At 24.8% G+C, this 60,948-nt stretch overlaps 1 protein-coding gene across 5 annotated transcripts; it reads right to left on the bottom strand.

Annotated features, from left to right (window-relative positions):
• Nucleotides 1-1,085: 1,085 nt before the first annotated feature.
• LOC145843958 (calcium/calmodulin-dependent protein kinase type II subunit alpha-like) lies at nucleotides 1,086-55,292 on the bottom strand. 5 transcript variants are annotated; one of them, XM_082951248.1, is made up of 19 exons: nucleotides 55,203-55,292; nucleotides 49,846-49,945; nucleotides 41,301-41,395; nucleotides 37,222-37,281; nucleotides 36,356-36,410; nucleotides 35,022-35,087; nucleotides 31,989-32,061; nucleotides 19,264-19,366; nucleotides 18,313-18,396; nucleotides 15,557-15,651; nucleotides 12,964-13,086; nucleotides 12,604-12,687; nucleotides 11,057-11,096; nucleotides 9,586-9,870; nucleotides 7,806-7,846; nucleotides 5,269-5,299; nucleotides 2,582-2,800; nucleotides 2,324-2,432; nucleotides 1,086-2,006 (listed from the first exon to the last, which is right to left on the bottom strand). In XM_082951248.1, exons 2-19 carry the CDS (start codon nucleotides 49,914-49,916, stop codon nucleotides 1,901-1,903), a joined length of 1,740 nt encoding a protein of 579 aa, XP_082807374.1. In that variant the 5' UTR covers nucleotides 49,917-49,945; nucleotides 55,203-55,292; the 3' UTR covers nucleotides 1,086-1,900. The 5 variants fall into 5 exon arrangements, with proteins under 5 accessions (XP_082807374.1, XP_082807376.1, XP_082807377.1 ...); XM_082951250.1 differs by having other exon boundaries at nucleotides 2,582-2,755; XM_082951251.1 differs by lacking the exon at nucleotides 9,586-9,870.
• Nucleotides 55,293-60,948: the final 5,656 nt, after the last annotated feature.

Here is a 60,948-nt window from a genome sequence, read left to right as displayed (position 1 = left end):
TAAAACATAAAAATGTTTAAATCAACATTAAATGTTTAAATTTTAACGTTTTCTAAAATTTTTGAAATCGAAGTATGTATATTCGATACTACAAGACTTTCTATTAACTTAAAGATATATCAGCTAACTGTAGTTTTAAATTATTTTGTTGTTGTTAATTCTTTACTTTTAACCAGGGTTTCGCCCCCAGGGGCGATTTCGACCATTTTGGGAAACCCTGCTTTAAACTATACTTAAGTTTATGTTTATTGTTTGTAGTTGTTTCAATAAGTTTATAGTAGTTCATAAGTAAAAACTCAATAAGTGATCCCGCCCTTAAAAGTTATTTTTGTAATTTAAAAATTGCAACTTATTTTGCCTTTTCATGCTAAATAAGCAGCCTATTTTTTGTAAATATTGTGCATGACATTTTTTTACATAAATATAATTGTTAGCAAAATAAAAATTGTATGCTTTAAAACTTTTTGATCTCAAAATTTCCAATCGTTTTTAATAAATTTTAAATTTTCTCAAGTATTAAAATTGTTTTACATTGCTTTATGTATAAAAGTTGTGTGAACAATATATTGTTAAGACTAAAATTTATACTAAAAAGATTGCACACCATATAGTGCAGTTTAAATACTCAGATATAAAAATTTTCAGTGAAGCGTACAAAAATGATTTTATTATCTTAGAAGTGAGCGATTTAACCATTTAGTTTAAGAAGCCCTAGTATAAACAAATAAGTAAAAAAATCTTTTTATCATTTAAATACTCATATTAGTAATAGTTCAAGTTTTTCAGGTACATTGATGACCTTATTGTTGAGTACTAGCAAAAGAGTAGTATATATTTTAAATATAGCAGGGCTGCTATTGTTTATAGCACAAAAACTTTTATGAGTTACCTAAAACTCATTCAAGTATCCTTTAAAATACTTTTAGTATTTTAACAATTTTAGTAGAATGCTTACTAAAATTGTAATCAATCTTTTTATCTACACAGGGATTATAAAGATGTTTTTAATCTGATTGTTTTAAAATTACGTATTAAAAAAAAAACACGTTGTGTTTTGTAAAAACATATAATTTAATAACAATAACTGTAGTCAGGTATAAAGCAAGCAAATAATTAAAAAAATTATAACGTAATTGATTATAACAATAACAGCCAAAAAAAACACATAGGCGCAGAGCGTATAAAAAGCACCAAAACAACAAATTCATGCTTTTTCTTATATCTTTCTGCTCAATCAAAACGAACAAAAACGTAAGCGTTATGAATAAGTTTTATTTATAGTTATCAGGTAATATATTAAGAGTTCTTGAGAAATTAATCACGAACTAACATCAGCATTATTAAAGTAAAATAACACAAAGACAGTTTTCAATGACTAAATTATTTAAAATAGATACAAAAACGTATGCAGATAAATTACACAGCTCAAAAATCTCTAGTATTAAACAAACCAAAACTTTATACTTTATGTAAGTCTATGACTGAAATTCTACAACTAACTATAGTTATTGTATCTTTTTATGCTATAATCTAACTAGACTGATGCACTGTTAACTTAATAGATTACTTTAGAGCTAAATTAGAGTTGATTTATTTAAATATAATTAATTTTTAGGGAACTGTAACGGTATAATTTACAATCTGATGTAACACATGATAAAATTTAAACAATTTAAGTAAAAATAACGAGTATAATTGTACAAATTTTCAATTAAATGTTCATAAAACTAAACTGCATTTTTGTTGGACGAATCTAAACACAAGCTAAGATCATTATAAGTAGAAGTCAGTATTAAAAATAGATATAAACTTAAGATACATTCTTTCTATTTCAATTGAAGTTAATTTAAAAAAAGAGTTAAGCCGTTGCTTTTAAATCGTGTAAATTTAAATTTGAGGTTTACTGCCGGGTGGAAGTGTGAGTGTGAAAAGTGCGCCATCTACCGTCCGCCATTTTCTTCCAAACGCGAGTTTCCTCGCTCTGCGCTGATGTCGAAATTCCTTCTCTATAGTGTTTATTGTAAATTTCATATGCTTTAAAAACGATAAAAGAGCTTTTTAAAAATATATTAACTAAAACTTGACTAATTTGAAAGTAAAAAAAAATTGAGCACATATTTTTTCAAAAATTTTTTACAACAAAATGTATTAAATTACTTTGAATTTATTTAAAACTAAAAAAAATTTTTGATATAATTTTTTAACTTTGTTCGAAAATAGTTGTTATTGATTTTTATTAGCACCACAATTGAACAAAGTAAGTTGTATTGTAAAACTTTTTATTAAAAAAGAAGAGACATATACGATATAGCGTTTCACTAACTTTATTGTGTGAGTAAGACAGTTGTATGCGATGTAAGCAGCATCATCATTCAAAAAAACTACGTGAGGGGAAAATACTAAACTCCGGCGACGGCATTTTGATTCTCTAACTAAATTTAATCATAAAAAGTTATAAGCTAATTTTCAATATGTGTTTACTAAATGGAATTGAAAAAATAGTTTACAAACGCAATTTACAAACTAATAAAGTTAAATGTACATGAAAGTTTATTGGTGAAACATAAATAGTTTAAAAAACCTGAGTCAAAATGGAACTTTTGGTAGTCTAAACCAGTCATAAGATGTCCGGAAACAATAGCAGGGTCAAAACAAGTGTGATCAGTAGTGCACAAGGACCGGTACGTTTCGAAATCACCCTTGTTCATCGCTTCGTGCAGTTTTTCAGTTAATCGTACTATTTCCACTTTTCGTGCTATTGTGCGAGATTTAAACATTTTGTTGTCAGGTTGTTTCAACGCTTTTGTTAAAATTAAAAAAAACTTAAATTTTTCAAACTTTGATTTACAATGTAAGTGTAATTGTGGTAGATAAAATTTTAAAGAAGTTTAAAAAAAGTTATTTGTAAAATACAATTTCCAACTTATACCCTGTTGATATTCAAAACACCGTAAACCTTTATTTAAATTACTTTATTTACTTGTTTTCATATACTTAACATATCTGTTGAACTTTTCACTCATATTTTTGTTGCTCATCTGATCTACTACATGTTGATGCTTTAGATATACTTATCTTAGCCATTTTATCTGATCATTATTATTTAAATATGTTTCTGTTTCTTGAATAAAAAAACTTCAAATATACTTTTACAAACGTGTTTACTTGTAAACTACTAATGCTGAGGAAACTATAACACAAAATTAATAATGAAATCATAGTAGATCATACTATTAGTTTGTACTATTTGTAAAAACATATTTAATTAATATTTTTTCTTGCAGACGAAGATTGCTTTATAAATATAGTGAGTTCATCAACTTGCGGGGAATGCTGCTTGTATGTTAACAAACTTAAAGTAATGTTATTTAAAGTTTAGAAACGGTTATTTGGACTATTTAAAAACAGGGCAAAAAGTTATGTTGTGTTAATATGTTTGAATTATAATACTTTGTATAAATTTAAGATATTCGTATCATATTTGACTTTAAGGTACTTCTTAGCCTTTAAAAAGTCAAATTTTAATAATTTTTTGGTTGTTATTTAAAAACCTTTGGAGTTTTATGTTTTTTGAACATAATAGAGTTTCCATTTAAGGTTTTTTCTTTTAAAGAAACACTCATAATTTTGTGACTTTAAAAGTCTTAGCAAGCAATATACCGGTTATAAAAAAACAAAAACATGTGAAAATACTTATCACCTCATGATATTAATAATTGAAATCTTAATTTCCCTAAAAAAGTATTAAATGTTTTAATAGTACCATAACAAAAATGTTAATCAGTCTAGACATTCAGTAGGATATAGTGTATAGAAATTTAATTTACAAGCAAAGTCAAATATCATGTACAAACAAGTAAACTATAGCTCTCTCATTAGTTTTTATAACAAGTTTTATTCTTTTATAAAGCTGCTTAAAAAAAAAAACTTCATAGAATACCTTGATAAAAGAATTTTAGTAAAAACTAAGTTATACATACATATTTAACCTTTAATATTTGAAATTTTTATTACGTTTTCTGTACTTCTAAACAAACTCAGAAATAAATGAAGTTACTATCACAAACTTGCATTTACAATATGGTAAAATTTTGACTTTAAGACAAAATTTAATACCTCAAAGGATTGATTTTATAAATATCTAATTACTATACCATTCAAATTATTTGAAGTTAAGAGTATTATAAGAAGTATATTTTGAAAACTTAAAAGTTTGTCTTAATTTTTTAAAGTTTGAGTGAAAAATTTTACTATAACTTTAAATACTTTAGCAATATTTTAACTTTATTTTTTATTGCATAGTTTCAATTACAGCAACTATTATATCACTTCAGACATTTCAAAGCAAAACTAGACAGGTTATTATAATACTGCTATGAGAATGAAATACAAAAATACCATAATTTATGTAGTTTCCCAACTTAAAAACTAAAAATCTGAATACGTTAACAGTTTATTACTTTAGTTTTTATAAGTAACAGACACATACATTTTACAGTTGTTAAATTCATTTAATGAAGTTTGTATAACTACAAACTTTTTTTTAAATACGTTAGTAATTAGTATTTAAATAAATTTTATTTCTTAAAAGTTTTTCGTCAACTATATGATCATATCAGTAATATTTCTAAAGTGAACGCAATTTTTTTTTTAATTTTGTGTATATGTTAGTTTTATGTCCAGAAAGTAATAGTTAAAAAATAATAATACTCAATTATTAAAACATAAAATGCTTTTTTCTAAACAAGTTATTTATACTATTTTCGAACACTCAAATCAAGTTAGTTTGCTTAGCTTTTCTACAGTGAAAAGTCTGCTAAACTGGGTATTTTAAACAACAACCAATCTTTAATTTATTATAATTTTTCTAAAACTTTGCTTTTTTTATTCTTTGAAAAAGTTTATTTTTTTCTACTGTTTAAAAAAAAGTAAGCACAAAAGTTGTAAAAACAACTTAAGCTTTAAAATCTTTAGATACTAATCAATATCATACCTTATAGCTTATTTTTTCAAGTAAAAATATCGCTTAACTAGTAATGCTCAGAAACCTTGTTGTAAACTATAACAATAAATGAAATCTAGTTTCAAACATTAGTTGTTTATTACATATTAGCATCTGACTAAATCTCAGTTTCTCTATCTAATAAGGTCTCGCTCTCTGTCTGTCATGATTCTTTTTAACAGTTGTGTTCTCATGATGTTCTACTGTTCTGTTTCTGCTCTTACTTCTACCGTGACTTTTATACCCGTTAGAACGTCTTTTCTTACCTGCTTCATCCTTGTCCGAGTCGTTCGAAGGCTGAAAAAAAAGTTTTAATTAATTTAACGTTTTTAATATTTAAAAAAGTATTAAGTTATGAGACTTTATAACTTTTAGTTCTGCTAATTTTCAATGTACTTTTAAGCACATTTATTAAAATGTATATCTTTGTTAAACAAAAAACACATACTTAGTTTTAATAAATTATGTACTTATAAAATAAAAAAATTAGTGTTGTTATACTTTAACAAACTTGTTTAACTTCGATCTTTAATATAAAACATTATTAAAAACCAACAATTTAAACACATATTTTAATGTAGTCTAAAAGGCAGTTTTTCTAATAGTTTTAAACAAGTTCTAACAAACTTCGTACTTACAAGTATAAAAAAGCTTAATATTAGTAAATTTAGTACCGAAAATTTTAACAACTACCTAATGTAGTTATAATTTTTAAAGTTATTTACTGAAGATAGCTGTAATAAAAAAGGAACCACTGGTGTACAGCATGCAAAATAACAAGTAAAAACATTTTATTTTTATACTAAATTGAATACTAAAACTACAGAAACTAGATAAAATGTTATCAAGTACGCTAATAGAAAAACAGCTTTTATTTAATTCTTATAAATAGAAAAAATAAACTCATCGGAATATAGTAATGTAATGAAAATCAGGTAAAGTTTGTTACAGATTTGTTGTCAAAGTTTAATAAGCAACATACTATTATCACGTTTTACATAGAAATGTCAAATAAGATCATCAGACAAGTTTTCAAACAGTAAGACGAACTAAAAAAAATCTTAAAAAGCAGTTTACAAAAGAGAAACTTGAAAGATAATATGTTCACAGAGAGGTTTCAATATTTTAAGCTTGTTATAATAAGATTGAGAATTAAAAATTCATGCAGTTACAAAAACTAATAACATAGCAAACAAAAGTAAAAATATTCTTGAAAAAGTTTTACTTTCGATGGTTTATAAGCGTTTAATTTTTTTAACATCTACAAAATAACAAAGAAAAAATTCACTAGTAATTTTTTTAGAGTAAAAAAAAAAGACAAAAAAACAGTTTGACATACTTTGATATAATTATAGCAGATTAAATTTTATTTTATCTAAAAAAAAAAGTTTTTCAGTTTATTAAACAATTTTTACGATAAAAGAATCAAATTATAAGGGTTTAAAGCAGGTTTTCTAAAATAATTTCAATAATTGCCTCCTGGGCAGGAATAAAAAAGTAATCGCCTGTTTACAAATTAATTTACTTTTTCGTCTACTTACTAGTTATTGCACCTCTTAGCCAAAAATGGCTCCAAGGGTGCGGATATTGCAGACGTTGAAAACCGGGCTTTCAAGGATTAAAATACAATTAAAAACTTAAAGATGAATTATAAGTATAAGGACTACAACAATTTTATTGATAAATTTCAGCAACAATTTTACGTATAGCTATTACAACACATATACTACACAGTCTAAAACAGACCAGTTGTTGAGGTCTGACTATGGTTGCTTGAGATTGAGGTTCCTATTAAATATCAATTTTATCAATAGCTTTAGTAAATAACATAAGACACGTTTAGACTAATAAAAGATTGAAAAGAAGTTCCATATGGTGCTAAAAATGCTGATCGAAGAACGTAAAACAAGCATAAAAACAGTGTAAAAAGTTACATTAAAAGCCAAGCTTTGAAAAAATTACCGTTTTAGATACTATGTTAAGCTTTGCGTTAAATTGTCAGTGTTGTTTTAAATTTGTAAATTTCTAAGTTAAAATAACTTGACTGTAAATACAAAAAGACATTTCACAAGTAAATTTAATGTTCACCGCTTAGTTGTTATTGTTATATTCATTTGGTTAAATAGGTTACTAAATTTATCAAATCAACACCAATAATTAAAAGGGACCGATTAAAATACTTAAATAAAGTATTTTGTGAAAGATAACTTTTATTTAAAATTTAATAATGAATGAAATCTTATAAAGCACATCATTCATATAACAGTTTAACTACAAGAACTTTTTATGTTACCAAAAAGATTAAATAAGTAAAATTTGTTTGAACTTTTTTAACACTTAAAATTTGATCTTCTTCTTTATACTCAATTCAAACTTTTAAAAATTTTATAATATTTAATTTGGGCTTTTTTAATTGCTATATCAAGATTAAACCAGAAATTTTAGTTTTCATTTATTTTACCTAAAATAAAATTATTAGTTTTATTTATATTTATAAGTAACCCAATAAAAAATTATCTACGAAAGTATTGTTTTCAGTTTTAGTTTAAGATTTAAGCAAATTTAATACAAAAAGGATTTGGAACTTTAAAGAAATAGAAATATCTTTTTTTTTTTATTAACTCTGATAAAAATACAGATTAAGCACCATATGAATTAATATACAGCATAAACAATATCAATGCTAATAGTACCTAAGGGCAATTACTAGCTGCTAAGAACAATTTTGTTGACAATGTAAGTGGTAGTAAAAATAACATGTTTCTAATCTCAAAGGTATACAGCATTTTAGAAAAGCGCTTACCTTGACGTCTTTAGAAGTCTTGTTGGTAATAGAGGCACGAGCTGCAATAAAATTATTTCTTTTTTAACCATACAAATACACATTATCAAAATCTATTGCAGTGAACAAAAAGCTTATCAATTTAAAAATATCTACTCCTTTAAACTTATTATTTCAAATAAAATAATAATCTTATTTAAATAAAAAACATATTAAAGTATTTTATGTCAGGAATTCCTAACACGTTGATATTTATCAAAATATCGCTATTAGATTTGTTGAGTAAATTGACTATAATGTGATTCAGGAGACATTTATGAATATTGGTTTTAAAAGGTTTATCACTACATAACGTCTTGATAATTAAGATAAGTTATTGAGGTGTAATAAAGAACTTATTTTTTTAACTTTTGTATATAATTAAAAAAGTAGGTTGCAACCTTTTTTATGCTACTTGTAAAAATTTTAAATTAAATTCACGTTACTAAAAGATGGCAAAAAGTGATTAAAAAATACTGAAGTTAAAAGAAAACTATTAGCTTAAATTTCTAGAGTTAGAATTATCTTTACTATCTGATTTAAATTTTTAAAGCAGTATTGCTTACAAGCACAAAATTTAAAAATGTAACAAAAAAAAAAATACAAAGTATAAATCCTTTGAAGTGATAAGAAAACTTTTGTTAAGTAACTCAGTGATAAAACATGCTTATATTATTTTGAAAAAACTTCTATAAAAGTATCAAAATATAATGGTGTATAACATATTTATAATAGATGTTGCAATAGACGACTGTTTTCTCAAGCAATCTTGCTGAAATAACAGTTGTGAAACATGCACTTTTTGTAACCAAATTTTTTATAGTCTATTTGTACCCGACAAACAGTTAGCCAACAGAAAACCTTCATAACTTCAAATAAACAGTATAATTCAAAATATACACGGCATGATTAATTTACCTAATATATAGTATGTTGACTTTACTTAGACCCGAGTTGAATTTTTTTTAACAAGATTTTATACAAATTTTAGTACAAAAAAAAACAGTAAGATTTAATACTTTAAACAGTGAATACTTAGCACAGTTGATAAAATGCACCATATGTAATTTTTGCCTAGTATTAAAACACATACATTTTAAGTATTAAATACTATCATAACTTTAATGTAGTAATATATTTGCAAACCAGTATGAAATTATATTTTGTACTATGGAATTTAAGTATATAAAAACAATTTTTCATTAATACCAGTTTAGGATTTATTTAAACTAATTATTTGTTTAAAGTTGTAATTTTTTTAGTACAATAACTTGCATTAGTGTAAGCATAAACTTTCATAGTAATTTTTATAAATATACAAAACGGAGTTTTAATATATTCTAACCTGTTTAGTTAAAACAAAAACTTTAGTATAGAAATGTATACTCAGTTTGATTAGTACGTGAACATGCCTTATGAGCCAAACCAATGAAATGTAGTTGTGTAAATCAAGAAAATTGATATAAATTTTTCTTTGTTTTTCAAAAAAAAATTACTTTTATTAAAACTACAATTTAAATTTTTATAACTTCACCCATGCTTTATCATTAAAAAAATTAAGAGTCAGTGAATAGTATCCATATATAAATATATATGTATTCGTATTTAGTTGAAATGATGGAAGTCAAGAAAACCAAAAATTCGAACAAAACTTTTATGATGAAATTTTTTTTGCCAGGTAATCGACTGAAGCATTGCGTGCAACGGCATGCAACTTTCCAATGAAGATGCAAAACTTTTCATCTCACACTCAAATGCCCACCTGGCTGAGGGTTGTTCGAAGTTTTAAACGCATCCAAAACTCCCTTCATTACAGAGCTGTTCTGCTGCTGGTTAGAGGCACTTGCGACTTGATTGTTATCACGTAGCTTGCTCATCAGGCCGGCCGAAGACACGACGCTGTTAAGACTGAGTTTTCTATCAGTTTTTTGGGGAGGAGCGGCCGACCCCTCCCCTTCGGCATTGTTTTTGTTTTTTAACGTGTTTTGGTTTTGGACTTGGTCTTCTTTGTTTTTTTTGTTAGAGTTTGAAGTAATGGAGGATATTCCTAGTTTCAGAAAACAAAAGATGAACACGCTTTAGGCTAAATACATAAAACTAAAAATAAAGTAACTAAAAAAAGCTTTTTGTTTTAAATAAATCAATCACAGTTTCTAACTAAAAATTTACGGAGATAATGTAAGATGATTTTTCTTTCATAATTTATAATAAAACCAGTTTCACCTGAAGGAATGAAAATTCTGAATAAATTATATAAAATTAAGGTAAATTAAGAAAAAATAAATCTCTCATACTTAAAAAAGCAAATACACTTACCGGATAAATACTCTTTTAAAAGTTTTAAGTAATCATCATACGATTTACTGACTAGTCTACAACACGCTTTACTACTATTATAAACTTACTTCATATTTAATCTATAACTTATACGATTCTAATCAATATTTTTTATAAACTTTAAAACTACTAAACATTAAAAAATTAAGTAAGTAAATGTTTTGCATTATTAAATCATGGATATTTAAAAAATTTAAAGTATTTTTCTAAGATTCCAAAAAAAAGGGTAAAACTATGAAAGTGAAATCATAATATAAATTTTTGAAATTTTAATAAATTTGTTTTCTTGAAAATAGTTGCAGCTTAAATGAATTTTTTTGGTACAACATTTTATAAATAAGGTTAACAAAAGTATACACGAGAAAGACACAAACTTAAAAAATTATAAAGTCAAGAACATCTTTTTAAAACAGAAAAACGTTTGAAAACGGAAATTACAGTTTTAAAAACTTTAAACTTGCTAAGAAGTATTTAAAATTGTTTGTAAATGTTACTAATTTCAGGCTTTCATAATTAAAATTTAATAACACGTTAAAAACGTTTTTACTACCACAACATATATGAGTGTTTATACACACTTAAGCTTTTATGGTTGAAATAAAAAAAAATTGTAACAATACCTTTTGAACATAAAATTTATATTTACGGTTAAATGTTTATATATATTCTTGAATAGTTTTACATAGCATATATTCTAATTTGTAGTATAAATTTAGTAACAAATTAATAAGTGTTGATTTACACGCGGAAACTATTTATAAAATGAAAGCGTTTGGATATAAAGAAAGAAACAAACTTTAGTACTATTAAATTAAAATAAAAAGTACAAGACTTACTACGTGCCGAAAAAAAGAATCTTAAGAAACCAAAAAAAAAAACTTCTTGTAAAAACTTACTTGAAAAGTTTCTTGAGGCAATCATAGTGATAATAGCACCCTGTTATTTTTTAAAATATTTGGTATAAGTTAAAACATAGTAAATTAAAAATAATTACAATTGAAAATTAAATTATGTAGAAACAAACTAATACTTATTTCGTTAAACTAAAAAGTATTTTTATATTTACTATACTTCAAGTAGTCTTAATCTATAAAAAAAATCTGGAAAGAAATATTTCTATTCGTTTTATCAAAAGTATTTTTATGCAAAAGTAACTAGTATCAGCTTTGCGTGTATTATTTAAAATCGATAGAAATTTATCATACTATAATGCCTAGCTGTCAACAAATTTCGCTATGCTGGATTTGGAAGTTTATTTAATAGTAGAATAAATTCAGCGTGCCTTTGCTAAGAAAAACTTATGCAAATGTTAGAAGATGTTTTTAATAAAACGGTAGATCTTACAATAAGTTATAAGTGCCTACTATTTAATTTGAAGAGTAAAGGGTTTAGTTAAACATAAAATAAAATTAAAAATCTTTGTTAAACTAAATTACGTTTGTAATTTGAAGATAACTAAGATGTTGTATCATATTTAAACTATTCTTTAGTAATTCAGTAAAGTAACGTAAACATTAAAGATAAAAAGAATTAAAAGCTTTATCTATGTGTTTTAATAAATTTAAACCATTTTATTTATAACTGTCAAAAAATTAAATAGTTAAAAATTACAATTTTTGGTTAAACAGAGTAATTTTTTTATTATTATTGACACATGAACGTAATCTTTGTATTTATGTTAATTATATCTTTTATATGTTTCATGTTAAACTAAAACTAAGAAAATAGATAATTATTTCAAAATATATTTATTGCATTATATTGTGAGAGCAATTGTAAAAACAAAGCTAGACTTAAAAAAAAAATAATGTATTTAAAATTTCCCCAAATACCTCCAAAAAAAAAAGTATTTAAATTCGTAAGTAAAGCTTTTTTTTTATCTAATTATACTAAGAACAGCATGTGTTATAATTTTTTCGTATACAAGATTGTATCTACTCTGTTTTCTAGAATCGTAAAACGATATTTTACTAATCTAATCAGCACTGAAACAAAGTATAACAAGAGCATAAAAATCTCATGAAAAAAGTGTTTCTTTGGAGCTTATTGAAGGCAGAAAAGTAACGACTGCTAAAAGTTAATAATACCAACGAAAACAAGGTAATGTAATATTGATGAACTTTCTGCTGCTAAAACCGCTAAACAACCCGCCCCGTCTATTCATTTTACTATTTGCAATACGATAATGGGCAGACTTCATAGTATATTTCTAATAATTAAAACGCCAAAAACTTCTATCAACGATAGTATGTTCATTAAAAACCATATTTTGCTTGTAATTTAGTTTTATAAATTAATAATTCATAATAATACTTAACTTTCAAATCCTAGAAAAAATATAATTTATTTTTACGATGCCGATTTTTAGCAAAAACATTATTACATTAACATATTAAAGCAATATTATCTAACTAGGATTATTAAAACTTTTAACACAACTAACCTTAAGTTTTCTTCTAGCGTTCCACGCTTTCATCATATCGACTGTCTGTTGACGATGCATTTGAGAAGCGATTCTATCTGATTGCTGTAAAAAAGTAGCAGAAATTAAAATTTACTTTCTAGAGTTAAAAAAAGCACTTTTAATACGTGAATTTGATTAAAATTTTGGAACAACTTAATGCATTAAATTACTCTTACTCACGTAAGCTATTTAATATTTTTGGAAAGTATTTAAATTTATCTGCTTATGCATACTTGAACATTACATAACACTTTCAAAACTTGATAGAAAGTGCATTTTAATAGCAAAAAAATAATGCTTAAAAACTTTGTATTAAACAACTTGCAAACAAAAACATACACTTATCCAAGGATGTCTAAGTGCTTCAGTGGCTGATATTCTATCCTGCTGATTTGTTCTCAGTAATTTTCTAATTAAATCTTTCGCTTCGTTCGTTACTGTGTCCCACTCGGGTGAAGGAAACTGCAAAAATAAATGTTTAAAAATAAATATCTCCATACTTAAAAAAGTAAAAATAATACTGACAGTATTTTTAAACGTGTACAAGCAGGTCCATCAGAGTCTAAAAAGTTACTTAATTAAGTTATTTACAAACATTTGATTGAAAAATATAACTCTTAAATATTTTTTGTTAAAATAAAGACTCGTATGCTAAAAACTTTCAAAACAAATTGTTTAAAGCTTTCCAGAAAAAGATGTTTAATTTTTGATAAAAATTAAAACAACTGTTAGGTTTAGGATTTTGTAAAAATTGAAAATTTCATACAACTCAGACTAAAAACTTTAAAACATTGTTTTACTTCTAATAATCTATAAATTTTAAAACGTTATGCTTAAATCTGATACAACCCAGCACAGTTTTTTTTTTACAATACTCATTGCTATTTAGTTTAAATAAACCAATACTAAGTTAAATAGACTTAATTGACCTGCATAACCTTTAGAACAATAATATGATATACTTAATGAAAGTATTTAAAAAGAATAGTTTCAATCAGTTGAAATTGTAGTATTCAAAGGTGTGTTTCTTAATAGCGTTAGTTTTAGTTGAATACTTGTTAAGAGCGATACTGCGTTGATTTTAAATTATTCTATTACATTAGAAAAATAGTTACCAATTTATTCCTGTATGTTATTTGAATAAATAATGAAGAATTCAAATGTTTATGAAATAATTTTACACTACTTTCGACTTTTATCGTAAGAAAACTATCTAAGAGAAAGTTCATTTTTTACGGTGTTATTTAAAATTTCTTAATTTTTCAAACTAACAAAAACTAATGACAAGGGAGTAATTGAAAAACTTAATCTAAAGTATTAAAATAATTCTAAGTGAGTAGTTTTAGAAAAATATCGAACATTTAAAGCAATATATTAGAAAAAGACGATTCTTTCAACAAAATTTTATTGTATACTACTTACAATTAAGATTTTTGTAAATATAATAGTAAATTTAGCTGATTCATTTGATTTTTAAACTTGTTAACTGTAACTGGCTTCACTGGTTCGCCTTTAAAAAGCATCTGGGTTGCGTTAATGTTGTCTTTCTACTATATAGAACTACAAACCTTTTAAAATACTACAGTCAGGTTTGATTAAGGATTTTTTAAGAAATTGCACATTAATAGTTTAACTAATAGAACTTTTAAGAAATTGCAGAGGTTTCCTATTTAAAAAAGTAAATAAAAACTATTTTGTGTTTCTACACTTTAATCTTGACACGAAAATCCAGTTTAACACATGTCTTGAGTAGTATAAAAAACACTTTTTTTCAAAGCTTAAGAATTTGAAAATTTAGGTAAACCTTGCAGTGTTGAAACTTGTACATGTTCATAAATTTTTAGCAAAGAAACGATCTTATAACCCAATTTTATTCTCGTTGTAATTTTCTACTTAAAAAAAGTGCTCCATTTACAAGCAGTTTAGCTTAGGACATTTAGAACAACACATATTATACTTTCTCCTTAAGTTTTTGGCAGTACGAGCTGGTGTTTGAAACTAATATTTATAAACTCTGTTTAAAAACTAGACTGTAACCACATTTTATGACATATTTTAAATTAGTTTGACTTCAGCAGATGGTTGAAAAAATAAACGTTTAGTATAGAACTTATACATATAAGGAGGGAGATAAAAAATAATGTTAACAATACTAATTGAACCTCGTAATGTAAATAAAAATAATTTTATCAACTATTACATACTTTTTACGTATTTAAAATGCGCGACTTTTTGTTATATGAGAATAAGACAATCGCAACTTTGTTTTTTATAACAACATAAATGAACAACTACAATTGTTAGATTAAAAATTAAAAGTACAAAAAATATTAAAATGCATCATAGTTGAAGTTATAAATTCTTTCAAAAAGTTTTATAAAAGATAAGTGTTGTTCATTGCTGTAAATTAAATAAACTATGTATGAGTTCTAATAAATCATTGTTACAATTCTACTATGGATAGAAAATTTAAATATAATTTTATGTAAATACTACACTCCTTAGTTAGAGATATAATATCTAATTATTTATCTATAACACATTAAGTTTGTACAGTTGAAATTCATTGATAAATTTTAACTTAAGTAAATAATATAGGATTAGGCTTTTCAATTGAAATCTTTATAAAAGTAAATTATGTATTACACTGATATCACAACTGCATTTTTCTATACGTTTTATTTAAGCAAGTATAGAAGTTGATTCGATATAAAAAAAAATTATAAAGATGAGCCTAGAAAACCAAGCTATTTAAATTAAATATCAAGTAATTTAACTTTAGGGGAACAAAACGCTAATTATAAGTTCATACATTTATTAAGATTAAAATATAGTTATGATGAATTCAACCCAATTTTGACATAACAAACTACATTTAAATTTAATTAATTGAAATAAGCTGAATCATTTTAAATTCTAAAAAGCAACTAACTTCATAATTTCCAGCTTTAATTTGTTCATACAAGCGGTTTTGATCATCATCCCAGAATGGAGGGTAGCCGACCAATAAAATGTATAGAATGACACCTAAACAGTTTAGATTAAAACTAATGCAAGTGTCCACGTTAAAAGACTTAAATAATTTGAGAACAATAGCACTGCTCTAATTCGTTAGAGAAACATACTCATATGTTAGTGCAAACAATTTTTTATAAATGAATTACATAAGAAATAAGTAAATAAAAATGCTAAACTTACGAGTATGTAGTTTATTTTTTGTTAGTTACTTATTATACTATACTTAGATAATACTACATAACATAAAACCGGTTAATATAAAATAATACTTTTCATGTACAGACAACTTTAATAGCTTTATTAATACTAAGCTTTTATGATTCTAAGTGTTTAAAATATTTAGATTAAGTTAAAAGAAAGTATTGAAATATCAAATGTTAAAAAATAATTTGCATAAATTATAATTTGTACATGTTATGTACTCGTGTAAAAGTTGTCACTGAGTCAGAAGATCTTGAATTTGAAAGCTGAGCAAACTAAGCTGAGAATTACAATTGTATAAGCTTTATTTTTAAACTTGAAATTGTTTTAAAATTATAAATTTTGAACAAAAACTAATACATAGCTGTATCTGTTAAATAGTATTAGGTTTTTGTATAGCAATTTTGTTGGTACTTAGTTTACCACTACATCAAATATAAATTGACTAATAAATTCTTAAGTTTTTTTATTTACCAAAGTATTTTCTATGCACACTAAAGCGCAGTTTGAAACAAATATGTATTTCAACTTATTTTATTAAACACTATTTACATAAGTTAGATTTATATACGTTTAAATATCATTTAAACCTGTCCTAAATACCTAGTCTGCTTTGTATTATTACTAATTGTATATAAAAAGTAAAATTTACCTGTTATATTTTAAAACTATATTTAAGTTTGGTGTAACATAAAATTATAAATCTGACACCAATAACTAAACTCTCTCTAATATTTTTTAAAGTTCAATAATGTTTTTCTTTAAATTTATGTTTTAAAATTTATCAAAACATGATATTTAATGTATTTAAAAATAGTATAAACCTTAAGAAACTAATCAGGTAAATTTTTTCAAAGCAAGTTGATTATAAAGTATTTTGTTATGTTTCAAAGAAAACTTTTATTAACAAAAAATAAAGGTATAACATAATTACCAAATTTCGTAGCTGTAAAGCAAAACATAAGGGTCATCAACCAAAGTTTAATTCGTAACATTGGCTACATTTTGCTTAAAGAAAAATATTTCTCTCATATGGAAAGTTAGTAAAATGTACTTTCACCATTAAATATTTATACTTTGCCACATAAAAATCTATAACTTTACAACTCTTGGTTATGATTTATTATATAGTTTTCGTTGCTGCCTCTTTAAGCAAATATTTAAAGTATAAGAAGTAAAAACAGACATTTGTGTTTTCAATGTTATAGTTAATGTTTTCGCAATCAAACCTTTCAGCGTGAATGTTTTTTAATAAAAATATATAATATATAAACCATACACTAAAAAAGTTTAAAAGCATACATAATATCTTATTATTACATAATAAAATTTAAAATTTAGCTTAATATGTTTACAACTTTTCATGAGTAAAAAAATTGAGAAAAATTATTATTAATTATAAAGTAAATTTAAAGTAAACCTGAAGTTGTTATACTATCATATTTATTAATTTTTAAAATAAGTTATTATAAATAGAAATTATCCTCAAGTACTTGAAATTATAGGATTTAATACTTTTGTTTATAAAACAAAAACTGCAAACTATTATGGACTTATGTCATATTCAAAAGCACAATAGTTTCACAAGGATGATCAAACTGTTATTCTATTTGCACAAAATAAATAGTACTAGTTTTTTTATTTATCGTAAGCTATTAAAACTCAAAAACAAGTTATTGAAATTAAGAATGGACAGGACAATAACGTATATTAAATCAAAGATACAAACTTTGATTTCCTTACACGTATTTCATAACTTAAAGTAAGTGTTTTAGCAATTTAAGTACATGATATTCATAAACTGTAAAATATACTACATGAAATTTAAATTACTTGTTGAGTTACAAAATATATAATAACAAAGAAAAATTAAATATGTATAAAACACCAACGTAAAATATTAACAATTACGAGAGATTATTTTAAAAATTTGTTCTAGTATACCACAACTATAAATTTTAATGTTAATAAGCCTAAAACGTTTTTATTACTTAAATATTTGTTCTAACTGTACACAAAAAAGTTGCTTCACTGTGTTATAACTGCTCTATTTAATTAGGTAATAAATAGGAAAAAAATACTCAACTAAGCCGGAACTTATTTACACAGAAAAGTAAAAGTAGTAAATAGCGTTTGAATGAACAAACAACAAGTGCATTACTTTCACAAACTATAGTATCATAAACTTATTACCTATTTCTCAAAAATTACTTATTTCTGCATTAATCTAATGTAAATTAATAAAATGTTTTATTTAGTATTAAAACGAACAAAGTTGAACAAAAATATTGTTTTTACCAGTAATGTACAAATGCTAGAAATAAATGTAACTTATCACAAAAACTATTAAGATATTTTACTGACAATGTACAAAAAAACTTTAAAAAAATCCAACTAAAGCCAGCCTTATTACAATCTAAAATCTTATTTAATAGTTAAAGTATTTTCTTTTTTCAAACTTGAACAAACCTGTTGCCCATAAATCTACAGCTTTTCCATACGGTTCTTTTCTTAGTAATTCAGGTGCTAAATATCCAGGCGTTCCAGCGAAACCTTTATATTTGTTATTACTTTTAAGTATGGAGTTTGAAGGCAAAAATACTTTTAACTTATTTTTATTATTTAAAAAAATGTGAAATGCTAAACTAAGTTTATATTATATATAGATTTTAAATAGATTATTTTAATTAAAGACAACTAAACTATGAAACTTAGTCCTCTTAGTTATAAATTCAGTCAATGACTTGTGAATATTTTCAAGGATAAAATAGCCAAACTAAATAAATATAAGATTTAAGAAAACCATTTTTATAAACTTTATTTAAGTTATACAAATTGTAGTTTTGAAAGTTTAATTTTTTTTCGGAAAAACTATTATAAAACTTATTATGTTGAAAAGTATACCACAGATGTTCTTGTGCTAAAACTTTATTTCAAGTTGAAATAAAGTTTTAGCACAAGAACATCTGTGGTATACATTCCGATAAGCTTAGCTTATCAGGATCTCCAGGATTTAACGCCTTATAACGTTACATCTTATGTTGAAAAGTATGTTTAAAGTTAAATTTATAGTTATATAAACAACATTGAAAAAAAAGTTAAAATATTTTAGTTGTCTTGATATTTACTAATTTTCAAAATCTTTTAGCTCCTTTTATTACAACTTTTTTATTTATTAATGAGAAAATTATTAACTTCAAAATTATATTAAAATAACTTTTTTATTCAGTTTCTTTTTAAAGACTTTCATAAGAGTGATTATTACAAAATTGCATACTAAACAAGATTAAAAACAAAATTTACACATTGTATATAACTCGATAATAAAAACTCTAAAATAAATAAAGCAATTAAAAGTATTTTAATAATAGATATATTTTGTTTTGTTAGACATGTTTAAGAAACTTATAAGGAACTTACCAAACCATTTTGGATCATCGTTTGTTACTTCAACAGCCAATCCGAAATCCGCCAACTTTACTACCGCTCCCTTTTCTTTACTAGCAAGCAACAAATTTTCCGGCTGTAAAAATTAAGCGTTGTTTAGTTACAGTCTAATTTAGCACATTGAAAATTGTTATAAGATAACACATGAAGTAAGTTTCTAGTATAAGTTATTATCAAAACAGTTGTTTACTTTTAGTTACTTTTAAGTGTATGACATTTAACATGAATTTAGAATATATACTATATCTAGTTTTGTAAAAAAAGTTTATCATTTTATTTATAATTATAAAAAAATGTAATAAAAACCGAAACTTATTGGTTAAAACAAGTATTCTTTAAACTTTTCGTAAACAAGTTGTTGTAAAAATGAATCAGTTTGTTTTAAAGAAAGGAGTAATTTTTTATCAAATTTATATAAAGAGGACATTAACTTTTCAAAGTTTCTTTGTTCGAAATTTTCCAGTTAAAACTTGGCTAATATTACAAAGATTTTAAGCATCTAGATTGTTTGTGAACAATTTTATAGTAGTATCCTTATCATTTATATTAATCTCAAATAGATTTTAATTACGTGTTACTTGTTGTTTAAGTTTACTATAGTTTATTGTAATTTGCAGTTGTAAAAGTTTGTGTAATAAAAACATGTCTGAATATATTAAATGTTTATTTAATAATACCAGCTTCTAGCTAGCGAGTGAACGCAAAATTAATTTAGACAGCAATATTCACTTTTTAACCCTTAACCACGACCCCATAAATTAGATGATAACTTTTTGTTTATGGTCTAGTTAGTTTTATAACGTTTTCATTATAAATTTAGTGTTCGGGGCAAAGTTTGTTGTTATTTACGTGAGTTATTGTTTAATTGGTCTAAAATTTATGTATAACTCTACTTATAAAACTTTAGTATAAAAATTGAATATTGTTTGTTAGCTTAAATACCTTTTAAATATGTAGCACTCAAACAGTTATATAAATTAGGACTTAATTATAGCTGATAATTTGAAATTAATGGAGAATATAAAAAGCGCACACGGTCTCTGTACATCTGGAAAAGAATTAAAGGTATAAAATTGCATATAAATCTTTTATCATAAAAAATTGAAGTATTTTACCTATCTATCAAAAATTTCACTCAACAATAGAATAAAAGATAAAAAAGCAATTATTTCTTCAAATTTTAAATGGCTTTGAAACAATCGTTTGAACTATCGTTTCTGTTCAATAAACATAAATAGATTAACGTAATTTCATAAAAACTTAATACTTTTTCATGGATGAAACATATAAAACATTAAAAAGATTATTTAAAGTTGAAATATTTTATTTAACGTTATTAAATTTAGCGAATCGTTTGTTTTTTTAATCACAAAAAACACGTTTGTTTAAAATTTATTTGATGCTTAGTTTCTTATTTAAAGTATAAAGTTAGCAATTCGTATAATATATAAATATAAACCAAGTTTTACAGTTTTGAAAATAATATACAGTTTTGTAAGAATTCAACTGCAGTCTAACCAAACATACAATTAAAATACTATTACATCATCAGAGCTATTTAGAGATAACTATTTATAAGCTTGCTAATAACGAAATAAAAAATCTATAATTAGACGTGCGTGAATAAGTTTTATGTGCGCAATTCGTACTTTTTAACAACATATGTACTTGTTTATAAACTTGACTGATCTCTGGAATAAAAAGTAAAATAAGACTGCAAAATTCTATTTAAAGCATAAAAATTTTTGATAATGCTAGATTTTTAGTAGCATCAAACTAAATGAAAGTAAAATGATAAAAAAATAAGTTTTTGAAATTATTCGGATTGAATTTATAAAAAACTTTGATACTGTTTAAAAATATTTTGATAAAACAACTAAAAAAAAAAGACAAAATATTAAAAAAAAACAAAACATTTTAAGAATAACAAAAGAGGTTTAGAAATTCATTTAGTAATTATAAAATATATACTTTTACTTTTTACTGAAACAAAGAACAAAAGTACATTTTATTTTACGATTAGTTTTATAAGTACGTTAATATTTTAGTCTTAACTCATCTAAAAATGATTAAATAACTAAAAAAAAAATAAAAATGTAAATATGCCGTTCATAGGTAGTTTAGTATCAAACTAAACTATATAAGGAGGAAATGGTAAACATTTAAATCAAATTAAATAAAAAATACGAAACTTTTTATGTTAGATCAAAAGGATATTTTAAACTTACTTTATGAAAACACAATTATAATTTTCAATAAACAAATTTAAAATCTTGTACTCAGATAAACCCCTTTTTACAAAGTAAAAACCATTACTTTGTTTGTTTACAAGAAAAGTAATGTTTTGTGTACAAACAAACGAAAACTTTAAAAAGTTAAATATAAATTACGAAACTTTTTATGTTGGATCAAAAAGGCTATTTAAACTTACTTTATGAAAACACAATTCTAATTTACAATAAACAAAGTTCAAACCTTGTACTCAGATAAACCACTTTTTACAAAGTAAAAACCATTATTTTTTTTGCTTACAAGAAAAGTAATGTTTTGTGTATAAACAAACGAAAACTTAAAAAAGGTTTTTATCATTTAATATACAACCATAACTTTTATCAAAAAAAGCCAACAAGTTAATAATGCTGCAACTAATTAGCCTTGACATATTTGAGATCTTAAATTTTATCATGAAGGGCAAAAAATATTAAAAACTAATTGCAAACTTTTCTGTATAACTACAGACTTATATTAGCCTAAACCGCTAGATTTAGTTTTATCACTTGCTTTTACAAAACTTCGCAATCATTAAAGTTTTACAAAATTTAAAATCAGACAACAATTATCAAACGACACTATAGGTAAAAAAATTTTAATAGAATATCTAATATAATCTTAATAATTACAGGGAAAACTGTAGAAATAATTTACAATACTTTTAACAATCTCTGTAATTTTCATCCAACTATAAAGATTATTTTGATCTCAGTTACTGTAAAGACCTACCTCTACTAAAAATTGTGTTTAATAGTAACTTTATTCTTTAGTATGTTAGAATACTATTTTTAAGTAAATAGTTTTGCTTCCAAAAAACTAATCTTAAACTTTTATCTTTTTTTAAACTAAACTACTATTTTGTACGTATACATTATAATAGTTTTTCTAGATAGAAATTTCCAATTCTATTTCAAAAAACTAACTCGTCTATTTGTGAAATCTTAAAGTAAGTGTATATCGTTTTAATAAGTATTACACTGTCAATATTTCTTAACTATTGTTCAAAACTGACTAGCTAACTTGGAAAAAAACAACGAAGTAGATAGAACAGTGAACACACAGATATAGTTATGAGTGAAATAATATGGCTTGGCTCTTTATTGTTCTAAAAAAACCTTGTTACAAAATAACAAACACGATATTCATTCAGCATATGTAATTTAGAATCTACTTATTGTAAATTTCTTAAGAAACAAAATTTTAATATAAAACACAACAACACTATACTCCTTATTTCTATAAAAAAATATATAATATTTGTATTACTATCTTACGTTAGTTATAAGTGTAAACACAAATATTATAGTTCATAGATAACTTAGATATAAAACTTCTTGATTTAAAAAATTGCTTAACATGCAATTAGTTGTAAATTTTACTAACTTCGATAAAATTTTAATAGCCCAGTAACTTAACAAATAAAGTAATTGTAAATTATTCAAAAGAAAGCTAATTAAAGTCATCAGACATTTTTCACTATTTAAAAAATTCAGATTAACTTTCGAGCTAAAAGGATCAAAGTTGGTGAATTCAATAAAATCCTTATGGAAGGTGCAAACCAAAAACGTGAAAAAAAACTTATCGTTAGCTTTATTTTAAACTAATGTTTTTAAAGTTTTTACTATTAGTCTAACATTTGAGTGATCGTACCAAAAAAAAAAAGATTAAAAAAAAAATCATATTTTAATCTATTTATTTACTTTTTTTATTATTTTAAAACTAGAAATATATTATTTAATGCCAATTCTATATAAGTTCTAAAACTTTAAGTAAATTGAATCTCTAGTCAAAACACAACAAGTACATTTAAAAATCTTTATATTGATGCTCTACTATTTCGGAAAACAAAACTTTCTCTTTACTTTTTAATCTCATTTTCTATAACTACTTGTTTGCAAGAAAAACTTTCTAAACAGTTTTAACATTTACTTTGGTTTTGTTTCTCCTAATTATTTATTTAGTTTTAGACTAAAACCCTACTTTCTCTTTTTTAACTTGTTTTGATTGCATTTGGTCATATAACCTATCAAAAATAAGGCAGTAAGAATAAACACTGTACATAAAGTAAACGTAACAGATTTGACACATTTAAAAATAAAAAGGGACTACGGGATGTTTTGAAGGGCAAATAAATAGTTAAAATAAATTAAGACTGCATGTCTATTGGTTTACTTTTTAAACAAAGTCTCTCTGAACTAAAATATTTTATTACAAACTTGTTTTAAGTACCTTAATGAAGAAATTTATTTTTTTAATAAATAACAAAAAAAAATTCTCTATACAATCTATTGAAACTCATTCAAGATTAAACCATCTAAATACCAGTGTCTACAACAAATTCAAAATATCTAAGACAGTTGCATATTTTTACAAGTTCTCAAAAACTACTGTTAAATGTTGGACACAAAATAAGTTTAAAGCTTTGTGTTAATTAACATAAAACTTTCAAAAATTTATTTTACAAACTAAGTTTCGGTCAAAGACCTCTTCAGTGCTTAAATAAATCTAAAAAAAGATATGTGACAGTCTTTGACCGAAACTTAGTTTGTAAAATAAATTTTTGAAAGAATAAATATATTACTTCTCCTCCAGCAGTTGAGATCTCTCTATTTGTTTTCTTAAAACCAAAACATATTATATAAAACTTTCAAGTATAAATTAAAACTGTGAAAACCAATAAATACAGTAAAAAATAAAGTATACAACGTATCAACTTCAGAAAATTATTCAGTTACTAAACAAAAGCAAAAAGTTATAACCAATATAAAATCTATAACTTTGACTACTAAAATATACTATATACATATGCATTTATAAACAACAACGCATCTTTTAACTAAAATATTAGTTTTCTGTTTTGTCTTTTTAGGTATTGTCTTATATTTAAATCAGTACATGAACTTTTTGCTATGTTTTTGTAAGTTTAATTTGTCCAACATAATTGTCCCCACATTTAGCGCATATTACTGCATAAATACTGAGGTTTTTATAGTTTAGGTTTAAGTTAATTTTTTCTGTCTCCTTTAATTGTTTTAAAATCTTCTTCATACACCATATTAAGAGCATAAGGGGAGGGAGCGGAGGGTAAAACACTTTTTATTAAATCTAGTCGTATTTTTACATAATTAAATAAGCTACTCGTTACTTTTTACCGCTTGTTAAAATTCAAAGTAGCTTTTGAGATATAAGCGGTCAAAGTTAGAGCGTTCAACAGGTTCTTAATGGGAAGCAGAAACTAAAATGGCAAAAATAGTCTTTTTCACTAAAAATTTATCTCCTCCTTCAGTTTTTGAGCAATTGTTTTAAAAATTTTTGAGAGTAATCTTTAATAATTTCTTAACAACTTGTAGGAAACAGATTTTTAAATTTTTGGTCATAAGTTCAAAAATCCGCTTACTACAAGTTGTTTATTATATTAAAAAAGTACATTTGCTGAAAACTTGAATAAAATTAATTTAAAAATGAAGGAGGAGATAGATTTTTTGTAAACTTTTTAAATTTCCGTAAAATTGGCCTTGAATTTTTTTATTCCATACGGTTGCATTGGAATTTTTTTCAAAACTTGATATATCTCAAAAGTAAATTGAAACTTTTTTGTTTTATAAAAAGTATCGAATACTATATACTCTAAGCTTTGAAATAAGAGCCAATATTAGTTTTTTTAACATAAAAAAAAAGTTGGAGCCCCCTACGCCCTTAATATGACTAAAGTTATTACTACACAAAGCATTTCCCATTAAGATTTTTTTTGGTTTTGCAACTATCCTGTATATACATACAGTTAAATATATGTTTAAACCGGTTTAACAAAGGAATCAATTCAAGTTGAAGATGTTTATGTTGAAAAATATTTATTACATACTCAGACAGTTACTAAGTTACACCACTGAACGGATTATCAAACTGCAATTCTGTAAAAACAAAAAATTAAAATATATATTTAAGCTATAGAAAAACATGTTGTATAAATTTTAATCGCTAAATAATGCTTAATTAGGTTATTAACCAAGCCTAAAAATAAATAAAGTTGAGTTGGATTTATTAAAGTTATATAACAAAAGTAAAATATATTATATGTTGTTTACTGACTAAATTATTATGGTAAAGCTTAGAATTGTATTACTATTAGTGCAGAATAAAATGGGTTTAAATGAAAAACATTTACTTCAAAATCTATGGTAAGATATTAAAAATAAACATATGACTTTAGTTAAATTAATGATAAGAAAATTTAATATACTAGTTGTTTTAAATTAAGAAATTTTTTAAGGAAACGTTGCGTAATAAAAATAACCTGCTTTCTTTGAAAACTGTAACAGCTAATATACATCTTTATTATTGTTATTACTTCTATCTTTAAATTATTGCTTTAAACCTTAAAAATATGAGACTATAAATTTAAATTTATTGTTAGATTTAATACATTGTCTTTTAGCTTATTCACACTTTTATTGTAGTCTTCATTATGTTAATTTAACGTTCTTACTGCTCCTACTGATGGCTTTTTAAATCTTTATTCAGGGTTGCCAAATGTTTTTGGCAAATTTTCTCCAGGTTTTCAAAATTTCTTCCAGGTTTTTAAAAGTACACATTTTTGGGTCTATTTTTAGTTTAAAGTTAAGTTTAAGGTAAGAAACTGTGTTAAAAAGTATAAAAACATTGAAAAGATACTATAAAGCTACTTTAAATGCGTTTTTCAATAAAAAAAATTTGATGATGACAATTTTTTTTTATCTCTATGATAGATTTTTTGAGTCAAATCGAAAATTTATTACTTAACATGTTAAAATTGTTCAAAATTTCAGATTTTCCCATTTTTTTTAGTAATTTTGGTTTAAAATTCCAGATTTTTTCAGGTTTCATGGTTTTTTTGGCAACCCTGTTCATTTGATGAAAACATTTGAAAAAGTTGAATTTATAGCGGTTTGTTACGTAGAATTCATTGTCTAAAAGAAGCTTTTATCATTTACTTTAGTAAGAACATGTTAGCTGTCTAAAATTGGTAGCTTTCTTTGACCAAACATTTATGCTTGCAACTTAAATTATAAAAAAACACTATTGAGTATTTATATTAAAATCAAAATAAAATTAGCAACTACTCCATTCACTGATTTATACTGAAAATAAAAAAAAACTATAACCAAAAATATAAAATAATCATTTCAGTTAGAGGGCCTTGTTGTAAAATATTCTTTTAGTCTAAATTTTAAATTAATTTATGTATGAAGTAACAAAATAAACATTTTATAAGTTGATAGATCGTATAATTTATAATTTTTACTCTACCTGTATACTTATTGTACTATTGCTTTTTATTGCCAATATTATATTTGAAAATGTTTAATAAACAAATGGAAAGTTCTATGTACTTAATTTTGTCTTTATTCCCATACTTGACAGTAGTGAGATCCTTGGGGGGGGGGGGTGATCTCCAGGATTGGTTGTCATATTATTGCTAATCTTAAAACCGCGGTAAAAGATTTCTGCTAGGTAGCTTAGCTAAATCTAGGTTAAAAGGGGCCTTATAACTAGGGTCCATATTCTATATTTAAATTTGAATGTATTGTAAACACTTGAATATAATCAAAACAAGCCAAAAATACTAAATATCCAATTTATTCATTAAAGCAGCTATAAAAATCAGTACAAACTAATAAAAACCCTATGAAAATTGATAATTAATCAAATATAAAAAGTAGCAATACAATTTAACTTTAATTGATATAAACCCTAATCAATTTACAATTTAGCAATTAAAAATGTTATTTTAGTCCAAACTCCAAACTGTGTAACCAAAACAGAGTTGAAGGTCAGCAATCAATACAGATTGAATTCCAAAACCAATTACTCAATACCAATTTCAAACTACTTGAGAAATTAACAGTAAAATTCAACACCAATGGTTGAAAGTCAGTAATCAATACAGATTGGATTCCAAAACAAACTGCTAAAAACCAATTTCAAAACTGGTTGACAAAATAACAGTAAGATTCAACATCACTGGTTGAAAGTCAGTAATCAATACAGACTGGATTCCAAAACAAACTGCTCGAAACCAATCTCAAAACTGGTTGACAAAATAACAGTAAGATTCAACACCACTGGTTGAAATTCAGTAATCAATAAACAATTATATCAACAAACAACCCATTTTATTCTCAGTTTACAATGATTTGCATTTAATGATGCATGTTGTTTGTTGATTGCTCTTTCAGTTTTATGTTGATATTTATGAAACTGCCCTTTTAACAAGGATTCAATGAATTACAGTAATTTTAAGCTAATTAAGAATTTTTTTTTTAGTTTATGACTTAAACACCATGGCTCAAATTTAATCTCTAAAAAATATATAAACGATTCAATGATTTTAAGTTTATTTTAAAATCAGAGTTTCGCAGTGGTATTACAACCAGTGCTTTTCAATCAAAATAAACTTACAAAATCACTACATATTAAATAAATATATCATTCTTGGTTGAGTTTATTCACAAACTAATTACAAGAATGATAAAGTCTAAAATACAAAACATAATTAAGACTAGGTAAATACTTCTACATCTCCCCCCAGATTTTATTTACAAAGGAGATAAAACGATAAATTTAGCTAGCGAAACAAAATTATTTTAAAACAATTTGTTACAACTTAAACACATTTTTCAGGTCTAAAATTCAACGAAATTAAACTCAAAGAGACAAAAAATTACGATTAACTTATTTCACTATTAAATGATTCGTTAAAAACTACAACTTAAACAGACAAACTGTAACAAAAAAAATTGAGACTTAATCTTTACTTTTCTTCACTCAGTTGCTAAATACAAGCATTCAAAAACTTAATTGCTTCACCGATTTGAACTTTTCGGCTTTGAAGAACGAAACCACACGTCATTCATCTAACTACCTTGAAACTTCACTAAATTTGCTGATAAACATCTTTATCATATTTTCGACTTCAAACAAAGTAGAAGGTGCATTACTGATAGCATTAAACACTGACGAAATACTGCTACACTTATTTTCCAAATACTCGAAACCAACCAACAGTTCGAATTTTTGAAAGTCAATCTCTGCGTCCTCATCCAAGATCATTTGAACAAATGGCTGTTAGACAAGTCTGCTGCAAAGTCAACTACAAACTTTATGACGTTACCATTGGACTGAAACTCATTCATTAAACCATAAAACATTAATTAACAGTGAACATTCCAACTTGATAATAAATGAATATCAGCAACATCGGTGTCACGAAGCTTCTGAAAAGCATTATAAAGTCTTACACGGAAAGGCTGCAAATAATCCGATAATTACACACACTCATTTCGGACACATTGTTGTTCGCAAGTAAACTTTGGCGGTCTGTTTGCTTTTATGCAGAAAATATAAGTCAAGAAAAAATAGCTCAAAGCAAATCCGAGCCATTCCAGTTCAACATCAATTTTGAAGAAAGTTATTAGTACAGAGGGAAATTACACAATGCTTATTCAAAAAGAATATTCCTTTATAAAAACACAGAACATTAAAACTTTTCTTGACATCTTTTTTCTCAACTTTACCAGAAAAGACACCGTTTTACAGTGGTATGTTTGCTTTTCTCAGATAAGGGATACTACTTAGATATTTGCAAACAAAATTTGCAAACAAAATCTTCTTAGAAACTTACGATTTTGAACAGTTAAGCGACCTGATTTATCAACCTTGACAACACATTGATATCAGTCCTTCACTCCACTTTTCCCCCACTTGCTAGGAAAGTTACCTGTTTGATTTAGTATCACGACATGATCACCGCAATTCAGTGGTGGCAACGATTTTGTGTTCTCGCTTATATTTTCCAGAGACTTAAAAAAACGAATACTGAGAGATTCTTCCTTTTTATTCCAAACGTCACGCCACATTATTGAGATTTGCGGGTTATTGTAAGTCAAAACGCTCTTTCTGACGTAAGGTAATGACTTCTTATCATTTGGAGGTAGGTGAGGATTGCTTTAAGATTTGTGCGGTTTTTGTCGCCATCCAGTGTGTAGAAATATATTTTTCTGTCCCTGTACCTCCTTTTTCTTCTTTACGTTTTTACGCTCGAACATATTTTTCCTACGACCTCGGATGCAAAAGCTATCAGAATTTTGTGTAGACAATCCACCAACCAGAAGTGCATTTGACTCATCAGCTTTATTTTGGTGACTTTGATAAACTTTTTTACGGGACTTTATCCAGCATTGTTTACGGGCAGAACACTCAATATACCTCATATTTTTACTGCTCCAAACAAATTTATCAGTTGATTTATTACATATGCTACAAGTTATTTTACCATTTGGTTTTTGTGTGGTTTTTTTTGAGTATTTGTATGAAAAAACTGAGGCTGTAACAGCGGGTTTTGACATTGCATCACGTGCCATCTCTTTTCCTTCAATAAAACCGATTGTCTCATTGACATTTTTCTCATCTAGATTTTCCCATCCTAGCACCTCTTTAAGGATATACTCATCGGCTAAACCTGTTACCATGACATCTTTTAGGATCATGTCTGTAAAATCTATCATTTGATTACAGCCATCCTTGGGCATTTACATGTGTACGAGCATGTACTGGCTTTTCCCTTTAAAAGTGCAGCAAATGATCTAGTGTTTTCAGTCAAATCCTGTCTTGCACTAAGAAAGTCTGATCGTCGAACAACAACTGAAACAAGAATAACTTCAAGCTGCTTGATCATCCTTAAAAGCTCTTGCTCACTTAAATTTACTACATCTTCATGTCCCTTCAGAATAGCACCGCCTAGATCTTCCTCACAGCACTGGTACTGTTGACTATGTTTTTCTACCTCTGTAATCTCCATGCTATCTTTAAAAATAGTCCACTTTTGTACAAATATATTCCAACCCTCTTCATTGCAGTCTGTCCCTATTCGAGGACGGTCCATCTTTGGAGGCTTTGGTTTTGAAGAATTTGCATTAATGTGAACATTGTTGTGAATGATAAGCAAAGAGGTAACTACAGAAGCATCGACGTCTGGTGTTTCATATGTGCAACTCTCAAGAGGGAATTTAATCACAGGCATTGTTGATTGAATTTAGCTAGACTTTATCATAAATAAATATATCTTTCTTGGTTGAGTTTATTCACAAACTAATTACAAGAATGATAAAGTCTGTAATACAAAACATAATTAAAACTAGGTAAATACTTATACACATATGGCTATATTTATATTGAAAATTAAAAAAACTAATTGGGTGTGTTAACTGTTTTTAAGTAAAGTTAATTAGTTTGCTTTTGGTTAATTAGGTATAAGTGAAAAAAATTAGTAGATTACGTAACCTTCATGATAAAAACTTGGTGTATGAAAACTTAAGTGGAAAAGACATTATAAAACAACAAAACTATATTTTTCGAATAAATACATAAAAATAAGTACAAAAGACATAACAAATTATATATAGAAACTTTCCTTAATTTTTTTCTAGTTTTTAAGTAAGTATTTTGCTTGATGTCTACAGGTGTTCATGAGTTCTTTTTTCTGCTGATACAGTTAGCTTTCTCCTCTAAAATTGTTAGGCCTCTGCTATACGTAGTTTGCATGTGTCTTTTCCTTGTCTGGTTTTTCGGATTTGTTTGATTATTTTCTTAACTAAAGGATCTCATATTCTTGGTTTTTTCTTTTAATTTGTGGATTTCTTTAGGTAGTTCGGTTGCGTTCTTATATTTTGATGGTTCTTTTGATCTAGACCAATCTTAAATGTTGTTTTATGCACCGCAATTCTTGTTTTATTTCGTTTTCTTTTAGTCCTATATATGTTTTGTTTTCGTTGTTAGACTCTATTTTAGCTTCATATACGATATTTTCTTTTCTACATTCATTATATTTCAAGAGACATTCGTGTTTTTTTTTCTTCAGTTGCACTTTTTCGAACTATTTTTACCTTTATTGGCTTGGAGGATCTTAGCTTTATGACATTTGATTATGTTTTCAATGTAAATCATGAAGGAGTAGCTGATCTTTACATAATTTTTGTTGATGAAATTCTTCATTTTACTCTTTCCACCAAAATGACACGCCCAATTAGGTTTGTAATTTTTAATATAGTTATGTAGTGATTTTGCAAGTTTATATTGACTGAAGAGCACTGGTAATAATGCCACTGCAAAACTCTAGTTTTGAAATAAACTTAGAATCACTGAAGCGTTTATCTAAAGCTCTTTAAATATTTTTAATTGAGCAGAGTTATATTGACTTATCTTAAAGTGTTTGTATAGTAATAAAGATATACAAAAACAAATTATTTTGAAGTGTTTTTTCTGACTTTGCCTATTTAAGTTAAATCTTGGTAACTTTAGTAGGACTTTAAAATATTATAAACATTAACTTAAAAGAATTTACGACTATAAGTACACAAGTCTAATGAAATTAACTAATACATAAAACGAACCTTGAGATCTCTGTGAATGATTCCGATTTGATGACAATGTTTAAGTGCGTCCAAAACTTGTCTTATGCAGTGGCTGTTAATTTTTTTTTTAGTATTTACATGCAGTATAAGTAAAAAAACTTACTGATATTCAAATAAAAAAAATAAAATTAATTGCTAATATAGGGGTCGTCAAACTGCGTCCCGCGGGTCAAATGCAGCCCTCAAAGCCAAAATGTGCGACATGCGAGGTAATTTTTAGCTCAATGTGAAAAATTACAATTAAGCTCTTAGTTTAATGATTACTATAAATTTTTGCTCTAAATTTTATTTACTTTGATTACTTTTTTAGTAATTTTATTGCTTGTTTCATTAATTTTTTGGTTTAAAACTGTGTTTTTATATAATTTATATCATAAACTTATAACGTACTTGGTAGCTTTTATTTTGAAGTTTAATGTTTAAAAATATGAGGACCTAAAAAACAACTCATCTTATATAATATTTTTAAATGTGTTAAAAACTTTCCTTTACTATAAAAAAAAACAACATTCAGCTAAACTTAAAGAAATATTATACTCAGCAATTTAAATGTACATTAATTAAGGATCAAACAGCACGCTTTTTAAAGCTTTGGTTCTATTAAAAAAAAAAACAATTACAGAACTTGTATTATTGCTTTAAATTGTAATCTTAACATTATTGTATAGAATTAAGTTTTATAACAAGCACGAATACTAATTTTCTGATGAAATCTAGTTCAATTTTTCATCTTTAAACAAACATCATGAAAAACATTGAAAACAATTAATATAAAAAACTGAATAAAATGTTATTACTCAATTTTAACGCGTATAGCTTTTTGATAATAAACATACAAATACCAGCTTTAGTATAAGAAACTTTATAATTAAAAACATGTTTTCCCAAGTGACATTAGAAAGTTATAATCAATACACTTCCATATTTTCTTGTACTTAATAATTAGCAAATAAATTCAAAAGCCTGTTACAATATATCTTATAACCTTTTTAACAAAAAAAAAAGACAGTACTTAATACTTTATTAATTAAAAGTAGCCGAATATAACGAAGCTCAAAATACTTATATAATAATTGTTTTTTTTATAACTTCTACATATGTATATCAATTATTTTTTTTGAAACTGTTTTAATGTATTTTGAAACTAAGCACTTTTAACAGATAAGAAATTTAAGAAAATAAAAACATTTTAAAAACTAAACGCATTGTGATAATGTGAGTAGACACAGACCTATGTGTCAATCACGTATACATCATCGATATACATAGAAAAGTTTAACACTTAGTACATTATTGTACTTAAAACGCGTGTTATTTATTATAACTTCTATTGACTAAATTTAAATTAAAGTTATATAAAAATACAAGCAAAAAATTGGAGATTAATAAATGATAACTTTTTTTTAATTACTTCGGATTGGTACTTTTATTGGAGAAAAAGTTAAAAAGTCACTACATGATCACGTACAAGCTAAATTGATGTAATAAAACTTACTAAGCTTAAAAAACATAAGTTAAACACAGCTATTTAAACATAACAAAAAAGAACGAGTTTTTAATAAATTTACTATACAAATCACCATATACCATTTATACAAAATTAAACTCAAACTTTTTAAAAGATATGTAGTGATTTATTTTAAAAACTAAAAGTGGTTTTAATTCTATTTTTGATAAAATGTTACATACAATGTATAGTTTAATTGATAAAGTTATATACAGACGGTAATTAGAAACTATATTTTTAAGTAAAGACAGTATTTAAAAGTAAAAATTAAAAAAAAATCCGTATATATTAAGATATTTCAACATAATTTTATAATAACATATTTTATATCAAAAACGATTAATAATTTTTAGCATTTTTACAAAAAAAAATTCAAATTTAACAAGCCAGTCACATTTATATTAGCTTGTCATAAACTTTACAAGAGACTTATTTGAAGAATAAGCGTTATGGTTAAGTGTGTTAACTTTTAAATGCAGCTAGAAAATGCTTTTAGTTACCGTGTTTTCATAGAAAATTTAAATTCTACAAATCCAAACTTTATGTAAATTTATCATATACTTATAAGCCGACTTTAATAAGTGTACAAGCTTTTTTGAAATGCTAAGTATGATAATTTAGTACATGTGAGATTAAGTTTTCTAAGTTTGTAAAATAAAATTAACCAAGTCTTAAAAGGTAATCTTAAATTTTATACTAAATAATAATTATTATACTTTTAAACCAGATGGTTTCACTTTTTGTTTAATTATTTGACACTATCATATACTTTATATAACTTATTACTATAAATTTTGAAGGTAAATTAAATAGTTTTATAAAACTTAAAATATTTTCATTGTTAAAAAAAGTAAACTTTGAATCATTCCGGCCAAATGATTACAATAGCATCTTTATGTTGCTAAACTTTTATAGTTTTCCAACGTTTTTTGAAATAAGAACTCAATTTTTCAGCAATTGTTCCTGGCAATATTTAGTAAAATCTGTCTAAAGAATTTTTAAATTTCTAATCAAAATTGTTTTTTATTTAAAGAAAACAAGATGTTTTTTTTTGATCTTTTTTTTCTTTTTATTTTGTAATTTCTCACAAAAGATTTTTCTAAATATTGCAAGGAACATTTCCTGAAAACTTAAGATATATATTTCAAAAAACGTAGGAGGAGATATACTTTTAGTGATTTTCATTTATTCACCGTTTTACTTTTTTATCCCATAAGGAACCTATTGTACTCTCTGACTTGAACTATCTATGATTCAAAAGTTAGTTTGAATCTTAAAATTCTATATGAAGCAAATTATAGCTTCATTAAAACTCTACAAATTAAGGTCAAGTTGTAAAAAAAAGTGATTTACACCACCCCTATGATTTACCCACGCCCTTAAATATTTTTCTTATGTGCATATCATGTCAAAAATTTTGATAAGTGTTTCAAGAGAAAAAGTCTATTTTTATTTAAGATTTACAAACTGTTTAAAGTAACACAGTTCTATTTAAAATACTCTACCTGGCATCTACTTCACTGTAGTACTCTCTAGCTACTATGTCTTCAAAAAGTTCACCGCCAGTAATTCTGTTAAAAAAGGTTACGTAATAATACCTTAATTGTATTTAAATATCAAAATATAGAGATTAATAAATTCTAAAACTCTAAACTTTATAGTTATTTTTTGAAAATATTAAACACTAAATGAATTTAAAATGACTTTTATTGATACTATATTAATAAAAAAATACAGGGTGACCACTGATTTTTTTTCTTCCCAGGTTTTCTCAATTTAAACCAGGTTAATGTTTTATTTTCTCTTTTTAGTAAAACTTAAACTATAAAAATATAAACTTAAAAGTATAAAAAAGTATAAAAAGTTAAACTTGAAGTATAAAAATGTTTTAATTTTTTTTTTTTAATTACTAAAAAGATACTGTTTACGTGTTTTACAATGAACTTAACGCTAAAATATTTTAACTTTTATTTCTATAAAAAGTAATTTATTATATAATCTTTTTTTTTTCATTTTTTGAAATAAAATTGTTCAAAATTCTAGGTTTTTTCTGGTTTTTGTCAAAAAACATCAAATTCTAGGTTTTCAGTTGAAATGGCCCCCTTACAATAATTAACAAATGAAAAATAAATCGAATTATGTAAGTTAATTTTCAATAATTAAACTATTTGACAACTTAGTATTCATGGTAGTATTGTTTTTATTTAAAAATTTATGCATTATAAATCTCGAAAACATAAAAATTAAAATAATAGGAAAAACGCTTTGATCAACAAGAGATAAAATAAAAACTCACTAATTGTAACTTAGTTTTGAAAACTCTTGAAATATTTTTTACATACACAATTGTAATTTAAAAAGTATAGAACTTTAAAAATCACAAACTTAAACATTGTTATATTTATTGAGGGTAAGAATAATACTTACTAATTAATGATAAGTTAAGATACTTTTTTCTTATACAAATTTTTCACACAGAATTATAAAACTTACAGCATGAATTTAACGACTATAAATTAGTAGTACTAGTAATAAAACACTTTATATTTACTATTGTTTATTTAATTTAAAACAATTTTTTTAAATAAAGGTATGTTTTACAAACACTTACAAACTTAGGAAATCCTACTGTAAAAAATAGAAGCTTTATAAACTTTTTTATAAGAAAAATGTGTTTTGCTGCTGTTAAGTTTACTAACAAATCTTGAATACTTAGTAATACATTTCAAGTACCCAACAACAACAAACTTTATAATAAAAATTATAACATATCGAGCATAAAAATTGTTAAAATTAAAGATTACAATATCTATAGTTAAATAATAATAAAAAAACTCACAGATCAAAAACAAGATAGTGAGCTCCACCCTCAGATATACTAGCATGAAGCCGAACTGAAATTTTAATATATTTTCAATTAAACTAAATTTACAAAAAATCAGGACTAAGTTTGGAAAAGTACTTCTATAAGTAAATTAATAACTTGATACACAAAACACTGTAATTGAGAATAAGCTGTCCTAAACAGATCTTTATAATATGGTAATCGTTATGGATGGTTTTTTCAATAACTTAATTTGTTATTATTAATTACTTAATTATATACCTGAAATTGTCAGCAATACAAAATGAACTTTTTTAGGCTTTAATATTAATACATGTACATTTTAAGAAACAGTGCCTCTTGATGATTACGTCTTTATAAGTGAGGGTCATATAACACACTACTTTCTTTTAAAGTTTAATTTTTTTAACCTTCTTCGGAAAACAAAAATTTCAAAATCTAACTAAAAATAAAAATTGTATGTAAAAACGCTAATTACATGCCACACAGCAAAAAATACTGAAAAAAGTTGAATAAATAAAATTCACTATACCTTTAAAGAAAAAAAACTAAAACTATTGACACTTTAATACTTTTTTGTTTACTGGTATTTCTTACTTTTGTGACAGTAACCAAGTGTAAGTAAGTAAACTCAAAATCTTTATTTATTTAAATACATAGTTCAGATAAGTTTACAGAACATGTAGTATGTCAAATTCTATTTTATACATTTTTTTCTTTATTGGTTAAACATTTACCATACTATAATAATTCAGAATCATCACTATTAGTTATTTATTTTAAACATAATTAATAAATAAAAGAATCGGAAGCTTATCAATTTAGGCAAATTAATTTCAGAAGAAATTCTAACAACAAACCAATATTTGGATGTTTCAACATTCTACAAATTCTAGCTTCTTTATCCAACTTTTGTAGCTCTAAAATATTTTTTAATTTCAGTTAGATTAAAATAAAGCTAATTAACATCGTTAAATAAAGGTTACTAAATATTTACAGTATAAACTTATAATTGGTAAAACATTTGTGGACGAGAGTTTGCTAAAAAATGTACTATTTAATTTTTTGAATTCTTTTTAGACTGGAACTTAAGTACTTATTTTAAAACTATCATCGGAAACTTTAAAAATATATTAAATACAATTACTTTAATTTTAGTAACAATTCCGATTTTGAAATTTGCTCAAACATATTTCTAGCATAAACTTTTAACTGGACACAGTGGGCTGAGAGGTGCAAATTTACTTTTTGTTGACCAAAAAATAAATAAAGTTATATTTGTTTGTGAGAGTGGGGTTTCTTCGTTTCAATACTGTTTTTTTTTTTTTCCTTGAAGTATTTTAGAAGTTTTAAAAGCTTAAATACGAAAAATTTTGAAAATTTACAGTTTAAAATTACTCAAAAAGCTCTATAGCTTACATCAAAATTAAGGTAAGTAACTACTACACTTAGATACCTGAAATACTTTTATATAGCTATTCTTTTTACTATTTTTATACAATATTGAAGTTTTAATTTAAAAACAACATAAACTATCAAAAAATAAAAGTACAGGGCACCCTGGCTAATCTGGCCATGTTGGGGAAACTTTTTTTATAAAAATGGCCGGATTAGACTTTGGCCAGATAAGAACAAAACATTTTTTTTCTTTAACTAACGTACCTGTTTTATATTATGCAATGCATATAACAAAACGCAAAATAAATGTAACTTATATTCATTTTTTCAATGAAACTTTATAAACAAATAAAACATAACTTTGATAAAGTTTAATATCGATTTAACAAAACAAAAAACGTAAACAGTTTAATTTATGTCTGTTTTAAGTTTTGTAATGAAAACATTGAGTTTAGCTGAATTAGTTAAACTTAATTCTTGTCTGAAACCGGCCGGGTTTACAAGGACCAGATTAGTTAGGACCGGATAAGCGAGGATGCACTGTACTTAAAAACTTTTGTACTAATTTAAGGGTGCTTTTAGAGAAAATTAAGACTATGTTCAAAGTCATTTTGCTCAAAAGTAAGAATCTCCATACATTTTTCAGGCTCAGATATTTATAACATGGAAGCAAAATATAAACTTATAGACAACTCTTTCTTTGCGAACAAAACTTATTTTAGGTTTTTCAAAGCAGAATCTTACAAATTTTTATGTTTTTTTAATTAAAATTTTTAAAAACTTACTTGTTAAATGACTTATGTTTGTTATTTATAATGTTACTATAAAACACCAAAGTAAAATTGTTGAAAAATAATAGATATCAAAGTAGTTTTTGTTTTTTTTTGTAGTATTAGCTTGCTTTTTCTTGAAAAATTATTTTTAGAATATTCGAGTATTATTTAAAGTAAAAAAAGCAAAAATAGACTTTTTTTTAATTTTGATAACTTCTGAAATACTTAAAAAATAAAACTAATAAAACCTGTTTTTAAACCTGCTCTACACAACAATATATAATTTATATTCAATTGTCAATTTTGATTATTTTAATTCCTTAGTCCAGGGGGTGGCAACCTTTTACAAGTCACAGGACAATTTTCTTATAAAAAGTTGTTTGCAGGCCACAGTTATTTCAAAAAAATTGTAGAAATTAATATAAAATACTATTTTAAAGCAAAATGTGATAAAATAAGCAATAGTAGAGGACTATTAATAAGTAAATAATAAAGATCCTAATTGCAAGCTTTTAGCACAAAAACTTTACTTAATACTGTTTTTAAAAAGGTATATTATGAGCTAAAAACAGCAAAAAATAGATGTTTGATTATTGTAAATAGTTTATATGAAATCAAAATAGTTTTCATAATGAGAAAAATCAGGGTTGCAACTCTACATGGTAACAAAACTAACTTGAATTACATCAAGATAGCCAGAGTCAGCTTGAGTTTAGACCTTTAGGGAAATCAAAAAATTAATTAACTTGAGCAAAAAAATTAAAAATAATGTTAGTCAAGTTAAAATACCTATAAATATTAAAATAATATCAAAAACTGACTTAATCAAGGTTGCTTAATGTTTACTGAAAACTTTTCCAGGTTTAGGAAAGTACAAGTTTTTGTTTAATTTTAATATAAAACTAAGGCCATAGGGAGTCCAACATTATTTTTTACAAAAATTAACATTGACTCCTAAATGAAAGCTTTAAAAATAAAACAACAAGCCAGTTTCTACGGAAGAAAAAAATTTCTTTTAACTTTTGAGATATCGCAATTTTTGTAAAAAGTTTCTGATACAAACGTATGGAATGTAATTTTTTCATTGTCAATTTTATGATAAATTTTAAAGATCACTAAAAATCTATCTTCTCCTTCATTTTTTGAGTTAGAGAGCTCCAAGAAACATTCTTTTAAAGTTTATGAATGCTGGAATTTTAAAAATGTTTAAAAACATAAGCTTTAGATTAAAAAAAGGTAGTTTTTGTTATAAAACTTGTTTTTAAGTTAAAAAAAAGATACATTTTAAAGATTTAAATATAAGTAATAGAGACTTACTGTAAAAATTTGAAAACCATTAGCCTAAATTCTATTGTTGGAAGGAATGATTTCTTATAACTTTGTACAACTACGTCATAATTAGTTTTAAAAATCTTATATCAATATTTTAAATTGTTTAACATTTTATTTAACTTTTTAAAAAGAATCAAAGATAAGATTCGAAAAATTTAAGTTTTACAAAATTTCTGTTAACGAAAAATATATTTATTTTAACTTGTTAGTAGTACTTAAACTAGCATAAGAATTTCTGTTGCAAAATAACCTTTTTTCACGTTCTTAGTTTGCTCCATCTATAAGGAATCTATAGAGCTCACTGACTTTGATTGCTTATATCTTGAAAGTAACTTTGAACTTTGTTTTACGCTTAAAAAATGACTGAAAGCTAAGGTAAAACTCTACAAAAAAAAGTTCAACATGTAATAATCAAGGTAGACCCTACCCCCTTATGGCCTCAAATCTGAGGTAAAAAATTGTCTTAAACAGTATAAAAGTATTAGAAAAGCTACTGTAATGCTATTTTAAAGATGCTTTACAATTAATAAAATTGTAATTGATACGAAAAAAATATGATTGTATATGAAAGATTTTTGCATTTAATAAAAATTTCATCATTTTACAGGCAAATATTGTTTAAAATTTCAGGTTTTTTAGTGACTTTTTTAAAAACTTTAGGTTTTACCAGATTTTTTTTGCCAAAATTCTTCAATTTTTGGCAAATCTGCTTAATAAAAACACAATTTTAAAACTTTTAAGATATATTATTTTCTTTTGACTACAAAAACTAGCCTGAGATTTACCCAAAATATCTAAACTAGTATGAGTTTAAAAAAAATATTTTTCAATAAAGCTTAAGTCAGTCTAAGTTTTTCAAAAAAATCAAAAACTAGCCTTAGTTATCCTGAATAGCCTGAGTGTGTGGCAACCATGAGTAGTATCTTAACAACCTTTGTTAAAAACCATTTAAGTTGTGCTTTCGATTTAACATAATAAAACGTCCGTAGCTAAAATTAAACTAAGCACTTTTAAGATGGTTATAATTAGAAAACAAACAATAAAAAAAAATAACGAACTGTTTTTAGTTCTTAAACAGGAAATTCAACCTTTCAAAAACCTTTAATTCAATCTTTAATTTAAAAATTAATTTTTAACAACTTTATAAATTAAAATTTATTATTTATTTTTGTTGATTTACTAGTTTTTTACAAACAAAACATTTTTATAAAGAACTCTATAAAATTTAAAATGTAAACCGTAAATATATACAATACAAGTAAGTTCGTAAAACTTGTAAACAAATTTTAAGCTATGAATAACTTTTTTTAGGTAAAAAAGCTAAATAAACTAAAGGTTGCAGCTCTAACTGTATCTTAACAGACTAATTAATTTATTTTATGTATTCAATTTCTAGTATATTAATAAACTTCATAAATAAATTAATTTAAATATACCTCTGTTTGACATTTTCTGAGTATCAATTATTTTTGCAGCATAATCTTTTTTAGTTTGTTTATGGATGCATTTCTTCACAATACTAAAAGCTCCTCTAAAAAATAAAGAGATATTAATAAAACTTACTTAAAATATTATAATTACATTCTGTTTAAAGTTCACTATAACTATATATGTAGTACAAGCATAACTGACTTTAAACAAAGCCACAACCTTTATTATTTAACTTATTTAAAACAAAAAACACACAGTAATATCTACCAGCAGTATTATATGTTACTAGAATAGGGGAAAGAAACCTATGACCCATTAAGAAAAAAGCTATGGCAGCAATGTATTTCTAGCTAGAAAACAACTTGTGTAAAATTGGCCTTTTCTATAAAAAAATTTTTTTCAAGTATATTAACTGTTTTTTCAGTACAAATTAGTATATTGGTGGGCAACTTATAGCCTGCAGGTCGGACCTAGCCTGACATTAGGAGTCTCTTGCCAACATCTCATTTTTAAGTATGAAAATAACTTGTGCGAAACAAATAAAATTAAGCTTTTTTATAACAGATATTCTAAGGTGTACTCTTTATTAGATTTTCAATAAAAAATAGTGACTATAAATTGATTACTTCATTGCAATTTTTCTTTAACAAAAAAATAGTTTTTATACTACAGTTTTTTAAAGTTACGTGGTTGCAAAAAACCTTTTCTAGTAAATCTGGTCTACAAACTAAAAAAAAATTCTCACCCTTTACTAGAAATATTATTTTTTTTGTTTAACATGAATAAAAATGTGTGTGGTCAATAAATTAAGTGTTTAGTAAATTGTTGTTAGTGTTATTTCACCAGTCTTAAGTAACTAAGCAAAACTTAACAAAATAAGTAATTTTGTTTAAGTGCAAAAGTCTTAAATTTTAATATTAGTAATAAACTTACACTACAAAATGTACATAAAAATTTAGTTGGATAGAATAATAAATGTATTAGTAGACTTCTGATATTAGAAGTTGATCTTTTAATACTAAACCTAGCTTTTAAATGATATATTCAAAAATTTGTCCCATCTTAGTGTCTAGTCTTAAAATTTTTATATAAAAAATTAAATTTACTAGACATACCTAAAAGCAATGTATGTAAATTTTTTAATTTGATTTTGTTAAAGTATTGAATAAAATATATTAAAAATTTAAACTTTATCAAAATCAAAATCACAGAGTTATTAAAAAAAAATATTTGGTAGTAAATAAAAATGTTATCACTATAAAGCTCATGCAGTACCTTTATCATTATTTAAGAGAGAAGGCTAAATAAATATAGTTGTTCTAAGTTGAATTTTTTAAGAAATAATATCTTTATTTCTTTATTTGTTTGTCTAAATGAAATTTGAGTTTCAAATCTTAGAAGTAGACAACTAGGATAATGATTAGTATTAAGTTTACATTACTTCTTATTATAAAGTGTTATAAATACAATGAAAATTATTTAAATAAGGTTTTGAAAACTTTTTTAGACTATTTTTAATTTAGAAACAACTCTTATATTTTTTTTTTTTTAAACTATAAATATCTAACTTTTTTTTTGATAAGAGTGAATCAAATAAAATAAATTTTTGGAGTAGGAAATTTTATATAATTTATTTAATATATTTTATTTACTAAACTTCTAGTAAAAAAAAGTTAAAAATAGGTTAATAATGTAAAAATAATTTGGATTATAAAGGCATTATTAAAAAATGCTAATCAATGTATTCATATATGTTGTTATACATTTGCTTTTTTTTTTTATTATTCTATTAATTACTGCCAGCAAAAAAACGTAAAAATACATAAGTCTATTTGAAAGTTTTCTTAAATAAATGAGAAGTCAAGTCTTGTAACTTTAAGTTTCAAATTACACTAACAAAACTATGTTTATCTTAACTTACTTCAATATATTTATCTTAAAAAAAGCTTTAAATAAACTCAACAGTTATTTTTCAGCGAATAATATTCAATGAAGAAGTCTAACATATATTTATAGTGGTTCCTAATGCCGGATCCAGCTCGATCTGGCCATAGCTAGTCTAAATTCAGATCAATCAAGACTTTTATTTGAAAAGCAGATTCCAAATTAGGTCCAATTGAATAAAAAGTCTTATCTGTTTTTATCCAGTTTTAATTAAAGACCCAGATCAGACCAAACTTATTTGTAAGTTAAGTTTTGCTGGATCCAAGACTTTAATCTAAAATGAGATCCCACCAGAACAAAATAAAACTTTTTTTTCAATTCGAGATTCGGCCAAGATAGGGCTCAAATCTATTTTTAAAATTAAAGTATTCTTTAATCCAGATCTTGGCAAGCTATGGACAAATCAAGCCAAATTCTGCAGTTGGATTTGTAGAACACTGATCAAAAGTATCATTAAATGTATGAAAACCAACAACAATCACCCAAAGCAGAATGTTGACAACAATAAAACAGAGAAGAAAAATTCCACCTTGCACAATGAAAAAACAAAATAATGTAAGTTATCTAAAAAGTGTGAGTAACAAAATTATATAAAACCATTTATTAACTTGAGGAAAAATTTTGTTTATTTTCTAATTTTACAACCAAAAGCTCTGTAAGACATTTTGAAAAATGTATCTATATTATATTACTAGTTTTCTTAGACTTCACACAACTTTTCAACAGCATGTACAAATATTTAACTTTTAAACATATTATCACTCTAAATCCTAATAATTTACTTTACTTCTAAGATTCTTTAGAAGTACTAAAGTCTTTCAATACACTCTTGAACTACAATGACAACAATTTTTTTTATTGCTTAGTTTAATAATATTTAGATTTTTGAACAATATAAAACTGTTAATAAATATGTTTGGTCAAAGACAAAATTAATTTTATAAAACAAGTAATTTTAGACTTAGACAAGTGTTTTCATCTCAAAACTTAAATCTAAATTAGAAAAAATTTTATGCAGTCCAACAATAGGTGACATTGATGCTTTAGTCCTGTGAAATACAGAACTAGTTTAATTAAAACTTCAAGCACCAAAGTGCTAATTACGAAACTGTGTCTGTTAAAATTTTACACAGATGTTTATTACTGAAATAAGGAAGTCAAAAAATTTGATAAGTATAAAGACAATATTGGTAGACTATGCTTTGTTAAAATTAACAAAAATTAATCATATAAATTGATTTAAGTTTACTTGCATGGTAAAATTGGTTGTAAAAGTTTTAAACATTAACTTAAGTAGTCAAATTACACACTAGAGTACGTGAAAATAAATTTGGACACAGCAATAAAACATCTACTATTTTTTTTTTTCATGGTAGAAAGTATGTAGTTATAAAGGATTTGCGTCTTTATTGTCTTGTAACAAATAAGCTAAAATTATTAGGTCCAATGCTTTAATTAAAACAAAGTAACTAAAACTTACGATCCAAGCTCTTCACCTAATATGTAAATATCAGAAAACACTCGACCATCCACAGCAGCCATATTTAAAACTAGCTATTTTTATATAATAAAGTTTAGAAAGTAAAAAATATTCTGAAACTTTTTTTGGATTGAAAATTGTAAAACATATATAAATTTATATACATCATTTATATAAGTTTTGAAAAAAAAATTATTAGATTTTTAAGGTAAAATATAAAATACTATTAACCTACTACAATACAATATAAAATTCAGTATTTGGAGCTAATATATTGCTTTTTAACTGATCGTAGACACAGAAACTTTTTGAAAAACTTTTGTGATGTTGTTTATAGTACGTTGACATCTAACATTTATGAAAAATATGAAAAAAGTATGAAATGAAAATGACTTTAGTTAAAAATATTCTGTTCTTTTAAGTTAAAGACAGTTTAGTTAAACAGAACTACTAGAGTAAGTAAAACAACAATTAAATTTTCAAAGTTAATTTGCTTGGTCAGTACACCATATTTTTAACACTGTGATCGTTGAGCAAAGTTTTATTGCTAATTGAATTTATTTTAAATATATAACTTGGTGATCATAAATATTATTTACTAAGGTCAATTTCGATCAAGAACTTTTTAAAACAGTAAAAAATCAATCCTCAGCAATACTAGAAGTCAAATTATTATTTTTGTTTTTAAAAACTACTTTTAGAGATATTTTTAACAGATGTTTTTTGTTATAGAAAAAAATCAAAATAAGTATTTTAAGATTGGGTATTAAAGATTTACAATTAAATAGCCTTATTTCAACAACACACAAAGAATCTTATTTAAAACATAATTTTAATTTTTATCTTAATATAGTCTTTTATCTTAGATTTTATATATTCTGTTTTAAAAAATTTTAAAACTCTGCTGTAGTAAAAAACCATTTTTAGTATGAAAACAGTGCCTCATCAAACTTATATAAATTGCTTAAAGTATTATATTAGTCATCATTTTCAAGATTTTGCATACTAGAAATTTAAAATACTACTTGAAAAAAATTTCAGTAATTTTAGTATAAAACTATTGTGTTCTAATTGTTTACTTTTCTTTTAATTCTTAAGTAATAAGAAACCAGATTTATTCAATTATATACTTTAAACATATGCTTATTTCATACTCATGCATGAAAATATTGTTTACTATAAAGTAAAATATGTTATTTTTCGAGCTTGTGGCCTAAAAAATTTATACTGAAGATACCAAAAAGATACAAAGCAATTAAAATGTTAAACAAAAGGTTAAAACCGTTTTATAAATGAAAAATGGATACTTTTATTTAAAAGTATTGCTCAATGATATCAGTTATAAAAAATTTAAAGTAAGTCTATATTGAAAATCTGGCTTATTAAACACAAGAGCAATATTGAACACTGTATTGTAAAGGTTAAACATAAACATAAACATAAAGCTTGCTCTTTTGCCTAGAAAAATCATTAAACGATATATTTATATATATATATTAACTACTAAATAGTACTGTGTACAATTGCTTAGTAGTTTCGCTGTAAGTTAAAACAATCACTTATAAGTAACAAAATAAATAAATCAACTAAAAAATATTGTTGATTAACTATCTAAAATATTTCAATTTGACTTCTACTGACCAAGGCAGCTGAAAAATCATTTAAAATCCTCACAGTTAATGTGGCAATAGTGTTATTAGCAAACAACTTAATAGCAAATGACAATTCAAATTCTTAAAAAAATAGATATAAGAGACCATATCTCAAAAAATAATATATATTTGAAAAAATAAAAAATACGTATGTAGGTCTTATTAATATCTACAAGACAAATATCAAATATTTATATCTTATTAATATTTTTTTTGTGGAATTACTTAAAACTACTATATTTTAAAATTGATTTTAGCGCAATCTCAAAAATGTTTAAGATTTTGCAAAAAATTAAAATTGAATTGCAGATGTTCATAAGACCTACATACGCAGTTTTTATTTATTTTAAATACACATTACTTTTAGAAATGTGGCCCTTTAAACATCTCTTTAAGACTTAAACTCTCGGAATTTGACTTGTCCGAATTTGAATAGTCGTGCATTCAACCAAAACTATAAAATGATACAAAGCAATAACCAGAGTTACCTGATAGTTTTAAAAAATACTTTTTTTTTGTAAACTTTTAGTTTAAAATTAAGTTTGAAGTAAAAAACTTTCTCAAATAGTATAAAAATATAGAAAAATATTGTAATGCTACTTTAAATATGCTTTAATATTTAAAATGTGCTTTAAAATTATTAATAAATTTCTAAATTATGCAAAAAATATCCATATGATAGATTTTTCGTATCTAATCAAAATTTCATCATTATATATCTAAAAATGTTAAAATTCAAGGTTTTTGTGATTATTTTTAATTCCAGGTTTTTTTCAAAACCTCTCAAATTCCAGGATTTTTTCAGGTTTTAACTTAAATTTTCTAATTTCAGGTTTTTCCAGGATTTCTGGCAACCATGATTAATAAAAGAAAATTTATTTTATTTTATAGAATAACACTATTAAAAAAATTAAGTCAAGATGTTTCAATTATATAAATCTAATGAAAAAAAAGGTTTGAATCAGTAGTTAAAATATATCTTAAGCAAAAATATTGAAGTAACTAGGTTGCCTAACTCTTGCAATATTTTTGTCTAAATCTTATCAATAAACAAATTTTTTTTTAACCTACTTACTATAAATATTTTAAATTACAGTAACCTTTCGCTTATTTACGCACATTGCGTCCACTGATAAAATGCGTAAAGATACGAGAGATCGTAAAGATACGAGAGGTACCAAATATACTTACTATAATGACTGTTTTTTGTTATTGCTTTTACTTAAAAGCAGACTGGGGCCTTTCCCACTTTTAAAAATTTGTTTACTTTATTTATAAATATGAAAACGCTTGCTGGGCAAAGTAAGTGTTACAGAAGAAGAACTTAAACTAAAAAAAACGTCAAATGAAAATTAGTCATATGTTTAGTAAAAAACAATTAAGATTTGTGTTAAGTATAAGCTCTATACTTATTAAGTATCACTGCTACTTTTTGCTTGGAAGTTTCATAAGATTTCTTTTTTAGATGTTTATTCATATATAGGGCAAGAGTTCTGTATTATTTCATTGTGTTTTAAACTCTCATTATTTCATTATACTTTCATTATTCAACACAGTATTTATTTTGGCCATCATCAACAAAGTTGAGATGTTTTATGCCATCGAATATAAACAATGAACTTCACCGCACGATCTACAACAACAGCATCCGAGACAATCCTACGACCGGTTTCGTCCTAATTAGGACGAAACCTGGAACTGTTCCTGCCTGATGAGTCCTAATTAGGACGAAACCGGTCGTAGGATTGTCTCGGATGCTGTTGTTGTTGATCGTGCGGTAAAGTTAATTGTTTATATTATTATTTATTATTCAACACAGTATATTTTCTTTCACAATTTTAATTTAATCTCTTATTATTAACAAAATTTCTGATATAATGAGGTCTAACTAAATGTTTATCACTTAGTCAAGAAACATAAGTTTACAAAGTCTAAAGATATAGAGAGATGAGTTAGCATTTAAAAACATATTTTAAATTAAAAATATACAATAAAACTAATTAGTGCAATATTTAAAAAAAATAAAATCTTTATTTTTGAATTCTAAAATGCAAACTAAACGAGAGTGCGTAACTAAACGAGTGCGTAAAGATGCAAGAGGTTACTGTAATACTAAAAACAATTATATTAAGGTCTTTTAACATTTAAAATTATACAATTTTACTCACATTTAAAACTGCTGGTGAATTTTAAATTACAAATTACAAATACTTTTTATGATAGATAATATTTTGTTTATATTATAAAATTAAGTCCATCAAAATACAAAAACATACTAGTACTTAACAAAATTACAAATTCATACTTGTAACTTTACTAAATATTTTTTTATGTAATTTTTTCTATGTAAACTTTTTTATAGAAAAAGACTTACACAATAACCTGAAATTCTTTTGTGCAAAATCTTTAAATTTAAACTGGTAAACTACTTTGATTAAAATAACAATTAACAAACAAAACAATAAAAATTTCTACTTAAGATAGTTGTACTTTATTTTGCACATAAACAAAACAATTATGAAAAACAAAACTGTAGTTAGTAATCTATTTTAGTAAAAATGCTTAAGGAATTCTTGTATAAAATTATTTTATAAAAATTTTAAACTTTTAAAATGTATTAAAAACTTCATTTCTAACAAGAAATATAAGAAAATATTTCATTTTAATTAAGTTACAGGAAAGTTCTATATGGGTTTTTCACATAGAATTTATAATCACTAATATTTGTTTCTTTATGATGAGTTTTATAAAATGTTAAACTAAAATTTTTGTAATAGCTTTATAAGTAACTATATAAACCACAAAAGTTAATAGAAAGTATAGATATATATTAAGATTTTATTTTTGCTAGCTTTAAACTTTTCCTTTATTTAAACCTGTATTTTCTTATATGTCATTTTAACTTAACATTATTCTAAAATATCATAGTTAAAGAGCAATGTGTAACTTGAGTATTAGAATGAATATTGTACTACAGTTTCAGTTAACAGTAACTACAGCTAAACTTTAAATAAAAACTATTTTAATATACTAAAACTGATAAATATAGCAGCTAAGCTTTTACTTCATAAACAAAACACTTGAACAACTTTGAAAAACATGAACATTTTTTAAGGAAAATTATCCAACTAATGAAAGATTCTCAACTATCAAAGAATTTTTGGTCTACTGGAAGCTTGAAACTACTTATAATATCTTTAAAAAATATTAAACTTTTAGATTGATATAAAACTTTAATAAAATAACTAAATGTTTAACAAAAATCAAGATCAAAGCTTATAACACCTGTTTTATTAAATATTTCACAGAAAATCAATATATTATTATTTTTTTATGTTTTTATAAAATATAAAATTCATGCATATCATGCTATATTAATTTAAATTCTATATAAACTAAAAAACACCTGCAAAATAAAACTGAAGCAACTTAAAACTGATTAGAATTAAAATTGTACATAACTATTTTACTCACTTGCCTAACTTTGGACCTAGAATATATTGATCAGAAAAGGCATGATCTTCACTAACAACTGCTGTCTCCATTTTTATAACTTCACAATTAAGGCTCTGTACTAAAAAAGTAGAAAAAATTATTTTCTAATACTAGAAAACAATCAAAAATCTAAAAATAACAGCACATATTTATGCTGAATGTGAAAAGAATAAAAAATTATATTAATTTAATAATTATTTTTACAAATAACAATATATTTACTGTTTTAGATGTTACAATTAATTGCATAGCTAAATTTGACTAAGGGTATAGTACAAAAAGTCTATAAGTCTGTAATATCAGATATAATGTTTAAGGCATTAAATTGTAAACTTAACCAAAACTACTATTTTTGTAAGCAAATAGTTTATTTGTTAAACAGCTTATTGATGCCCATAAAATATGTACAGCTCTACATTTAAGTTTGTATACATCCACAATTTGATGTTAAAATAAATGTTTTTTAGAATTTTCTTTTTTTTTAATTTATCTATTCCAAATAAATCAGATCCTTCTGAATACTATAAAAAGTGGTTTAGGGAAGCATTTTTAATGTTTTCTATTGTTAACTGTAAATCAGGGTTTCCAAAACTCACTGACTTAAGGGCATAGGTGGGTTCAACATTTTTTTTTACTATAAACAACATTGGATCTTATATGAAAGCTTGAAGTACAAACTACAAGCCAGTTTTTACAGAATGAAAAACTTTCATTTAACTTTTGAGATATTGCAATTTAAAAAAAAAGTTTGCAATATAAATGAATAACCGCAAATTTTTGGGGTCAATTTTCTTGGAATTTTAAAAAAACACTAAAAATCTATCTTCTCCTTCATTTTTTGAGATAGAGACCTCAAAATTTCAGGAAACGTTCCTTTTATAGTTTAAAAGACTTTGAATGCTGCAATTATAAAAATATTTAAAAATGAAAATTTTAGATGAAAAAAACAAAAAAATAGATGGTTTATTTTAATAAAAATAGCTAAAAGTTTTATTCTTTAAAATTAAAAAAATTCCTGCATTCAATCTTTTTAAAATTCAACAATAGACTTTCTGTGAAAATTTGAAGAAGATTGCTTAAAAAATGAAGAAGATAGATTTTTATAGAAAATGGTATTTGTTGCGTTTTTAGTTTTTGCCTTCCATTAGGAACCTATTGAGGTCACCTACTTTGATCGCTCATATCTCAAAAACTACTTTGAATTTTTTCAAGGCGTTAAAAATTTCTGATATCTAAGATAAAACTCTATAAAATAAGATCAAATTGTAAAAATCAAAGTGGACCCCCCTCCCTATGCCCTAAATATCCAAATTTTAAGGTTAGAAAATGTAAATTTACCTCTTCATTGAATGTAATTTCTACTAAATATTTTAACAGCAACTATATCTTGTAGTTTTTTATCACATTTAAACGTTCAAAAAGATTCATAGAAAAAACAAGAAAGAATATCAGAGCAGTTTTCTCGGAACAAAACTTAAGAATTAAGATTGAATTAGACAGCAGCAAAATAGATTTCCTGGATATTTCACTTGATCTAAAAAAATGATATATACCATCCCTACAAAAAATCTAACGCAAAAAAAATAAAAAATATAAACTCCAACCATCCACCAAGTGTCAAAAGAGAACTACATAATATGATACAAAATAGATTATCTACCCTGTCAAAAAACAAAAATATGTTTAACAAATACAAAGAACCGTACAAAGAAGCGTTAAAAAACAGTGGCTTTAATAAAGCCCTAGAATACTCAAACCAAAAAGATGGCATAGCTGACAAAAAAAAGAAAAAGAAGAAGAAAAAAGAAAGTATTATACTACAACCCTCCATTTAGCTCAACTTTAAAAACCAAATTTAATTTTTAATCAAAATAGATTACATACTACTTTTCATATTAAAGCGCTTTACAGCTTTCCCAAACATAAAGACTAAACTTTACAATAGAAATAAAATAGCTTTCTTAATCTTCATATATATTGTAACTGATTATTGAATGTACTTTGTTCAATCATTGGCAATGGTAAAATAAATTTGAACCAGTTATTCTTTCCATTAAAGTAAGTGGTTTGTTTATATTATGATTTGTTGTGTATTTTAGTGTACTTTACTTAATTTAGACTTAATAATTACAAATATTATATAGTTTTATAACAGCCAGATTTAACATTAATGTTTTACCTATTTTAACTATTAACCTGTAAAATCTGTAGAAATTATTTTATTTTAATTTTAATGAAAACATGTATACCCCTACTTTATTCTATGCTTCTATTCTTACATTACAGTAATTATCTTTTTACAGAACCCAGTTGAAGTGCGTTGATTTGTTAATACACAGAAACATATGTTGGTACAATAAAGGAAGATTATTGTATAATTTGTTTTTATTTATATTCCAGTGAACTTTTGTTAGCAAATGATTAAATCTATATTTTGAACAGTTTTAAAAGTATATAAATTTGTTTTTCAATCTTATTAGTATCTACAAGCAATTTTTTATTTTTTGCAAACATAAAATATTTATTGTGATATGGCTAAAATAAGTTTTTAAATATAGTTATTTATAATAATTTTTATTATTTTTTTTTTTAATTTTGTAAACAGGAAAAAATGCCTTGTAGATATTAATCAGAGGTGGGTATCACTTTTGCAGGAGCGTCACTTTTGCACGAGTGTCACTTTTGCACAAAGGGACACTTTTGCATAAGGGGACACTTCTGCACAAGCAACACTTAAGCACAAGAGGACACTTTTGCACCGCGCCACTTTTTCACAAGCGTCACTTTTGCACAAGGAGACACTTTGGCACGCAGGGTCACTTTTGCACAAGGTAACACTTTTACAAGGCGTCACTTTTTACGGAAGGTCACTTTTGCACAAAGCGACACTTTTTGCACAGCGTCACTTTTGCACAAGGAGATACTTTTGCATGGTTGTCACTTTTGCACGCAGGGTCATTTTAGCACGGTGTCACTTTTTTACGATGACTTTTTTGCACGGAACATCAATTTTGCATTTTGGTTAAAAGTTTTTTAGCTAGTACCAAATCTGTAACATATAAAAGAAACTGAAAACTAAAATTTTATAACATACTTTTATTTAAGTTAAAAAATTAAAGATTAAAATCTTAAACAGTAAAAGTTAATGTTAGAAACAAACTAACAAGAGATAAAATAAAATTATTAACAAAAGATTCATACAAGGGACAAAAAATTTAATTTATTTAGAAACTAGGATAAAAAAATACTTTAAGTGTAAGTAAATTGTTCTAGTTTATTTTGAACTTTAATATGTTAATCAACAACTATGCCTATTTATACATTTTACTATATGGTTACAAGTTTATTGTCCATATGAAGGACCTAGGCATCAAAACCTAGACCACTTAAAGTGAATGACACATAAAAAAAATAAACACAAATAGTTTATTTATTGAAACAAAGATAAAAATTTAATTTGATATAAAATTTATAGGTTAACATAAAAAGCAAAATTTTAACCACTAACTTATATTTATTAACGCTTTGATGTAGAACAATCAACATCCTATATTTAAATGCATTGACTAACAACAAAAATAAAAACCTAACGCTGGAATGACATTAACAAAAGACTGGCAAGATGAATAATCATTAAATACATTAAAAAATTACTCATTATTAATAGAGTAAAGGTGCTGCTAATAAAATTTAACTATAAACTAAGCTAAATCTTAAAATTAAATCAACGGTTGATAAAAAATACTTATTAATTTTACTAACACAAACATAATTCAGATTAAACTTTTTTAACTTTAATCAAAATCCTTAAAATTTTTGTAAGAAACTAATTCATTTGGTAGTTTGTTCGATATTTCAACTGACCAATAAAAAAGAATTCTGCCAAGACTCATTATTGAAGTATTGCAGCAGTTGAAGACTAATATTGTATATTTTTTTTGAACATAAGTTCAAACTTCCAAACGTTACTCTCTCGTTGGCTTATCATGATCATGCAACATTATAGTAATGAAATAATCCAAGTTTAAATCATGAAAAATGCGATATCTTATTGCTCTTTTTATTTTCACACTAAATTTAAAAAAATAAATAAATAAACATCAAGTAAAATTTGAAAAACCTTAACACTTCATAAATTAACTAAATCATTTTTTTTATTTAACAATTGTTTAAAATCAAAATAAATAAAAAATATATTTTTAACAACTATATAATGCTAACTTTAACATCAAGAGATATAAGTAAAAAATGATACTCAAGATTCGTGTTTTAAAGCCTTACTAAATAAAGTTTATCTTTCTGTTTAAAAATTAACAAGATTCAGATTATTTTTATTTAAAGTATTCAAAATTGTTTTTATTCAAAGTTAAAAAATGTGTATTCATCTAGTTTATTTAAATTAAGATTATAAATATAAATTAATGAATTGTGGTACAATATTATGTAGTTCTACTTAAACTTCAAACAAACACTTTTATTTAAGAAATTTATTTAAGCACTTACAAGGTCTTTGACCAAAACTTAGTTTGTAAAGTAAATTTTTAAAAGAATAATTTATAAAAACTTTACATTAAAATTTCATTAAAAAACTACCACATTTTATTCATTCAAAACAACTTTTGTTTAAAAGCAAATATTATTTAAGTTGATAAAAAAATATATATAAATTTTTATTTAAGAAATTAAAAATTATAAGTGTTTAAAAGTGAAGTTTTGTTCAAAATTGACTGATTGTTTAAAATTTTTGCAGTTCATAAGTATATCTGTGAAAATATAATGCCGTGCAAACGTTTTGACGTGTAAAAATGTTGCCGTGCAAAAGTGATGCTGTGCAAAAATGACCATGTGTGCAAAAGTGTCCCCTTGTGCAAAAGTGACCCTGCGTGCAAAATTGACGCCGTGCAAAAGTGTTTCCTTGTGCTAAAGTGATGCTCGTGCAAAAGTGTCTTTGTGCAAAAGTGACGCTTGTGCAAAAGTGACCCGTTCCCACATAAAATGTTTAAAATCTTAACTATTTGAAAATACTAGTAAAACTGAAAGCAAAATCTTAATAAGTAATCCAGTTCTTTAATTTTTAGTAAAATAATTTAAATACAAATCTAAATCCTGTTTTTATTAGCAATGAAAAACATTGTCTTATATTGTGAAGCTAACATGAATGACAAAATATTTTTTACTTAAGAGACTAAAAACAAAGAACTAAGTAAAATCAGTAGTTAACTTGTCTTAATAATAGAAAAACATATTTAAACGGATGTAAATAAGTTACTTAGTCAAACAGTTCCAGTTAAAATAATTAAGTTAAAAATTAAATTTATATCAAAAACAAAACATACTTTTGAAAACAAACTATAGAAGGTGTGAACTATTATTTTAGAACTAGATGAAAAAAAGCAGCTTGTAAAACTGCAGTTTTTCTAAAGTCTGAAAAAAAAACTTATGTGAATTGGTTTACAGTTTCCAGACTTAAAAATGAAACCCTTTAAGTTGTATAATCATTCAAAAAAAAAAATTCAACACTTTTGATTGCATAATTTTAAATGAAGAATTTCACTTTTCAATTTGTGCAACTTTCCTAGTTATAAAGTTTTTATTTAGTTTATAAAAAAATTCCTACAAAAAAAAAATATAAAACTACGTAACTTTTGATGTAGTTCTTTGAAAAATATGAATTAAACTTTACTTGATATCAAAAATTAACATATATATGAATTTATTTTAATGAAAAACCATATTCTTTTTTTTTTTCTTATGTGTATTCCAGTTTTTTTAGGAGTCACACAGGAAACAGTAAACCAGTCAAAACACTCTCTTGTTAGGATACTTTGTTTGTAAAATTAACATTCTTAATTACTTTATTTATATAACTTATGAGATATTGTAATTTTTATAAAAAAATTCTGATACAAACATATGGACCACAAACTTTTTGGGGTCAATTTTTTTGAAAATTTAAAAATATAACCAAAAAACTATCTGCTCCTTTATTTTTTGAGCTAGAGACCTCAAACTTCCAGGAAAAGTTCCTTATATAGTTTAAAAGACTTTGAATGTTGGAATTTTAAAATTTAGATTTTTTTTTCTTAAGGTAGAAAAACATTAGAAAATACTCACTCTCCCCTCTGCAACGATAAACGCTTTCTGAAGGTCAAGCAAGTGAGTTTGAGCTCATCACATGTTATTCCACCTGCCCTATCTTTAAATTTACTAAGAAACAAAAATACCTTTTAACTAAAAACACAAAAAAACAAAAAAAAATAGGTGGTTTTTTTTTGTAGAAATTTAAAAAATTCCTGCATTCAATCTTTTTAAAATTTAATAATGCACTTTCTGTGAAAATTTGAAGAAGATTGGTTAAGAGAGAATGGAGAAGATAGATTTTTAATTAAATAATCTTTTTTAGTGTTTTTGTTTTGTGCCATTAGGTATCTATTGAGCACACCAACTTTGATCTCTTAGATCTCAAAAAATACTAGCAGTTAAAAATGTCTGATAACTCAGATAAAACTCTATAAAATAAGATTAACTTGTAAAAATCAAGGTGGACCTCCCTATACCTTTAAAATTAATTTAAAAGAATGTTCTAACTAATTTCTACAACTTAGACTTCCAATTTTAATAACTATAAATACAAACATGGGGCAATTAAATACAATGGAATTGCATAAAAAGTTACATATTATTGTAATACTTTGATTAAAATGGCTTAAAAATCAAATAAGCATTTCCTAATTTTTTTATATAAAATAAAACTAATAAAAAAAAATGATTTTTTTTTTAAAATAAATTTTATTTTAAACTTACAAAGTATTTCCAATAAGTTGAAACAAAAAAAGAAAAAAATTAAGTCTACTTAGTTTTAAATTTTATTAAACTACAATTTTTAAAAAAGCATGTAGCAAAAACATGTTGAATTGCTGTAAGTTGAAATCTGATAAATTTAGTTTAAACAGGATTTATTTTATTTAGTGCAATATCCAGCTATTTGACAATTAAGTTTTTAGCAGACTTTTTTTTAAATTAATAATCCATATTTCTGGATCAAAGCTGATTCTAGTCCATTGTGTAACTCTTCTTAATTTCTATAAACTTAATAAAAAAACTATTGCTTTCAAATTTGGCTTAATTATATAGCTTTAAGTCAAATTCAATGTAGTAGCATTGCTTTTAATTAACTATTTACAATATTAGAATTAAACAATTTATATGCATGACTATTTATAAAGCTTTTAATTATCTCTACTAACAACACATTTTTAGCATAATATTAATGCATGACTGGACGACTTTACTGCAATATCTTTTTAATTTCTTTATTCACAAAAGTATAAAGTACATAAATATAGTAAGAAAAAAAAACACTCTTTTTTTTCGTTAACTATAAAAAACCATAAAAACCAGTGTAGTATTATAAGTCAATCAAAATATTTAAACGTTTTTTTATTTACAACCTAACAACAAGTATGCTTTATGAATTATAACTTTAGAGAAAAAAATTATTCAATGAATAAAGTTAACTTAAAATTACCGATAATAGTTTAAGTTATAACAACTGCCTGTTGATAAGTATAACAACTAAAGTTTGAAAAGAATATAAAAACATTGTTTTATCTTCTCAAGTTTTTGTTGGATTATTATGAAATAATTTTTTTATTAAAACTCTGGAAGTGAGTAGTTTAGTATATTAAACGAAAAAAAAGACGCTTAAAACATTTGGTCCTTGGACCTGGAGAACGAAGAACCTTTCGGTTATCGTAAGTAATTTCTAACTAATAAATATTTAATTACAATAACTTAAAAAAACATTCATTGGTGATATTATTTTTTTATAAATTGATTATATTTTAAAACGTTTGTGCAAAACATTATTTTTTACTATTGTGCAATAAGAATTTTAGTTTTCCAACTTTAGTAAAAATAGTTAAATGGAAAGGAAAATTAAAGTTTACAAGAAATTTAATTACAAAAAGTTTCTGTATTAAGAAAATAATTATAATAATATTAAGGTTTAAAAAAATGCTAAATTTCATAAAACAGTTTCACGCAACGACTTACAACATATTTACAACTATCTGTACAATTTTTTAAAATTTAAAATAATAAAAAACTTCAAATAAGTTAAGTATATCTACTTTAATTGTTTGACAAGTTTATGCAAAGCACATTGTGCTTATTTTTGTTTAAAAAAATATTTTCTGTCGTAGCTTTTTCACGAATTTTACTTATAGAATGATAATTAATCTAATAAGAATTTAAAAGCATTTTGTTTTAAAGTATTTTACATTAACAATATTTTACAAAAAAAGAAGCATAAGTTGCACGTTTTTAATATTATTTTTAATTTGTAGATATTAATTGAAAACAGATGTAAACTTTTAAAAGTTAAGAAACTGACCTTTTTTCTTAATTTATCCTCCTTTATCAAACTAAAAAGTTAATATGTTTAGAAAATAACATCAAAGTGTTAGGTTACTGCAGGGGTCGGCAGGCAATTGGTGCTCGCGGGCCAATTTTCAAGTTTCCAAAATCTTCATGGGCCGCAGTTTTAGTTTTAGTGACCTTTAAATAATCTTTTGGTTTTAATTTAGTCAGTTTATTATTTTAAGTGACTTTTAGCTACACGTAAAACGCTTATTTAAATTATACATATTTAACGAAATAAAATTGACGTTGACTAATTTACTTAATTTAAATCTATTTTAACCACGTACAGTAACTTGCCACCTATGTACGCACTTTGAACACAGCGCAAAAGTGCGTACCCAACCGGCAGTGCGTAACTATAAAATTTTGGTGTTTAATTACCTACAATAAGCCTAATGCAAACATTTAATAGCCACAAAAGTTTGCTCAAATTGTAATAAAGTCTTATAGTGAAAAATATGTTTTGTCTTGCAATAAAATGGTACTTAAAAACTTTTAAAAGAATTAAAGTACTAGAATTACACAATAAAATTGCAAGTGTGACCGCTACTGAGGTGTGTGAATTAGTGAAGAATTAAACTTAGTTCCCAAATTTCTTAAATTTAAACCCCAAATATCATTGTTTATGAAAACGTACATATATTCTACCGTAAAGTTTTATCTGAACAAACAAGTATCGCCAATAAAAAATTTAGCTCCATAAAAAGAATGAAAAACTAAATTATGAATAAAATCCGAAGAAAATTAACTACATTTCAATATCAATTGCTTTTGCAGCATATCAAAGGTAATTTTATTAAAATTATCGTAGTAGCAAAGAAAAATTTTCATCAAAAAAAGTTCTTTACACAATGGAACAAATAAAGGAAATGTAAAGTTTTAAACTGTGTGATCAACCTAAGCTCCTACAAACTATCACTATGAACATGCAGCATTAATGTTTGGATTCAAACACAGCATCATGCTAAAATATATTAGCAAAATAAAAACTAAAACTTCAAATGAGGGTCAAATTAAAAAAGTGAGTATCAAAGAAAACATAAGTCCAGATTATGACATGCTAGTTATCTTGAGAAACAGTACCACAAAGATTGTTTCTGAGAGCAGAAAGGTATGTGATACTAACAAAAACACTAATAGGGCTCTCGAAAAATAAAAACATTAGATGTTTAAATACGGACAAAGAAAAAGTTATAGTAATACTGAATACTAGTGATTATTCTGAAAAAACGAGTCAGATTCTCAAAAATAGTAGTAAGTTCAAAAAGCTAAGCTTCGATCTAAGTTCTAACACTTACAGCAAAGCACCATGGTATTTAAAAGAAAAGACTATATACATTTGATGTATTGATGTACAACTGTATAAAGTCGATTATAAATATCATAGCATTTTAAGTTAAAGAAAAAGTCTATTACAAATTAATTTCCAAAGCAAGATAGCCAGGCAGGATGTATGGGTTCACCAAGAATCACATATTAAATTTCCCTCTACGACCAGCTTTGACGGCAATGAGAACGCCAGAATATGATATATGTAAATGGATTGAAAACGAACTTGAACTAATTTAAAAGGAGATTAGATTATTAACTCAAGCTTTAAATTTGTTGAAAAACTAAAAAAAAAGTCCAACCTTTGAACACGGACAGTTGCGTAACGTTTGATGCAAAGAGTTTGTACACTATTGTCCCTTATGATCAATGAGAAAACTATCAATAAAGTTACAAAAGTTGTATAAATATAAAATCCAGATTCAATATTTGCTTAATCAAAAGTAACTCAAACTGTATTTAAAAACTTTCTACAAGCTTCTACTTGCTCACGAAGCATTTTCATATTCAATGGCACAGTGTACCAACAAATCGATGGTTTATCAATGGGCTCTTCACTCGTCCCTTTACTAGCCAACTGGTTTGTCAGTCAATTAGAGACAGAGTTTCAGTTCTGGATAAGGCATAAAAAGATATCAGTGGTTTGCAACTCGATAACCGAGAGGTTTTTTCGTGTTTCAGCTCCTAGAACTAAAAATTGTGAGCGTTTTTTTATTTTGTTGTTTAATAAACAAGAATATTGAAGGAATATAAAAAACCTAAAATGTATTGCATGTACGTAGACGACTTATTCTTCGTTTTTGAAAACAAACTAAAAATACAACAATTTAACAAAAAACTAAAAAAATTTAACCAACATTGCACAATAAACAACATTATAATAATAAATGCATAACGATATGAAATTTGTAATTGAAACTTTTCAGAAAAACAAACTACCATATCTGGAAACACAAGTACAAATAAAAAACAACAAATTATTTACAAAAATATAAAGAAAACATTCTAGATTGGCTTATGAAATTTAACTCGTGTGTACCGCAGTCTTGGAAAAGAAACTTGGTTAAAAACTTGTACTACAGTAATTAAATCTTGTCTCAGAAAAATTTCAGCACAACGAATGGCTAAAAGTAACAGAAATTTCAGTAAAAAATCTTTCACGACAAAGTTTATTAAAAAAAATACAACAATAATCAATCTGGATCAATCTGGATTAATTAAAAAAGTAGATCCTCCACAAAACTGACATTACATAACAATACCGTATGTATAAAAAATGTCGGAAAAATTTTCTAGAAATATCATGAAAATTTTCGAAGACATTGGGAT

The sequence above is a fragment of the Thalia democratica genome, chromosome 9 (assembly GCF_965202585.1).
Source record: "Thalia democratica chromosome 9, ktThaDemo2.hap1.1, whole genome shotgun sequence".
NCBI lineage: Eukaryota > Metazoa > Chordata > Thaliacea > Salpida > Salpidae > Thalia > Thalia democratica.
Note: the sequence above shows the minus strand (reverse complement) of the source record. Positions and strands in the feature narration are given on the sequence as shown.

What these genes read in the sequence shown, in the direction of transcription:
- LOC145843958 (XM_082951248.1), bottom strand. Translation starts at nt 49,916, where the DNA reads ATGGAGACAGCAGTTGTTAGTGAAGATCATGCCTTTTCTGATCAATAT. An exon ending in TCAGAAAATGTCAAACAGAG is followed by an intron (nt 37,282 to 41,300) that starts GTATATTTAAAT and finishes AAAATATTTTAG; the next exon opens with AGCTACAAAAGTTGGATAAA. An exon ending in CGATGATCCAAAATGGTTTG is followed by an intron (nt 18,397 to 19,263) that starts GTAAGTTCCTTA and finishes ACAAATATAAAG; the next exon opens with GTTTCGCTGGAACGCCTGGA.